Source organism: Theropithecus gelada, chromosome 10 (assembly GCF_003255815.1).
Source record: "Theropithecus gelada isolate Dixy chromosome 10, Tgel_1.0, whole genome shotgun sequence".
Lineage (NCBI taxonomy): Eukaryota > Metazoa > Chordata > Mammalia > Primates > Cercopithecidae > Theropithecus > Theropithecus gelada.
In genome coordinates this window covers 41509107-41581195 of record NC_037678.1, presented here as the reverse complement: position 1 = coordinate 41581195, position 72089 = coordinate 41509107, and the positions used below count along the sequence as shown (strand labels likewise).

At 47.4% G+C, this 72089-nt stretch overlaps 1 protein-coding gene across 1 annotated transcript; it reads left to right on the top strand.

The window, feature by feature from the left end:
• The first annotated feature begins 22099 nt into the window (after positions 1 to 22099).
• On the top strand, positions 22100 to 48878 carry LOC112632459. The gene is made up of 7 exons (XM_025398131.1): positions 22100 to 22168; positions 22915 to 23001; positions 32102 to 32162; positions 33580 to 33710; positions 44194 to 44490; positions 48137 to 48307; positions 48461 to 48878. Exons 1-7 carry the CDS (start codon positions 22100 to 22102, stop codon positions 48467 to 48469), a joined length of 825 nt encoding a protein of 274 aa, XP_025253916.1. The 3' UTR covers positions 48470 to 48878.
• The last annotated feature ends 23211 nt before the right edge of the window (positions 48879 to 72089 follow it).

Genomic DNA, 72089 nt, shown 5'->3' with positions numbered 1-72089 from the left:
TTTAGATAGTAATTTTTAAGTTTCAAATTCCAATTGTTCATTATTGGTATGTAGGAAAGCAATTAATTGACTTTTGTGTATTAACATTATATCCTGCAACCTTGCTCTACTAGTCTACCACATCCAAGAGATTTTTGTACATTCTTTGACATTTTCTACATAGGCAACTCTGTCATATACAAAGATAGTTTTATTTCTTTCTTCTCAATCTGTATATTTTTATTTCCTTTTCTTGTCTTATTGCATTAGTTGGGATCAGTATGCTGTTGACTACAAGTGGTGAGAGGCAACATGGTTGCCTTAATCTTTATATTAGCAGGAAAGAATTCAGTTTCCCAATAAGCATCATGTCAGTTGTAGTTTTTTTGTTGACATTCTTTGTCAGGTAGAGGAAGTCCCTCTCCATTCCTGCTTTGCTGAGAATTTTTATCATGAATGGATGTTGCATTTCGTCAAGCGCTTCTTCTGCATCTGCTGATGTAGTTGTATGACTTCTATCCTTTAGCCTGTTGATGTGATGGCTTGTATTAACTCATTTTCAAATGTGAAATGAGTTGCATACTTGGGATAAATACCATTTGGTCATAGTGTGTGATTATGTTTATACATTATAGGATTCAATTTGCTAATATTTTCTTGAGGATTGTCACATTTACGTTCATGAGAGATGTTGGCCTATAGTTTTTCTTTCTTGTAATGTCTTCATCTGGTTTGGGCATTAGGATAATGTGGGCCATATAAAACGAGTTGGGAAGTGTTCTCTCTGCTTCTGGAAGAAATTATGGAGAATTGGTATGATTTCTTCATTAAATGTTTAGTAGAATTCACCAGTAAACCAATCTTGTACTAGTGTTTGCATTTTTGGAAGATTATTAATGATCGATTCAAATTATTTTATAAACGTAAGCCCATTTGTATTATCAAATTATCCTTGTGTGAGTTTTGACTGTTCCCTGAGTTATCTTCCAAGGAATTGGGTTATTTCATCCAAGTTATCAAATTTGCAGGCATAGAGTTGTTGTGGGATTGCTATAATCCTTTTAATGTCCATGAGATCAGTAATGATGCCTCTTCTTTCATTTCTGATGTTAGTGATTTGTGACTTCTCTATGTTTATCTTGCTTAGCCTGGCAAGATGACTATCCATTGTATTAATCTTTTCCAAGAAACAGCATTGGGTTTTGATTTTCTCTATTATTTTCCTGTTTTAAATTTTATTGCTATCTGCTTTAATGTTTATTATTTTTCTACTGCTTGGTGTAGGCTTAAGTTGTTCTTGTTTCTCTTTTTCTGAAGATGAAGCTTATATTATTGATTTTTTGCTTGTTTTCTAATATATGCATTGACTGCTACAAATTTCCCTCTAAGCACCGCCTTCTTTGTATGTCACAAATTGTGATGCTATATTTGTATCTTTCTATTTAAAATGTTTTTTTTAATTTATCTTGAGACATATTATTTGACCCATGTGTGTTATTTTAAAATGTATTAATTCATCTCCAAGTATTTGGGGGTTTTCTGATTGTCTTTCTGTTATTAATTTGTAGTTTAATTCCGTTGCAGTCTAATGACACACTTTGTGTGATTTCTGTGATTTTAAATTGGTTAGTGTTTGTTTTGTGGCTCATAATGTGGTCTGTCTTGGTGAATGGTCCCCACTAGCTTGAGAAGAAGGTGTAGTCTGTGGTTACCGGATGGAGAATTTCTTAAATATCAGTTAGATCAAATTGATTGATGGTGTTATTCAGTTGAACTTCAGTTAATCTTTATTGATTTTCTGCCTGTTTAACCTATCAATTACCAATAGAGAGGTGTTGAAATCTCTAATTATAGTAGTAGATTTGTCTATTTCTCTTTGCAGTTCTACCAGCTTCCTGCCCTACCTATTTTGAGGCTCTCTTGTTAAGTCTATAGACCTTTAGGGTTGCTATGTCTCCTTGGAACATGGGTTCTTTTGTCATTATGCAATACCACCCTTTACCCCTGATAATTTTCCTTTGTTCCTTCTTCTGAGGTCTGCTTTGTCTGGAAGTAACGTGGCTACTCCAGATTTCCTGTCAGCTTTAGCATGTTACATCTTTCTTAATCCTTTACTTTTAACCTGTCTGAATCATTACATTTAAAGTAGGTTTCTTACAGAAAAAATATAGTTGGGCCTTCATATTTTTTTAATCTATTCTGATAGTCTCTGTTCTTTAATTGGTGCATTTAGACAATTCATATTTAAAATGATTATTGATATATTTGAATTAATATCTACCATATTTGCAACTCTTTTCTATTCTATACATTCATCCTTTATTCTCTCCCTACATTTTTTGGTCTTTCCTGGTTTAATTGAGCATTTAATATGATCACATTATATCTCCTTTCTTAGTATGTAGTTGTACTTATTTATCATATTTTTAATGACTACTGTAGTATTTCAACTGACATACATTTTTAACTAAGTCCACCTTAAAATAACAGTATACCAGGCAGGAGGTGGGGGCTCATGCCTGTAATCCCAGCATTTTGGGAGGCCGAGGTGAGTGGATCACAAGGTCAGAAGTTCGAGACCAGCCTGGCCAATATGATGAAACCCCGTCTGTACTAAAAATACAAAAAAAATTAGCTGGGTGTGGTGGCATTCAGTTGTAGTCCCAGCTACTTGGGAGGCTGAGGCAGAAGAATTCCTTAAACCTGGGAGGCAAAGATTGCAGTGAGCCAAGGTTGTGCCACTGCACTCCAGCCAGGGTGACAGAGCGAGACTCTGTCTCAAAAACAAATAAATAAATAAATAATAAATAACAGTAAACCACCTCATAGTACAGGTGCCTTATAATCAAGTATTCTCAATTTCTTCCTCCTATCTTCTCTAGCATCACTGCCATTCCGCTCACTTATTCATATGCTATAATCACCCAATACATTGCTACAAATATTTTATTTTAAACAAACACCTATTTTTGGATCAACTAAGAATAAGAAAACTAATTTTTTTTTTTTTTTTTTACTGTCATTCATTACTGCTCTGATGATCCTCATTTCTTTATGGAGACCCAAGTTTCTGACCTACAGCATTGTCCTTCTCTCTGAAGATTTTCTTACAATGTTTCTTGCAGAGCAGTTCTGCTGACAGAAAAACAAAACCGTATTTGTTTCGTTTGTCTGAGAAAGTCTTTATTTCTTCTTCACTTTGGACGTATAATTTCACTAGATACAAAATTCTAGATTGGTGTGGAATTTTCCCCTGCCAACACTTTAAATACTTCACCCTACTCTCGTCTTCCTTGCATAGTTTCTGATGAAATATCTATTGTATTTCTTTTCCTTTTTCCTCTAGAGATGTTATTATTTCCTCTGACTTTCTCAATATTTTCTTGTCTTTGGTTTTCTGCAGTTTGTGTGTAATATGCCTAGATATGTTTAAAAAAAAATACTTAACATGCTTGGTGTTCTCTGAGCTTCCTGAAATTATGCTTTGGTGCTTATCATTAATTTTGGAAAGTTTCCAGCCATTATTACATCAGATGTTTCTCATGCTCCTTTTTCTTTTTACTCTTCTGGTTTTTCAACAACATATATGTTATATCTTTTGGCATTTCCCCATAGTTTTTGAATATCCTGTTCTATTTTAAATTTTTTTTTACTTCTTGAATTCAGTTTGGGGAGTTTCAAGCTCACTAATTTTTCTTCAGCTGTTCCCAGCCTATTGTAAGTCTACCAAAGGCATTCTTCATTTTTGTTACCATATTTTTTTATTTCTAGTATTTCCTTTTAATTCTTTCTTAGAGTTTCCGTCTTTCCTCCAACATCACCATCTGTTTTGCATGCTGCGTACTTTTTCCATTAGAGCCCTTAGCACATTAATCACAGGTGTGTCAAATTCCATGTCTGATCATTCTGAGTCATAGCTCAGTCTTGTTCTGGTGCTGTCTTAAGGCTTTGCTTTGTTTTGTTTTGTTTTCTTGCTTTTTGGCACGTCTTGTATTTGTTGTTGATATTGTTGTTGTAAGGCAAGTTATGTTGTAAGAGCCAAGAAGGAAATAGGCATTTAGTGTGAGACAGTGTGTTAATCTAGGTAGAGTCCGACTGTGTTTTGTGCTTGCTGTGGCTGCAGGTGCCAGAGGCTTCAAACTTCTCTACTGTTCTTGCTTTTTCTCTCTTTTCTTTTCCTTAGGTCTCCCTAAGTCTTCCCACTTAGAGAATGTCTGCACCTTGCAACTCTTTCACTGTTTTCTGCAGGAAGCTGTCAGTGGGGTGGTAAGGTGTGGCAGGGAGAGTGTTTCACAATATTCTGATTAAATCTGTCTTGTAATGGGTCTGTGTCTCAGGGCTGTGACAGTCACAGGCGTTTCTCCACTAGTATAACTATTTTTTTTCCCTAGGTGAGTAATGAGGCTAGTGGGCTTGCCACGGGGAGAATGCCATTTCATCATTAGGACAACATCTAATAAAATAAAATGAAGACAATGTTTTTTCTCTGAAGAGCAGGGCTTAATTATGAAGCATGCTCTGGGGGTCCTTCACAAGGATTACATTCCCACCGTGGCCATGAGATCGTTTTTAGATCTTCACCATGAGAACATGATGGGGTTTCTGAAAGTAAAACTGAAGAAAATTTGGGCTCCCCAGTAAGACCATGCCCCCAGAAGTGTCTCAATTTCATGTTAATTCACACTGAGTCCCATAAAGGCATCAGAATCTCCGTAGAAGTTCTGTCACATTATGGCTCTAGTAACTTGTGCTCAGAGTAGCTGATCTTGGCTAATTCTCTGTGCTCATCTCCCAATTTTAGGGCGGTAGTTTTCCCCTGTGACTTCAGTTCCTTGATAAATCCAAAAAAGTCATGTATTTCTGTTTGTTTTGCTCTTTCTTATTGTAAGGATGGGAGGGATGACTTCCACTCTTTACATGCAGTCTCTGAAACTGGAAGTCCCTTAACTGTGAATCAATTTATAACTATACTGACATGTAACTGACAGGAACACATTTATTTGCTCTTCAAGATACGGAAACTGCAGATCAGAGGGGTTATATGACTTGCCTGAGACCACAGAGGTGGTAAGTGGTAGCCCGGGGCCTTGACTTCAGACCACAACACTGCATCGCAGGAACAACTATGAAATTTGAAGCTCTTGATGCAAAATGAAAATATGAGGTCCTTGTTCAAATTATTAAGAATTCCAATACTGTGATTAAGCATTAAGCCCATCGCAGGGACTTTCTGAATGTGGAGGCCTGTGAGGCTGCGTGGGTCACTCTCCCATGAAGTTGGTTCTCCTTCACCCTGTCCTAGGCACCCCTTTCCCCAGGAAACCCTGCGTTCAGGCTGCCATGTCAGTGTTGAAGGGGCTTTTTCTCTTGTTTTCATCACAGGAATGAACCAGGATTTATCGGTCATATCTAAGAACAAGTTCTGATCATTGAACCTGCCCCTTCATAATCTAGAAAAATCATTGCCTGTAAATGCATTCAATATATTTTTAGTCCACTGAGTTGCATTTTGGAGTTTTTTTGTATAGAAAATATTATAAATTTTAAGTTAAGATAGGAACAGCTTAATTGACCTCCTGGAAACAGTGTATTGAGAACCCAAATACGATGTTCTTTTTTTCTTTTTTTTTTTTCTTTTTTTTTTTGAGATGAAGTCTTGCTCTTGTCCCCCAGGCTGGATGGAGTGCAATGGCATGATCTAGGCTCACTGCAACCTCTGCTGCCTCCCGGGTTCAACCCATTTTTCTGCCTCAGCCTTTCAAGTAGCTGAGATTACAGGTGCCCACCAACACGCCCAGCTAACTTTTGTATTTTTAGTACAGATGGGGTTTCACCACGTTGGCCAGTATAGTCTCAAACTCCTGACCTCAGGTGATCTGCCCGCCTTGGCCTCCCAAAGTGCTGGGATTATAGGCGTGAGCCACCACACCCGGCCTATGATGTTCTTTAAAACTATATTTCTGGGTGAGGCAGGATTTATTTTGCAGATTCACTGAAGAACACTTTCTTTTATACAAACAAATTTTAAAATTTTGAGGCAACTATCCAGAGCATCACGTCTCCTTTGTGTTTCCATAGGCCCTTAGCTATGGGTGTGTTCCCAAACACCCTAGACCAGGGCAGAGCAGGAAGCTCGGTCCTTGACTGATGGCCACTCTGGCTTAGGTGGTCGTGGGTGGTGCTGGGGCCGCAGAGATTTCCTGAAGTCCCCAGATGGGATTAATGTGAGTCCAGCCTAAGAACCATTCGCCTCCTATGTCCTAGCCCAGGGAGACCCCAACATTCATGGCCGTTTCATAGGACATCTTACACAGGGCAGCTTGCTATGCCTGCCAGGCCCACACGGGCACGCACGCACATGCACAGGCAACACACCAACATACATACACACGTGTGTCTAAAGCGTCACTTTAAGCCCTTATGGTAATAAGCACCAACACCAGTATTGCTATTTTGTTTTAAGGCATCAATCATTCTTGTTTTCTTCTTTCTCAGGAAAGTAAATCACCTTTAAAAAATGTCCCATGACTGTTTCTCAGCGCTAACAGTCTCACCACGGTGCTAACGATGGCTCAGGGCACATGGCTTGCTTCCTGAGCAGCATTTTACCGTCATCCCATCTCTATCAGAGGGACTCTGGGGCACAGAGAGGGCCAGCAACCTTCCCAGGGCCGCAGAGCTTGTAAATGACAGAGCAGAGGTCCAATCTCAGGCTCAAGGGCATACTGTGTCACACTTAATCCTCTGTGTGACACACAGGCTGCTGGTATGCGAAGCCATTCGTAGCTCCATGCTGCCAGATGAACAGCCACTAGTTTTCCCAGAACCCAGAGCCCTCAGTGAATCCAGCCCCCTTGCCTCCGCCTGCAGCTCTAGCACGTAGACGTAAACCATGATGCCTTCATGTCTGCAGGGCTCACATTGGCCTCTCCAGGCAGAGACGGGAGCAGACTCTTTGCTTGGCCTGCATACACTTTTCACGTGACATGCATGCCTTGATTTCTTTTAGAAAAGATGAAAGGGAAGGGGGTCAGGAGATGCAGGTTGGGCCAGAGTCCCTGTGTTCCCCACTCCCTCCATGCCCAGGACCCTGTGACTGCGACAGTGAAATTTCCAGGGGATGTTTTCAGACTCTACCTTTGACCTTCGAGGCCTCACAGGGCAAACGCCCTCTCCACCAAGTGTTTCTCGCCACCATCCCCAACACCATGCAGCCCCCTCACTCCCCTGGGAAGTTCTGAGCCCACTGCCTTTCCAGGCTGTGATGGCATCATCTCAGGGACCTGTGCCTCTACAGCACAGGATGGACGGCACGACGCCCAGGTTAGCCGCATCCACAGGCTTCGGTTTGGAGCCATCTGTTAAAAACACCGGGATTGAACTGTGAGGTTGTTTGTTTAAACCCGTTCAGGAAAGAGGCCAAATCAGAGTCGATTTATTCTCCAACAATGAGAGACTGCATTGGGCCAGGGCGTTTCTAGGTACATATTCCTCCCTGCTCAGCCAGCTCCAGGTCAAGAAAGCAAACCTGGTGTCTGAAAAGAGAAAATGTACATGTGGACCCACAGATGGAGGAGGCCATAGCAACTTCACGAACAGACAGAAGAGGCCACAGCAACTTCGAATACAAACGGAGGAGGCCACAGCAACTTCACATACAGACAGAGGAGGTCACAGAATTTGCCTCTGCTGGGCTTCATCCAATTATTATCCCATCTCCAGCAAAACAAGTCAGTCTCCATATCTCTGCACTCAGACATCCCTCAAAGCCTACCTCTGTAACAGGTGGGGGATGCAGTTTCTACAGCTTCTGAAAAGAATCCCGTCCATTCTCACCATTGCCAAGCCAGGCTGCACCTCCAACAGCAGTGGCAAGCAGGTGGGACCTGCAGGAGCTGAAATACCTGGGAGGCAGCTGGTTGTCAGCCAGAGCCTGGGGAAGGGCAGCTACCCTCCAGAATGGCACAGCCTCCTATTGGCATGGTGAGTGTCCTGTCCTGAAGATTAGGATGCAGGGATGCAGAGGTGAGCAGAGTGGAAATGGTCTGCTGCTGGGCAAGTGGACTGGTCCATCTGACACATATTCATGGCACGTGCAGTGTCATTGAGCACTGTGTGTGTGGGTTGGAGCCTCACTCTGACACTGTTCTGTATGTGACCAAGGACAGGAGCCCCCTACACACACACACACACACACAAACACACACACACACACACACATATGCATCTTACATCAATCGCCTGTAGCCAGGCCTCTCTCCACGTGTTGGTGGCAGAACATGAACACGCTTCATACAGGGCACCGTGATGAGCTGAATTGTATTTCCCCAAATTCATATGTTGGAGTCCTAATCCCCAGTCCCTCAGACTGTGACTGTATTTGAAGGTAAGTCCTTTAAAGAGGTAATTAAGGCAAAATGAAGTCTTTGGGGTGGGTCCTAATCCAGTGTCTGGTGTCCTTATAAGAAGAGAAAATTAGGACACAGACACACACAGAGGGAAGACGATTCCAAGACACAGGGAGAAGATGCAAGCCAAGGAGAGAGGTCTCCGAATAAACCCACCCTGACGACACCTAGATCTTGAACGTTCAGCCTCCAAAACTGAGAAAGTAAATGTCTGTTGTTGAAGACCCCCGATCTGTTGCTCCAGGTTGTGGCAGATCAAGAAAATGAACACAGGCTCTCAGCAAAAGGTCTGGTTCAGAATATTCATTCTGCACATCATGGCAATTAGTATGACTTCATAATCATTGAGTACCCACTCTGGTCAATGATCACTCCTCTACCGTGATTGATTCATTCATTTTAGTCATTCCAGAAATATTTACCGAGAACCTAGGAAGTGCCAAACAGTGTTCTAGGCACCAGAATACTCACCGCCGTGTCTAAAACGGTCAAACCTCCGACGGCATCGACAGAGCCCCCGGACTCACTCTGTCCAGCTTCATGGTGCTGAAATGGTTTCTTTTGGACCTGTCCGGGACGCCCGGCTCTCCAGTAGTGCACTAATCCTGCGCAAACAGAGCAGCCCTTCTTGTTTGAGTTTAGTTCCCAGGAATAGGTAGTCTCCACAAATGCTTTCTCGTATCTGAAAACAAAAACGATGTGTACTGTAGCTGCCAGGAAACTTAGGGCGCATTTGTTCTCTAAACACTGTCATCTGTTCAGTTCAGGTGCCGCCTGCATCCGCTCCTTCTGTCTCCCTCCCACGGCTTTTGTTCCCTTGCAGTTTTCCTTGCATTGGGCCTTCCAGTATCCTCCACGCAAGTCCTTTTAGAGGGGGACGGGAAGTGTAAATCGTACGTGAATTTCACCCTAGGTCACTGGGGCTGTGTCGGGGGTGGAGGTGATTGCCCATCTCATAAAGTGATGAAAACTGGTTGTCACCAGTCACCCCGGCATGAGCTGGAAGAAAGTGTTAACCGCCGGTATTATTCGTGCCTGACTCACGTAAACTTATTGCATCCATCAGTGCATTTATTCACTGTACTTGTGTGAATTCAGTCCCTTTTACCTACCAGACTTTAAGGTGGATTCAAGAAATGCATCAGAAATGCCCATTGCCCTCAGGGAACAGACGGTGAACGACGAAGAAGCCAATTACAGTTGGATGTGGGGAGTGCTGTGCCAGGGAAGACTGGGGGCTGTAGCGCCGGGAGCCTCCTGCTTTGCTGGGACCAAAAACACCTGCAGGAGACCCTGCCATACCCTCTGAGACTGGAGGCACGGAGAGCAGGGAGCTGTGAAGGGTCGTGAACTGGATTGTGAAGCCGTGCGAGAGGCTGGATAAGAGAGCCCCACATGGGAATTTTTGCTCCACAAGTCAACCTCAACACCAAAACAAAAATTACATTTTTGTTTTACATCTGGCAACAAAGTAGATGTTTGTTGGGAGACTGGTTATTAGATCACCCCATGATGAGAACATGACATTTTTCTTCCTTGTGGGGTTTCATTGCTGGGTCAGCCTCACGACTGACAGAGATGAGATGCAGTCTTTCTCCTTGGCCAAGGATCCAGAGATGGTGTCAAAAGCGAATTCCCTGCTGGGTCGCTGACATCAGTGACGAGGTTCAGGGGTCCCACGGGGCTGCTCTTGGCTTCTTTGTGAGGCTCCCACACTGATCTGATCAAAAGCGAGCTCCTGAAAGGCCCATGGAGTGGGACGGGTCGGGAGAGCAGTGAGAGCCCAGAGCCACCGAAGGTCCCAGGTACCCAGTGGAAGGACAACAGGGCCCAGGGACATGCCCTGGGGCAGATGGAGGTCATCCCCTGTAGCCTCACAGGTGCTATAGTCTGCCCTGAAGACCCACTCTGCTCACTTATACATGACATGGCATCAGGGCACCCCTCCTCTGGTCGGAGTGGTCCCTGGGCTCAGCCTTGGATTCTGGAGGTGTCCAGAGAAAGTGGGAGGCAGCACTGCCAGACCAGACTTGGTCACGGCAGGTGGAAGCTGACCTCGAACACGGATGGCCCACCCAGAAGCCCTGTGTCAGTCTGCATGGCAGCCCCAGTGGTTAAAAACCCGCTGTCCACTCCCTTCAGTCCTTCAGCCCTGTTCCAGCTTCTGGGCCTCCCTGGACCTCTCCAAGCTCCAGTAGTCAAAGTTTAGTCCCTGGAGGGGCTCATCCCAGCTCCCGCTCCTGCCATAGTGCCTACAACTATTGACTGGCCATGCCAAATCCACTGGCAGACAATTTCAGTGTTGCCCCTGCCCTGGCCGCCTCCAGGATTCTTCCTGCCCTGCTGTCCAGCAGAAGGCATGTCTTTCTCTGACTTCTGCCACCAGCCAGGGAAAACTCTGCTCTTAAAAAGCTTGCCTGATTAGGTCAGGTCCAGCCAAGACCAGTTCCCTTGGGACATAGGATGTAATCTGATCTCAGAGTGATGTCTCCTCATAGTCACAGGTTCTACCCACACTCAATGGGCTTCACAGGGAGGGTGTGTTCACCAGGGGGCAGAGATGTTGGGGTCATCTCAGCATCTTGCCTACCCTGGGAGGCTGGCTATCTTAGGGAGGTGGGTTGAGAGAGGGGAGAAGTAATTCTAGGGCAGAGCCCTGTGTTTAGGGGGTTGAGCAGAAGAGCAACCAAGCAAGCACACCAACAGGCTACTCAGTTCCTTGGGTAGGAGCCCAGTGCTCCTCAGTGAGAGCCTAGGACTAGAGCCAAACACCCAGATTCCCAGGCCAGCAGTCCCTCTATAACTCTATCTATCCATCCATGTATTCATCCCTCCACTCATCATCTGTTTACCATTCATCCACTATCCATTGACCACCCATCCATCCATCCACTGTCGATCCTCCATCCAACCACTCACCATCCATCCACTATCCATAGACCATCTATCCATCCACCATTCATCCACCCATCCACCAATCCATCCATCAATCCATCATTCATCCATTCATCCAGTCATCCACCCACCTATCCTCCATCCATCCATCAATCCATCATCTATTCACCATTCATCCACCCATCCACTATCCATCTGCAATCCATCCTCTGTTTATTCATCCATCATCCATTCCTCCACTCATCTGTCTACAATACATCCACTATCCATCAACCATCTATCCATCAATCATCTATCCATCCATCCATCATCCATCCATCCATCATCCATCCATCCATGCATTCATCCATTTATCCATCTATCCATATATTCTCCCATCCATACACACATCTACCCATCCATTCACCATGCTTCTATCCATTCATCTAACCATTCACACATCTTTCCATTCCTCCATCCATCCACACATCCATCCATCATTCCGTCTATCCATTCATCTCTCCACCCATCCATCCATTCATCCATCTATTGATTCATCCATCTGCCCTTCCATTCATCAAGTAGCTGTGAACTATGGCCATGTGCCAGGCACTATGATAGTGAATGAGACATGAAATGGGCCTTTCCCTTTCTGGGTTCACAGGCTAGAGCAGGTGTAAGACCTTCCCATGGGCCACTGCATCAAGCTTTTTTAACCTAGACACTGTTAACATCTGTGGCTGGATAGTTCTCTGTTGGGGGCGTGCTGTCCTGTGCATTGTAGGATGTTTGGCAGCACCCCAGATTTTGTCCACTGGATACCAGTAGCACCTCCCAGTTGTGACAACCAAAAATGTCTCCTGATATGTCCAGACCCTTGGTATCAAAATCACCTCCAATGAAAACTACCGCACTTTGTAACTGTTGGCTGGGATGCCTTTTCTAGTCAGGGAGACAACAGTTCTTAGGAGCACCTGGGGAAATATGCACATCTGCAGGTGCCCACCTCCTGGGTCTGCTGAACTGGAGTCCCCAGGTGGGTCTCCACAGGTGAACACACCTGTGAGACAATGCTTTAGGAGGTGAAGGTGGGAAGAGGAGCAGTTTGGTGGCTCCCCTGCGTGGGTGGCACTCATGCACCCATGGGTGGGGCTTTGTAGAGAGCACAGAAGTGGGGCCAGCCTAGAGCAAGGTGAACACCTGAGCACAAGCACAGTGACCCAGACAGGGACCGGGATCAGGAAGAAGCCTGCTTGGTGGAGGGCTGTCTCTGGATTTAACATTGATGAGAGACTCGCCACTCCAGCTACACACACACACACACACACACAAGAGTATTTAAGATTCTTCCATGTCACTTCCACCCATGGCAACTTCTGCCATGTTTGAATTTTCTCAGAAATAGTTGCTCAAATCGTCCATGTTAAAGGGCCCAGGTTCTAAGCCACCACAGTCAACTACTGGCTGCGCCAGAGCTTTGCCTTTTCTCCATCTACCAGCCTGTCCAGCCTGTCTATTATCCTTAATCCTATCACGAAACTAAAGGACCACTAACTAAAACTAAATCCTATCATGAAACTAAAGGACTACTAACTAAAGGCAGGTTCTTCAAGATATTCTATACGTGTCGTGCTTCTCATTTCCTCTGCTCCAGACCTGCTTCCCTTCAACTGGCCTCCTCCACTTCTACTTGTGCCCATTGGCACTGAACTGGCTCACAGCTGCTACCAAAGCAAGGAGATGTGTGTGCCTCACTGTAGCCACATGATCTCTTCAGCACCAATTGCCCACCCCAATGCTGCAGGTGCACATCAGGTGAAAGACCGAAGGCACTCTTGTCAAAGCATCTCAAAATCACCCGATCCTAGCTATGCTTCCTGGATTGGCCTGGGCAAGGGTGATGTGTGACAACATGGAGCCAAACCTACAGGATGCCCTTAGGTTGAATCAATGGCCCCAGCTGCCCCAGCTCCCAGGCCAGCAGTAGGACAGGTGACCGCACATTCATACATTCTGGGCTGGCACTGGGCTGGGAGACCTCCTACAAGATGCTTCAGTCTGCTGCGTCTCAGGCTTCTCATTGTCAAGGGGATAATACTCTGCCTTCAACCCAGAGAAACAGCATGAGGATTCAGTGGGATAGTCCAGGAAAGGGGCTAAGGAACCCCAGGAACTCATAGTTGGACCGTGGTTGTCTACTCACCCACTGTAGGGGATGGTTGCTCCTCAATAATCCAGGCTCTGTTTCCCTTCAATCTGGTAGCAACACCCCAACTGCTTCAATAATAAACTACTCCTTATCTACTCTCAGTCCTTGTGGTTAGGACAGGGCTGACTCCAGCCATCCTGTAGCAGGGATGGGACATTGAGCCAGGTCCCAACTAAAAGAGTTTTCCCTCCCTAGACCTCAGCAAATGGTAAAGAAATGAGCTTGTGATCAAGGCAGGTCTCAGGAGAGGTGGTTCCAAGGCCACTGGTCTGAGAAGCCGCCAGCCACCTCACCTGCAAGGAGGAGAGAGCCTGCCCAAGAACCCAGCCATGCTGGGAGCAGCCCGGACGATGGGTCCAGAGCAGGAGCCTGACTCATGAGGGCAACATGGGGTCCCTGCACCCTGCAGCCTGCTATGCCTGAACCTGGAGTTCCAGTCACGTGAGCAACACTTTTCGTCTTTGACACAAGCACTTCTGAGTTAGTTTCTAATTTCCAATTTAAGAACCCATTTTTGTATCCAAAACTCTTCTAGAAGCCCCCTGGGTAGATCTACAGTTTTCAGCAACCTTAAGGGGAGAAAGGAATCACTGCCATCTAAATTTAGCAGCTTTGCAGCGTAATTAGAAACCAAAATCCCGGCCTGGGTCAGTAATTCTGCATTTCCTATTTGGTGGTGGTGGAAACCGTGTTTTAGAAAGCATAAGTGGTGGACTTTACAAGTTGCTTTTATTTTCTAAGATAGAAATATACCCAGGAGTAGTGACTCACCTCCCTCTAGCCTGGCTACAGTTTTCCACATCTAATTCAAATACTGTCTTTAATTTTTAATTTGGATCTGACTGATGCAAACTAAGTGCATCGTCTCTGCCACCAGCCGGGCAAGCATCCTGTTCCCTGCAGAAGGTACCACAGGAAAAGCCTCAAAGACGGACGTAGGGAACAGTGAGGGCAGGTGTTGCATCTGTTTTTACTCACTCTCTGACCATCTGACAAATGAGTATTAAATAGAGGAATAAACGGCGCTATTGATGCATCCTCTTTTATTTATGGAGAGTTTTCTCAACTTGGCCTCCTGCTCACCAGCCTTGCAGCCCCTCATGGGCCCTGGATCTGAGAGTCTGCCTGGGAGATGGAGGTTTGCTTGACAAAGTCCTGCTCGAGGCGGCTGGGGGCTACATGTTGCCTGTGGCCACACTTCTCCCTAGAACCTGGAGAACAGAGCTCCACAGAGACCCTAGAATCTGCCTCCCTGGCATTCTCACTCACTCTGTGATGATTAAAAGGCATGTTAGAATCTACTCCAGGAGGGCAGGAGCATGTCTGTATCTCCAGCCCTGGAACCGTGGCTGCCACGAAGTACATCCCCAGGAAACAGCTGGTGAACAAATGAATAAAGGAATAAACATGTCTCAGAATGTCCTGAACTTTGGATTTTTCATTCCAAGTTGAATAAAATTCATTCAAACTAAAACCAGAAAGAGGTTTCTGTCTTTCTGATTGTCCGTGTTAACACATGACTTACCTCACAGTCTAAGATGGCTGTGGGAGCACCAGCCATCATACCCCATCTTCAGGCTGCAAGAAAGAGGAAAGGAAGAAGGATGGCATCCTAGAAGCTGCCTTCCTGGCTGTCATGCACATTTCACTAGGGCAGAGCTCAGTCACTTGGCACATTCCACTTCATGGGAGTTTGAGGACGGTGGTCTTTTATGACAGGGGACAATTTTTTACACCACAGAAAGAACAGAACTTTTTGGCTGGGTAAGGTGGCTCATGCCTGTAATCCCAGCACATTGGGAAGCTGAAGCCGGTGGATTACATGAGGTCAGGAGTTCGAGACCAGCCTGGCCAACATTGTAAATCCCCATCTCTACTAAAATTTAAAAAAAAAAAAAAATTCAGCCAGGTGTAGTGGCACATGTCTGTATTCCCAGCTACTCAGGAGGCTGAGGCAGGAGAATTGCTTGAACCAGGGAGGTGGAGGCTACAGTGAGGCAAGATCATACCACTGCACTCCAGTCTGGGCAACAGAGCAGAACTCCATCTCAAAAAAAAATCAGAACTTTAATATTAAAGAGGAAGGGAGCATGGACTTTGGGCTGAGCAGGCAGCAATGTACTACAACACGCAAAACACCCAGGGTCTGCCTTCCAAAATATCAGCTAGTTTCCAGTCCCGGTAAATTTAGCTGTCCTTCATGATTCTACGATCAATCACCTTCTTACTGGGAGGACTGCTATCTCTGTGAGGAAAGAGCCTGAGAGGCCTTTACTGAATAGTGAGTCCCAGCTTCCAGCATCGTGCTTGTCCCAGGGCAGAGGGAACTTAGTAAATACACTCCTCATGCAGAGCCCTGTATTTCACCATGGGTTTGCAGACATGCCTAGGACGGCTTCGCTGGCAAGGCAGGGAACGCAGGCAGTGCCGCTGTACAGAAGATGAGTTGGTCTTTACCGTGTGGGGGCATCAGGAGGCCTGTGGAGCACTGAGGCCTGTGGAGCACTGAAGTTGCAACTGTCTGGGATATTCTCCAAGAAATTGCAATTCGGCAGGTGGAGGTGGGACTCGGTGCCTGCATTCACCTTGATATCCCCCGCTTGACAACAGCTGCAATCAGTGAAGTCTCAGCTGGAAAAATGAAGCTGCTCGAGGGGACTGGGGGTCTACATGTTGCCCGAAGGGTCCCCCCAGCCCTGTGCTGCTCTCCGCCACCTGTCTGGGTGGACACTGATGGAATGATCATGAAAACTGTGGATGATGCAAGTGTGAGCGGGACAGCAACCCAGCAACCGCAGCAGCAAGGAAAGGCTTCCTCCAGCAGGCTGACATTGAACAGAAATAGACGTGAGGTTCTGAGTTGAAGCCTGAAAAGCACAGCCAATACGTGTATAAAAGAAAAGTGTGGGAGCAGGTATTTGAGTAGCATCTTCAGGGCTTCATTCAAGTCACCCTCATAATGTAGCTGTCAGGAAAGTATTTAATGGGTACTGGGATGCATTAACAGGGGCATAAGCTTAGAAAAGCTGGAGGTGATAGGTCCATTGGAGGTGGTCCTTGCAACTCTCCCTTGGAACACTCTGCAGATATCTATGCAAAGCAATCTCCTGTGATGGGACAAGCCAGCCAGTGCCCTGAGGGGCATGGCCAGGGTGGTAATGAGATGTGCTCATGTAATATGAGGGAGCATAGAAGGAGCAGGATATGTCCACTCAAATAGGGAAGTCTCTGCAAAGGACGGTTCTTCACTGGCCCAGGAGGCAGGAGGCTGGCTACAAGATGCTTCAGGCAAACATCTTGATGTTGATGTATGGATCACAGAGCTTCAGAAGATATCAGGCCCCACGTGGTACAGGCAAATAGTGTGTTCCCTGCCACCGGAATTGCTTACCCAAAGCTGGGGGTCACCAGGCGGGAATGCCACAGAGGAACATCTAACCTCACACTGTCCTCAACAGACGCCAGTTACAGAGGACGTTTCCAGACAAGTGTGAGAAAAGTGTGAATGACATCTGTTAGGAAACACATCCTCAGTCCTCCTTGGAAGATTGAGGTTGAACTTAGGGGCTTGAAAAAGGCCCTGAAAAGCCCTGCAGTAAACACCCTTGGCCACCGTGGTGACATTTCCAAATACATTGGACCCATGAACTTTTTTAAGATAGAAGTTCTCTCCATGTCTCACAGCACTGGTGATTGGTGTATTTTGGGGACGCCGTATTTACGGGGACTTAAGGACAGCACTGGGGCTAGGAGGTGGGGATTTAGGGCGCCCTTCTCAACATAGAAAGGCATAGATTCAGGGGCCAGCCCCCCTCCAGTTAATCAAGCCCACCTACGGCAAAGCCTCTACTGGATCTTCTCAGAAAGAACTGTGTCTCTCTCCTGCCCCACCGAGCTCCGTGAGGTTAGTGAACACAGTTAAATCTCCAGCTCCAAGCAGAGTAGGTGGGTCATAGTTGATATTTTTTTCAATATTTGTTTAAGAACGAACAGGGAGGGTCATTGTGCTGCACCAGGTCTCCATTGACTGCAGTATCACTAGTTCCAGCGATACCTATTATGAGCGAGATCAGTGGGAATTGCATCCAGAAGATTCCCAAGGCCTTGTTTCCATGCAGGAGAATATCCTAGAAGAGACTCCCTCAGGGGACGGGGCTAGCTATATGTGAATGTTTTTCAACAAAGCTCTGGCATGTGGCTTTCTGTCCCAGGAGAGCTTTGGCAATTTAAAGAGGCAATTGCTTCTTGGGCTCACCCTGCAAAAATGGAACTAATAGAGACACAGACTCCATCACGGGAGCTCTGGGGAACTGGATACAACCCAAGAAAGACTGATTCTAGACAACATCAATATTTGCCCCATTAAAAAGTGCAGTATAAAAATCAGTTACATTGTTGGCAATGCTGCTCGGGTCCTCATGGACTAATCCCTCCTTATGAAACCTGGTCACTCTCTCTCCAGCATGCTGAGCTGCAAAGAGTTTTGCAAAGGGGCCGGTGCAGCTGGCGCCATCACCCCCAGAGCTCCTTGGGTGACGATGTCTCTGGCTGACCCCATTTCGTCGGTTCTTTCCTTCCCATATAGCTGAGTCTTCCGGCACAGTCGCCAATGCAAATCACCCACTTATGTTCTCACACAAAATTCAATTGCCAATTTGTCTTTTTATTTCTTACACTTAAAGTGATTTGCCTTCAAATAATCTACGATGAATTGTTCATTTTACTACCGCAGGAAGCAATTGGTTCATCCAGGGAGCCACTAAGTTTACAATCATTGTCGGGGAACCTGTACTTCTCCAGCCTCCCCATGCAGCAGCCGGGAGAATCCTCAGGGGGGCTGCTGAACGGGGGGTACAGTGCTTTCCCCCAATTCCTGTGTCTCCCTCTCACCCACAGAGTCAAGAAGCAGCCGCTTCTTCCCCTGCCTTTGGGTGGGGCTGGGAGACAGGAGCCTGTGCTGGTCTGGATGATGTCCTGGGATGCAGGTTCCTCTCTGGGGAGTCATTAATTAGATTCATTCACCTCACTGGCACTTGCGTTTGGCCATAATGGAGATGGATTTGATGGTATAATCCCTCATGGTAAATGTGAATGAGTTCCAGAGGAAGGGGGATTGGCCCGGGAAAGCAGGCAGCCTGCCCTGGCTTAGCGCTCCTTCTCGCCCACACTCACGCCATGCCATCGCCCCAGCCAGGGCCTGGCCCCCACCATCCGGGAAGGGACACGCCCTTTCTTCTTGTTTGCAGGTATGAAGGTGGGTGGGCCAGCTCTGAGACCACCGTCCCAGGCCTCACAAGCCTCTGTTTCTCCCTTCACAACAGACTCAGACGTTGGTTTGCCAGGCCTGGGCCATCTGAGAAACCTAAAGCCTTGGAAACAGAAGGAACCTGGCCCCATCTGCCCCTGGGCTGGGCCGGCTTAGACGGGAGGGCAGCTCTCGGCCCAGGGCACAGACACCTGCCTGGGAAGGAAAGCAAACGTGAGGCACACACTGCTCTCATCTTTCCATTCATCCTTTATCTTTTCAGCAAACCTGTGCGACACAGTACTTGCTCTCCCAACACCTGTGGCTTCTGCTTTGTAAAGAGATGTCAGGAAGGAGGAAGGAAGGAATTTCAGGGTAGAAATAGTGTGAGGCGTTCTGGTCAAGGCATGGGCTCCTTATCCACCTGCTGACAGAGATCCTCAAGCCGAGAGAAGGTGTAATATCAAAAGCACACTGTGGAATTTAATTGGCAATTAGAGATGGTGGCTTCCAGCTGGCCATCTAACATCCTCTTTCAGAAAGAGAAAGTGGACTGTAGCTCTGGAAATATGTGACCCGGGGGAGTGGGACGTGCCAAGAACTGGGAGGCCGAGAGCCAGCGCAGATCTCACATGGACACAGGAATGCTCCGGAAAGCACGATGCATTATTGATTGTCATGAAAGGAGAGACTGAAGTTTTATCATAAACGTATGTCTGCATAAAAGAACCTGACAGGGCAAATCAATAAACAAGAGGATTGCTTGTCGGGAATGGCCTTTTTTTTTATTGTTTTTTGTTTTTTTAATCCAAAAAACTCTCAAAGAAAGAAGGATGACTTCCTAGTCAGCGAGGTCAGAGAAGGTGGCGGAAAGTGAGGAGGGAGACCTGGGAAGCAGGGCTGGCTCGCTGAGTTACAAAACACAAAAGCGCTCTCCCCCTCCCTCTACCCGCAAGGAGGAAGCAGACACGGGCCTTCCTGTGTGACCATGGCAGACGCTGCCCTGCTGTCTGGGAGATTTTCATGGGCCTGTGGACGTGCCGCCCAGCAGGGACTTCCACCCCCAGAGGTGTGCGGACACACAGACAGAAAATGCGCACGCACTCTGGTAAGCAACTACCTTGGACGCTGTCCTTGGCTGGACTCCCAGAATTTTCACGTCATCATGATTTCATTGAACCTTCATAGAAATTCTGTGAGATGAGCGTATGTCCCCCATTTGCCAAATAGGACATCTGAGACCACCTGTTCAACAAAGAAAGGCCTCTCCACCCACCTTATGGACACCAGAAGGAGACACTGTGGGAGGGAGTCCTTCTTCATCCCGGGACGTCACGGGACATGGCACTTGATGAAAAAGCTGGGCTAGCCCTGAGGTCTGCTGCAAGCACAGCCTCAGAGTCAGGCAGCCCTGCTGGGGACTGTGCTTCCCCCAGTGACTGGCAGGGTCCTATGGCCTCCTCAGCCTCAGAGGCCCACTGTGGAGAGCGGAGACAGCCACAGGTCAGCAGAGTGTGACGTGAGATGAGGGATGCAAACTCAAAACCCCTGGGTGGTGCCAGGCCCCCACTCACTGCCAAATCAATCACGGCTGCTGCCATTGGTCTCACTGGCTCCTCAGGTGTTCTCCGGATTCCTCTCCTTCAGTCTGGTCTGAAGTCCACCTTGCACGGAGACGTCTGCTGACCACCCAAGTGGACTGTCCAGGCCCCAGGTGTAACCCAGCTCCACGGCTCCATCTTCGGTCACAAATGTGCTTATTTCCCGCTTGCTCATTTTCTGTCACCCCCACTCTATTGCAACTTTTATAATGAAGGAAGCTGGCAGATGAATAGCAGCTGTGTTCCATATCATTTGTCGGATGGATGGATGGATGGATGGATGGATGGATGGATGGATGGATACCTGCTTTGTGTCGGATCTCAGGCTGGGATTACAGCTGGAAGAAAAATACAAACTATAAACGACAAAAGCAAATTTCAAGGTATGGTCAGAGTACAGGGCTTGGGGGGGGCAGGAATAATCCAATCTGAGGGGCTCAGAATGTGGGACAGAGGTTTGGGGATATAGAAGAAAGGGTGGGGAGGATGGCCTCATGCTGCACTAGGCCCACAGGTCCTCTGCCTGTGCGCTGTCAACTTTCTGCTCTGTAGAGAGTCCCGTTAACATATTCAACCAAGTAGACTTGATTTCAGGCTGCGCAGATCACCTCTCCCACTGTGTCACTCCAGCTAATGGCCAACGAGGACTGGAGCGCAGCCAGGCGCATCCAGAACCCACAGGCATATTGACTGTTCAGCAACATCTTCAGCCTGAAGAGGCACCAGCCCAAAAGCCTCAGTGGCCTGTCACTAATGATCATTTAATACTGTTTGGTATCAGTTTTGTGTACACACTTCCAAACAGAGTAATTTGCATGTGGGTGTTTACATTTAAGGAGAGCTTCTATGTTAGAATTGATAGAACTTTAATTTCCATGTGGCTTCCACAGTAAACATGCAAATGGCTCTTTTCAGTATTACCAAGCCTTAGTTATTTTTAGGGAAGCAAAATGTTTTACTTTAGCCCCCAGACTGAATGGAATTAAAAGCAAATCCAGATGGGACCAGGATTGGAGAAACAGTGACGTGGACAGAGCCAGCTTGCATCTCCCGCCTCCTTCCTCTGCTCTCCTGGGTCCCAGGGGCCCTGACCCATGGCCAGAGCCAGATGGGGGATCCTCTGCTGTGGATGTTTTGCAACCTGGCAGGAGGGAAGCATCCCATGCGGAGTAACAGTGAGCGCGGACCACTCCTGCATGAGACCAGATCTATCTCCCACAATAGGGATTCAAGGCGTCTATCCCCGGGGAGAAGAAATGGGACAGAAGAGGAAGCAGAGTCTTTCCCAACTCTTCTGAATCTGCCCTGATGAGAGGCACACGGTGGAGAAACAGCCACTTCTGCACTTCAGCACATGCTGCTGGGACTCAGGGACCCTGAGCTCTTTGCGATTTAGTCACCCGTGCTCCAATCCAATTCCATAAATCGGAGACAGAGGCGGAAGCTCCGAGCACAAATGTGGATGGTCGCAGGAGTGAAAGGAGATGATGGCCGGGACTGTCCACACTAGGACTTCTCCTCCAGGGGCAATTCTACCTCCCAGGGCACAAGGAACAACACCTGGAGACGTTTGGGTTGTCACAGCTGGGTAGGCACTACCAGCATCTACAGATGCATCTCCAGCTTCGGAGGAGGCCAGGCTGCTGTGAGCACCCTGCAATACCCAGGCGGGACGGCCCTGATGACAAAGAACTCTCCGCTCCCAAATGTCCGTACTGTGGAGGTGGGGAAACCCCGTCCTCGAGAGCACAGCGCCACGCCCTGCAGAGCCTGGAAATGGGCCATGAGTGGGGAGTGGGCCAACACCCACACTTGCCTGTGCCCCTACTGGGTGCTCAAGGCGGTCTCGTGGGTGGGGCCAGTCAGAGCCCCCAGGCTGTCTCAGCAGCTTCCAGCAGCCTCATCCTCCCAACTCTATGAGCCAGACAAAGCTCATCATGGTCTGTATGTCCTTGGAGGTGGAGAAGTTTGGGGGGCCTGGCTCTAGAACACAGGAACCAACTGGCTGTTCTCAGGCACCACATGAATGTGATGATTAGGGCGGCAATGGCTGCCCTTGCTGTGCGCGGCCTGAGGCCTCCGCACTGCACCCTGGGCATGCGTGACCCTATATGAGACTCTCTGCAGCCCTTCGAGGTGAGGACAGCAACCGTTCCCATCCATGGGGCAGGAATCTGACGCCAAGAAGGCCCCTTTGTCCAGGATAACACAGGTAGGCAGGGCCCAGTGATCAGGATTTGAAGTTTCACGCCCAGCCACAGCCCAGGCCTCTCAGCTACACTGCAGAGCTGCCTTTAACCAACAGCCGTCCGTGATCCACCACAAAGTGCAAGAAAACAGCTTCTCCTGAATCTTTCCGAGGAAGAAACAAGTGCCCCAGAGCCTGCTCCCCGCCTGTGGTTTACACTCTCAGAAGCCAGGGGAAGAGATGGCTAAACCCCCCACTGAGTGGCTGGAGTCTTATGGGCTCAGCCGTGCCTCTCACTTTGGCAGTTGTGCACAGTTAAGCGTTTTCAGAGCTGGGGAAGGCAAGAGGGGCTGCCTTCCCTCAGGGCTCCTTTCCTGCCAACTCACCTCTGGGCCGAAGCCCATCTGCAGGAACAGACCCTGGCCCCACAGGAAGAAAGAGAGACGCTGCGCTCCTCCGGGCACTCGGTGGACCTGCCTGACAGCCGCCCTGCCAGAGTAACAGGGGTTCCTAGAGGGACAAGCAGCTTCACGGCTCAGCACACGGATTACTCCTCAGGGGCGCACACCAAGCCGCTTCTCCAGGGAGAGAAGGCTCACAGTAGAACCACTAGCTTCCACTGCAGGGGAACTTGGAGACGACGGTCCAGGCTTTCACTCTGCAGGGGAGGACAGCAAGCCCTGAGGGACCACGCTGGACACAAAGACGCCAGTGGCAGCAAGCTGGTGCCACATCGATGGGGGGGCCAAACGTGACCTGGAGTTGAACGACACTCCAGGAAGCTCAGCAGGCCGGGAGCCAGGACCTCACACACTGGAAGGGGGGTTCCCAGTGCCCAGAGCTGTCTGCCCCCACATCAGCCCCTGAGCCGACTGTCTTCGCTTTCCTGGGGAGTTGATCTTATTCTCCACCTGCCAGGAGGACAGCCCCCTACAGCCCAGGTCTGCATTCTTTTCTGACCACGAGAGGTGGTGTGTGGCCACCTTTACACCTCTGATTCAAAAACCCGGCAGGTGCCTCTCAATGATGCCACTTGCAGCCAGCGGCAGCACCAGGGCTGAGTGTCCTGGGAGGGCCTCAGGCAGTGGCCCGGTGTTTCTCACAGGCTAAAATGTGCTGGCCGCCGAGAGAGAATGACAGGAATGTAGTGGCCAGCCCTGAAGGCTGGCTCCCCCAAGTCCACTCTGGGAAGCACGGAGGTGACTAAAGAGAGCTGGGAAAAGATCTGGGTTGCAGAAACCCCTGAATAGTTCGTGAGGAACTAAGGAGCCTGCCCTCTCTTGCCATCTTGAAAAAGAAAGAAAATGAAGGGATGAAGACAAGTTCAGCAGACACACAGACAGCTCCTCTCATTTACCCACAGGCGCTCTGGAAGGAGGGGTGATGAGGCATGGCTCCTACCCCAGGGGACTTAGCATTAGTTGAGAACACAAAAAATAACAATAAAAAAATAAACTGGGTTCATCAATGAGGCCGTCTTAAATATCACATTTTTAAAATTCAGAAGAGATTAGCCTTGGGGTCAGAAAGACCAAAATTTGGCCTCCTGCGGACTATGGGAGCTTCAGATGAACGGTTTTATCTCATAAGCCTTCATGTTGTTATCTGTACAATGGGATTAATGACTCTAATAGAACTGTCTGGTGAGACACAAGCCCATCTTTCCCGCCAGAGAGAAAGTTTAAGAAGTTAAGGGCGTTATTGATCATGGGATAAGGGGACGCATAGGCAGATGGGGTTGGGTGTCTTCTGTTTTTTCCCCAAAGTCCCTGCCTTGGAGGGCAGAGTACTGTAGGACACATGTCCTAAGAAAGAACTGAATTCCCACCCCACTCCTATCAGGAAAGGCTTCCCAGGATTGCAGGAAGGAGGAGAGGCAGAGGGAGGTGACGCGTGCGAGCACCAGCATGACTGTAAATTTTCTACTAGCCATACTAAAACCGCGGAAGAAATAGGCAAACTTAATTTTAGTAATGTATTTTATTTAATTCACTATATGCAAAATACTATCACTTTGATTACAACATGTAACCAATATAAAAATATAAATGAGATGTTGAACATACTTTTGTTACACCAAGACTTCAAAATCTGACGTGTTTCACACTCATCACGTCTCAATTTAGACAAGACTATGTCAAGTGTTCAAAGTTCCCCGGTGGCCAGTGGCCATCGTGCTGGATGGCTGGAGTGTGCTGCGGAGGTGTGTCTTACACAGGAGCCTTCACCTCCTGGGCATTCGCCTCATGGAGCCCACAGTGTCAGGACTTGAGACTCTGTTTCCTCTGTGATTTCAGCTTGGGGTGATGTGGGAAGTCCCCAGTGCCCTTGTTCTGCGCAGCAAAAGTCATCTAAAGTGGTTTAAAACTTTCTGTAAAACATTTAAAGTTTTTAACATATCTGCAGTGAACTTTAATGCGATTCCATAAAAATTGAACAGACCTCAGAACGAGCTGGAAGAGTCAGTGGATGACCTTGGTGATTTTAATTAAATCCAAAGTGAAGAGTCAAGAATTTGAGAGCTCTATGCGGCCAGCGACTCAAAAAGGGTCAAGAACATTCGCAACAGGACCAGGTGAACAAATGGACCCCTTCCTGCCCAGCTGATTCTAGGATTGATTTGAACCAGTTCATCCAGGTGTGTGGTCAAAGAAGTAATATTTCAGGTGTGATTCCGTAATTAAGTTCCTTCCAGAAGGGCAGAACATACATCTGCACAAACCCCACTCCATCTGTTTCTCACCTTAGGGGACCTACCTTGTTTGTGATGGCAGATCTCACACAAGTCATGATAATTAGTCTTTTTTTTTTTTTTTTTTTGAGATGGAGTCTCGCTCTGTCACCATGTCACCAGGCTGGAGTGCCTTGGTGTGATCTCGGCCCACTGCAACCTCCAACTCCCAGGTTCAAGCGATTCTCCTGCCTCAGCCTCCTAAGTAGCTGGGACTACAGGCACGTGCAACCACACCCAGCTGATCTTTGTATTTTTAGTAGAGATGGGGTTTCACCGTGTTGGCCAGGATGGTTTCGATCTCTCAACCTCGTGATCTGCCTGCCTCGGCCTCCCAAAGTGCTGGGATTACAGGTGTGAGCCACCAGGCTGGCTGATAATTATTCTTTTAAGCACCTGTGTTTCTTGTGGGATGGTAGTTCAGAGAAGCTAGAGGTACGTGTGCATTGGTGGGGTGGGAGCAGAAGGATGCCTAATTTGGGGACTGGCTAGTGAAATTGTCAGTCAAATTTGTGAATGACTTAAATTACAGATCCCAGCCTGAGTTCTAAAAGGCTGCAAACTGCTTCACCTACTCCTGGTAATAAGTCAGTCATTGGCGTCAGTCAGAATAGCAAAGTCTAAGCCAAAGGCAGCTCCAGCTCCAGCTACCCAGACACCTCCTTGGCCCAGGCAGGGATGCTCCCTGAGTTCTCTGAATCTCCTTGTCGCTACTTCTTCCCAGGCCTCTTGGCCACTTATGCTGAGCACTGTGCGTTATAATTATGTGTGTTCTTGTATCATCTCCCCTGCTAGATTTGAAGGTGTTTAAATAGGGGGTTTGGCTCATTACTGTTCTATCTCCCAGAAGTTCCCACAGATGAGCAAAAGAGAAAGTCAAAAGCAGGTGTTGAGAGACTTAATCAAGGCATTTGACTTCCTCTGGCTCCTGTCATGGCTTTGTAGCCTCAAAAATCTCTGCAGTCTGGGCCAGGCCATCTTCCTCTTTCTCCCTCCTTTTCTCTGCTTTTTTGGCTTTGCAAATGCCACAATGGGAAATCTCAATTAACTGCTAGGCTCGGGGAAGATGACCTAGTTAACTAAATGAATGAATGAATGATTAAAGTTAACCAAAGAGTAATCAGCAAACATTTTTCTGATGCCTATGAAAATCCTCATTATTGAACATATTTTTAAATGCAGAAGTGTCCATCTGTCTTAGCGACAGTAATACAATGAGCATAAGCAACTTCTCGATGACTAAGGACTGTTGTGTGGTCATGATTTCTCATTACAGGGGCTTCTCCAGGCTGTCCACTGCACTCTCAGCCGTCAGTGCTCACCTCCCGCAAACTTCTTCTCATAAGGGATTGCACAGCTTCCAGGTACATCCAATCCTAACTGCAAATCAGCAGCTCCCTTGCCCATTGTCATCCAAAACTCTATGAGAATGTGCGCTAGAACGTGCCAAATTATAGGCTGAAAAAGTTCTAGGGAACATATTTTGTAAAAGCCGCAAAAGAGGTTGGCACATACTGTCAACCCAAACCTGTCCCCACCCCTTCCTCTTCACTTAGAGAACACACATGTATTTTATTCAAGCACCAAGTGGCCATGTGATTTAGAGGAGGTGGGGACAATCAGCGCTGATTAGAAAAGCCAGTGTGCTCAGCAGTGACCAGCGTAGTTCTAAAATGATTGGCATTGACAACACGAACTGGAACGTGAAGGGCAGTCCCCAGGGACTCCTGGAGATTTTTCTGTACCATAAAGGGAGGCGCAACACTCTTCTTTCTTTCTGCCTTGGGGCAAAGTTGTCTACGGATAAGACGCTCCGTGCAATAGCAGCCACTTTGTGACCATGAGGGTGAGATCTGAGAAGCAAAGCCAGGAGGACGACAGAGAAGAAAGGTGAGAGAGCTTTGTTCTCACACACATAACTGATCACTAGATCTGCCAGCCTGGAATCTCCAGAATTTTCCATTTTGATTTGGGTTGTTAAGTGAGGGTTTCTGGGACTTACAGCTGAAATCGTAACAATGCACGGAACTCTTACCTCCTTCTGCCCTCCAAGTAGATGGCAGTGGAAAATAAAGAGAAAAACACAGTCCAGTTAATTTTGTATTCTTCGTGGTCTGGTTCTAATGAATCATAATTGTATTTATATCTTTAACTTTTTGTTGTTGTTTTCTAGGGACATTTTGCAGCCATGGCTCCCAAGCTGTAGGAAGTCAGCCACATTGCCAGGGGAGTCTGTCTGAGTGCACCTCTGCTTTAGTCTGTTTTCCTCACCCCAGAAGCTCTACACCAAAGGCTTCCTCTTAACCCTCACACCTGGATCCTGTACAAATGTGTCTGTCTGCTCTACCTTTAGCCGAGATGGTAACTCCTCAGCAGCTGTAAACTTCTGAACACTCTCATAGTCAACAAAACAACAGAGCAGGAAGGCTACAGCCCAGCATACCAGGAGGCTCATGCCAGGGCTCAGAGATCTGTACTGGTCACTCTGCTTCCAAGGCTCGGAGGTCTGTACGGGCCACTCTGCTTCCAGGAGGCTCATGCCGAGGCTCCGAGGTCTGTACTGGTCACTCTGCTTAAATGCAATAAGTTGAGGCACAACCAGTCATAAGAAACATTCTTTCCCTTTGTCCTCTAGTTTTTAACTTTTGAAAATTTACATGCGGTACAATTCACTTCTTTGGTTTACAATTCAGTGAGTTTTTCCACATGCACAGCTTCCTGCATCCACCCCCACAGTCTGCGTGCAGAAGTGTTCCAACTCTCCTGTGCTCTCCCCACCTCAATCTGCAGCAGCCGTGGATTTATTCTGTGTTCCTACCGTTGGGCTTTTTCAAGAATGTCACACCAATGGGCTGATGTAGTAGGGCAGCCCTTTGTGGCTGCATTCTCTCATGTACCGTAATGCACTTAGAATTCAATTCGTGGTGGCGTGTGTATCAACACAATCCTCTCTCTTGCTGAGTAGTATTCCATCCTGTGAATCTGCCACGGTCTGCTTATCCAGTCACTCACTGAAGCATAACGGGGCGTTTGTGATTATGAAGAGGACTGTGTTCTACAGTGGGCAGGCCTATGCTAATGAACCAAGTCGGAGGAAGCTGAGAGGCCAAAGAGGCTGACAAACCCAGTTTCTCAGAAAGAAACCTTTACTAGGGGCTCATGAACACAAGTCACATCTGTGTTTCGGGTGGCGTTGAGAAGAGATGGTGGATCCCTGCGCCGTGACCTCCCGGACACAGGGCTTATAGACCATAGGAAAGGAATGCAGTGGATACCTGGAGTTGACCCCTTGGGGAAAGGCAAGAATGTCATGTGAATCTGCCTAAGGGCAAGATTAATGGTCAAGATTGTTTTGACCCAAAGGCAGGATTTAAGGTAAGTGCATGCTCCTCCACAAGGAACAGTTGATGAAATAGAAACCTTGGAGGCATTCCCGGGACTGGGGTGAATCACAAGCTAACACGCAGATCTGCATTCGAGAGGGAGCTGCGCTGCCTCCACATACTGCTTTAAACACTCGTGGACAATTCTATGTGAACATCAGTTTTATTTCTTTAGGGTAATACCAAGGAGTCAGAGTGCTGGGGGATAAAGTAACTGTATGTATAATTTTTTACAAAACTGCCAAGTGGCTTTCCAGAGAAGCCAGACTCTTTTGCATTCTCAGCTGCAATAAATAAGCATCCTCGTTGCCACATCCTCACCAACACTTGGTATTGTGGATATATCTATCTATCTATATATATATAGCTGTTGTTGTTGTTGTTGTTGTTTCAGACAGTGTGTCACTCTGCTGCCTGGGCTGGAGAGCAATGGCACGATCTTGGCTCACTGCAACCTCCACCTCCCGGGTTCCCACCATTCTCCTGCCTCAGCCTCCCAAGTAGCTGGATTACAGGCACCCGCCACCATGCCTGGCTAAATTTTTGGATTTTCAGTAGAGACGAGGTTTCACTGTGTTAGCTAGGATGGTCTTGATCTCCTGACCTCGTGATCCACCCACCTCAGCCCCACAAAGTGCTGGGATTACAGGTGTGAGCCACAGTGCCCAGCCGATATTTTTAATTTTGTCCATTCTATTAGATGCTAATGGCATCTCATCATGTTTTTTTTATTTAAATGGTTTTTGGGTACAGGTGGTTTTTGGTTACATGAATTAAGTGCTTTAATGGTGACTTCTGAGATTTTGGTGCACCTGTCACCTGAGCAGTGTACAGTGGACCCAATATGCAGTCTTTTATCCTTCACTCCCCTCCCAACCTTCCTCCCTAGTCCCCAAGGTCCATTATTTCATTCTTATGCCTTTGCATCTTCATAGCTTAGCTCCCACTTAGGAGTGAGAACATATGATATTTGGTTTCCCATTCCTGAGTTAATTCACTCAGAATAATGGCCCCCAGCTCCATCCAACTTGCTGCAAAGGCCATTATTACCTTCTGTTTCATGGCTGAGTAGTACCCATAGTGTATATATTGGTGTGTATATACCACATTTTCTTTATCCACTTATTGATTGATGGACACTTAGGTTGGTTCCCTATGTTTGCAATTGTGAATTGTGCTGCTATAAACATGCATGTGCAGGTGTCTTTTTCACAGAATGACTTATTTTCCCACGGGTAGATACCCAGTAGTGGGATTGCTGGATCAAATGGTGGATCTACATTTAGTTCTTTAAGGAATCTCCTCACTGTTTTCCATAGTGGTTGAACTGGTTTGCATTCCCACCAGCAGATTGCCATCCCCCTACTGCTCATGATATTGTGTGTCCTGTTGCTTGCTGTTTTGTATATCTTCTGTAGCTCTTCTTCGGTAAAGCGTCTGTTCAGATGTGTCCTCCTGAGACACTGACCTTCTCATCCTCTTGCACCCTTCCTGACTCCACCTGCAATTAAAATCCCTGGTGATGTGGAATCCCTTACCCTAGAGTTTAGCCAAGCCCCTATGCAGGATTTCTATAACTTTACCGTTCATTTTTTCTATGGCTGGGCACTGGAGATGACATGTAGATCCCAATGGTAAAATCCAGTTCAGTAAAAAGGATCCCTTGAATGTATCTGGAAATTTCTCCAGTGCCAGGGTGAGTACTGCAACTAGAAGGACACCCCGGGACCACTAGGAGAGGACAAGGTCACCGATGAGACCGATAAGACTGCCAGCAGCAAATATTCCCAAACTGAGGGCGAAGGTTTCATGGGCAGGCTCACTCCCTGACCACAAGCCCAGTGCTGGTCATGCAGTCGGGACTGAAGTTGTCATGGCGATGGGAAGACTACCCTGGGCAGTCATTGTGAAAAGCCTTCTGTGGGAGGAGGCTGTGGTTTTTGTTTTCTTAACCTGCATATGCTTGTGCCAAATTGCTTTGGCTTTGGGAAAGCTTACAGTTTGCATGATGGGGGCGGGGGAAGCAATTTTTTAAAAATACTAAAACTGATTACATCTGCTTATTCATTTTAGGAAAGTGGATGAATTAATTTCAGCTGTGGATTTTTTCAATTTAGGAAAAATTGTAAATGAACCTTTTCGCTATGAAAGGTAAAGGTCCATCGACATTCTCCATGGGAGAGGTTAACACAGAGTGAAATTGCTCTGCCTAAAAAAGTAATGCAAAGGTTCAGGTACCAGTGGTCTCCTGAAAGAAATGGGGCAGGCGTCCTGGGGCTCCAGCAGAGAAGACTAGAGGCAGGGCTTGCTAGAGAGACTGAAGACCAGTCCCCCAGCAACACAGTGGAGGGGCCTGGAGGAAGGGTGCAGGGCCAGGGAAGCATCCTGGGGCAGAGGTAGATGTCCAAGAGATGGGATTGACAGTGACTCGTGGTGCTCCACGCCCCAGGCTGCAGTTGCCCAGTGTTAACCACAAACCACCATTCCACAGCCTGTGCTCCCACCTGCACAAGAGTCACAGGTTCCAGGGATCAGGATGTGGACATCTTTGGGAGCCGCCATTCTGCCCACCACACCTAATAATATGAATGTCTTGGAAAACGGTGGAAACACGATGTGCCTAACTGACAGCGGGATTCCTGGGGAAGGATGGACTAGTTTGTCAAAAGGCTAATTCCAGACCTAGAATCTTATAGCCCAGGGAGAAAACGATGTGTTTCTCCGGATCTAGCCAGACCCCGAGCCCATGAGGCTGCAGTCTCTTCACAGGACTCCCAGGGCGCCATGCCCCCAAGGCCTCGTGGGGCAATGGTGGGATTGAGCTGAGCAGAAGAGTCCCCAGTGACAGGGTGGCCACGGCAGGAGAAAAGATGAGAGGGGGACCCAGGAGCGAGCAGAGATGGAGACCAGACGCGACTGCTGGCCAGCCAGGAATTCTCAGCATTCTGAGGGTTCAGGAATTCTCAGAAACGCTGGCCAGTCCCACATCTGTGTGACACAGGCCTGAGCTACAGTTTCCCGGGCATTAAAGAAAGGGAGGCTGCAGAGGGCAGGCAGACGAGGCCATCACCATGGACATGGGCACCATAATAACCAAACTGCCTAAGAGCCTTGAACCAGCCCCGGCTTTGCCTCTCCACACCTCGAGGTCCCTCTGGGATATGCTAGCTTTGTCCAAACTGGCTGTCTTTTGTGAGTGGAGCAGTACTCTTCATAATTACACACACACCCGGCCAATTCCAAGGAGATTCTCCTGCTGAGAAGCAGCAGGGCCTTTGTGCCAATCACTAAATACGTTCCTGACAGGCCTTCCCGGAATCATGCATGCCTTTGGGAACCCGTAATACCCTGGGCAGCTTGTTACACAGGGAACCAAGCAAGAGAGATTCAGCCCCTGCCCTGCCTCACACACCCAGAGGTGGCAGTGCCAGGAGGCTGGCCCAAGAGGCCTGGCTCCGACCACGGTTCTTCTCATCCCACCAGGCTGACCATGGCCGGGACAGCAGAGGGGGCTCTGAATTCCCTATGCACGCCATGCTTCCAGGTGAGTGGAAGGAGACCGTGTCCATCTGCAGCCATCGCCGCCCGGCAGATGCCCCGCGTGATTGATGGCACGAGCCAGCACAGTCTCAGTGTGCATCGCTGTAGGAAACGTAATTGATGAGAGAATTGTCAGAAAGGATTCTGGGTGTGTTGCGGGGGTGTATGTTAAAGGTAAATCGAAAGGGAAAGAAGCATTGCTTTGAAATAAAATGCTCTCCCATTATAATTTGTAATATTTCCCCGAGAAATAATCTTCCTAATTTTTTTAACTGAGACTTTAGAAATCAATCTCAGTCAGGTAACAAGGCAGTTCTCAGCAAATAAGATGCATAAAGAGTACACATTTCTAATATCCAAAGACAAGAATGCAATTTGAAATCTCCCGGGAGGGCAGGCCCCGAGCCACAGTGCATTCCAGTCAGGCCCCGAGCCACAGGGCATTCCAGTTTTGGGAAAGCAGACGTGCTCACACGGGACTCGAACATGCACCAGCGGGTTGATAGGATGAAGGATGCTGGGGGCTGGGGGGTGGGGAGGAGCAGGACGCTGGGGGCTGAGGGCTGGGGGTGGGGAGGAGCAGGGACCGGGAGGCGGCAGAGCCACCCTGGCAGCTGAGACCCAAAGGCAAAGACACTGCCCTGAGCAGCCATGGCCTCAGACCCACTGTCTGGTTATTTCACAGGCCAGGCTGCAAGACTCAGCCCAACGCTGCTGGGGAGACAGCTATCGGCAATGGTTCTTTGTCACTTTCAATAGGATTGACTAGAGCCTGGTCGTGTGTCCAGAGCACAGGGAGGTGGCAGTGAGTCACGAGGAAGTGAGAGGGGCTGTGGTTCAGGTGGCCCTTCTGCCTGGAAGAGAGACCATGCAACACAGCTCAGCACATGGAATGGGCATGGTAGGAGCTCCCTGCACCCAAACCCTGAGCCGCGGGCGCGCCAAAGTCTCCATGATCTGACGCAAAGTCCAACCCTGGGAAGACCCTTCAGGTCTGGTTTCTTCAGGTTTCCTGCTGCCTACTGCAGGGCGGGCCCCTCAGAACCCCACAAGGTCTCCTGCAGCTCCCACATGTGCTGCACAGGCCACCCCAGTCTCCTGGAGTCTGCTCAGGTGTGTGCAGGGTGGGTCGCCCGTTTGCCCCCAGTTCTCCTGCCACTCACATCTGTGCTGTTCCTGGACATCCGGCACCCAGGCACCCGGAGGCATGAACGCTCTTCTGAGGCCCGGGTCCTGGGACCCAGGTTTGTTCCCCTCACATGCCCTGAGGCTCACTCCTGCCCCATCCCTGTCCCTTTAGAGGGGCCTTCTGGTCACCCCCTTCCAAGGACACATGGCCTCCCTCCCTAAGACCCTTACCGAAGAGACAGCCTGCACCACTGGCCTCAGAGGCGGAAACGCTGTCTGGCGTGCACTGTCAGGATCCAGTTTTACCCACGGGGAGTGGAAAAGTCCTCGTGCAGCAGAGCCAGGAGCAGAGGCTTCATGGCCGCCCCAGACCCCACACCCTAATGCCTGCTGGCTCCTGATGTCCGAGCAGCCTGCAGCGGCTGTAACAAATGACCACACACAGCACAGCTAATTCTCTAACAGCTCTGAGGTCAGGACTCCCACATGGGTCTCCCTGGACTCGAGTCAGGCCTTCTGCAGGGTTGGCTCCCTCATGGGGCTCTAGGGGAGGGTCCATCGTCCTGCGCTGCTGCCTAGAGGCTGCTGCATTCCAGGACCCCTTCTTCCATCCTCAAAGCCAGTAAGAGCGAGTTGAGTCTCTCCAACAGAATCACCGTAAAGACTCCTGTGATTACAGTAGGCCCAACCAAGCAACCCAGCACAGTCTCCACATTTCAAGATCCTCAACCCCGCTACGCACAGCCCCTTTTGCCAGGGAAGGTGGCACATTCACAGGCTGCAGGGATCAGGATGTGGGCATCTTTGGGAGCCATTATTCTGCCGGCACACCTAATAACACGAATGTCTTAGAAAATGGCAGAAACACAGTGTGCCTAACGGACAGCGGGATTCCTGGGGAAGAATGGTCATATGTTGTCAAAAGGTTCATTCCAGACCAATAATCCTACCGCCCAGGGAGACAACGATACGTTTCCCTGGATCCCACCTGACCCGCAGCTCATGAGGCTGCAGTCTCTTCACAGGACTCCCAGGATCCTGCGCCCTCAAGGCCTCATGGGGCAATCGCAGGATTGTGCTGAGCCGGGCCCTGACAATAGTCTCCACTGCATCTCAGACCCCCAGGCCTTCCCTGAAATATCATGGCCAACTCTCCATCATCATACAGGAAAATCCTGCCCCGAGGTGACCATGGACAGCCTCCTAAGTCTTTCCTGCTCAGCTCAGAGCTTGGTAGGCTGGCTGGGCCAGGAATCATTTAGCCACCAGTGAAAAGATCACCTAACACCAGCTGGCTGAAGTTTTTAAAAAGTGTGCAGGTGGGGACTGTGGGCTGTCACTGGGGAGTTCCAAGGACAAACCTGGGCATCTCAGTTACGGCTTGATCTCTGGGCTCAAAAGATATACCCACGCTTTCTACCTCCTCACAAGTGGACTTCATTCTCAGGCCTACCTGGTGACCTGGACCAGGCTCACATGCCCCAGGTAAACCCCAATTAAGAAACACAGCACCAACACGTGTGACTCTCTTTCCGCGATGCAAGCAAAACTCTAATCATGCCTCGTTGGCTCAGATGTGGTCACATGATCACTGCTGTCCAGTTACAACATCTGGAGCCGGATGCTCTGATCACCTGTCCCCACTCACCTGCTCATTCCTGGAATAATACCCTGGCATTAGCTCCATAAGAAGCACATGGGCTGAGCGGGAGATGGTAGCTCTCCAAGGAAAACTATTCCTACAAGAAGATTGGAGGTAAAGGGAGACAAAACCCCAGAATACTTCCTCCCCCTAATTTCTAATCTCTAGTTAAATAGTCTGCAGCCAGCTGCCGGGGGATGGTGGCTCACGCCTGTAATCCCAGCACTTTGAGAGGCCAAGGCAGGCAGATCACCTGAGGTCAGAAGTTCGAGACCAGCCTGGCCAACATGGTGAGACCCCATCTCTACTAAAAAATACAAAAATTAGCCAGGCATGGCGGTGGGCGCCTGTAATCCCAGCTACTTGTGAAACTGAGGCAGATGAATTGCTTGAACCCAGGAGACGGAGGTTGCAATGAGCCGACATGGTGCCACTGCACTCCAGCCTGGGCAATGGAGTGAGACTCCGTCTCAAAAAAAAAAAAAAAAAAAAAAGTATTCTGCAGCCAGCAGCCTGAATGCCAAGTGTGGCAGTCGCACATGGGTGAAACATGGTGGCACTGCCCCAAGGAATCCCTGAAGCCTTTTTCAGCCCTGGGTTGGAGTCAGGGTCAGCACAGAGTGACTTCATCTCACAGGAGACACAGTGTCAGGGCGTCAACCAGGGCCCAACTTCTCCAGTGGGGTTTGCTCAGGGTGAGGAAAGGCAAGGTCTGTGCATGACACGTGCTGGCCTTTGCCTCCCACTAGCAATCTTGTCTGCACCAAAATGCTCCTTCCTAATCTAGTGGTTGATCCAGAGAAGCAAATGTGTAGATCTTGGTAAAACGCTGATTTCACATGCACATAGTAATGGGGCATTTTGAGAGTGTAGCTAATCCATGAATATTAAAAATAAAATATGTTAGATCAATGAAGTATTTGTGTGTGGCAGAATAGTCCTGGGTTCAGCCCAACCAACTCTCATGGCTTAATTACTGTCATCAGATTGGTTTCCAGAAGAATAAGGGTATTTTGACATGCATCGATCTGGCATTGTGGTCACAGGCATTCAGAGATGAGTAGCCGCCTGTCGCCTTTCTAGTCTGTATTGGGAACACATCAGAATCATTGATGTGAAACCACCTCATATTGATAAGCTGGTGAACTAAAAATGACCGTGATGGCATGATTGATCATTGCATATTAACCAAGGTTATTAGAACAGGGAAATATGAGGCTTTCACTGCCTCCTCACAGCGCTCAATTTAACAATCCATCTTCATTTCCCTCGTGTTTCTTCTTCTTCTGGGCCTGTTTTTTTTTTTCTTATCCTCAATTAATTACAGTCAGTTAGATGATGAACACAATGACTTTCATGGTGTACCTGAAGAGACCTGCTCTTGGGGAGACTGTCTCAATGCAAAAATGTAGCAGGTTAGTTCTGGAAGATTTAGTTTCTGCTGGCAGGAACCTGGGAGCTTGGAAGAAGGAGCCAAGGGCCATCACAAGCATGTCCCCGAGGCATTCAAACTGGAGACAGACAGCCCTGCCCTGGCTCACTCTGCGATGCTGGTTTCTGAGCACACGTGTCCTTTGTGTCCTGAACTGGACAACAGGGAAGGGAGCGGGGCTGGGTCCCACTTGGTTTTAGCAAGGAAGGTCATATAGTAGGTTTCCTGTTTCTAACATTTCTCTCAGTTTGTGGGATGGAGTTTTCCGGTCCCTGGAGGAAGGACAAGAAGTCAAACTCAAAACTGCTAAGTAAGTGGAGGGTGAGAGGGGCCGGAGTTCCATGGCATCGGTGGCCCCAAATTATTTGGACTTGGTCTGTGTTTTCCTGATTATGTTTCCTCTAATGTAGCTCCATCCTATATTCTAGGAATATTCCCTTGAAACAAAATAAGGAAACACACTGAAGCCTCACATCAGATTCATTGTTTCTTTCAGTACAGTTTTATTGGACCTCTACTGTCTGCACAGAGCTGCAGGAGGGGCTGTGGACACGGGGAGGGACCCAAGGGACCTATTCCCCAGACAGAGCAGCGGATATGGGAACAGGCCCTGGAAGAAGACTCTCTGACCTTGAATCTGAGTCGGTCATTTCGCAGCTCAGATACGGTTTGACTGTGTCCCCACCCAAATCTCATCTTGAATTGTAGCTTGCATAATCACCATGTATCATCAGAGGCACCAGGTGGGAGGTAATAAAGTCATGGGGATGGGTTTTTCTCATGCTGTTCTCATGATAGTGGATAAGTCTCATGAGATCTGATAGTCTTATAAACGGGAGTTCCCCTGCACATGCTCTCTCTTGCCTGCAGCCATGGAAGACATGCCTTTGCCCCTCCTTTGCCTTCCACCGTGATTGTGAGACCTCCCCAGCCATGTGGAACTGTGGGTCCATTAAACCTCTTTTTCTTTACAAATTACCCAGTCTCGGGTATTTCTTCATAGCAATATGAAAATGGACTGATACAGCCCCCGAGCCTCAGTTTCCTTCTCTGTAAAGTGGAGGTAGGGATAGTGCATGTTGTTACTGTTGTGCAGATTTAATGAGATCATCTTGCGTATGAAAAGCCCAGTATAGCACCTTACCCCTGGTGCCTGCTCAATAAACATCGTCTGTGAATGTTAATTAGGGAAAACTAACCCTATCCCAATGACAACAGTGCAAAGCAGAAAGGGGTTAGAGTCACAAACAGAGCACTGGTAATGGATCTACTGTTCCCAAAGTGTGACCGGCAACAGCTGCACCACCAGGGAATGTGTTAGAAGTGCAAATTCTCAGGCCCCACCTGGACTTGCTGACTCAGAAGCTCTGGTTGGGGGGTGGGAGGTCAGCTCTGTGTTCACTGCCCTGTGGGATTTTCTGATACTGGCTCAAGCCTGGCAGCCACCGTGATCATCTCCTGCAGCTGGAGACTAGAAGGAGAGAGTGCCCACTGCTGGGCGACCTGGCAAGATTCCCTGAAAGAGGTTGCAAGAATGAGAGGGGGCTTGGCAGTTCAGAGAGTGAGAGAAATAAATATGTAACCATTAGGTTTGTCTCTGAGTTTCCAATGTTTTCACATCGAAGTGGTTGGCTGTCAGGACTTTCCCTGAGCCCTTCTCATCCCACCAGGCTGTGTAATGGTCCTGAGCACTGTGAGGTCCTCTGGGGCAGCCACATTTGTCTGTCTTTCCTATAGTGCTGGGAACTCCTGGGGGCCAGGGTCAGAGACTGTAGCAGCTCTGTGACAAATTAGCTGAATTTAGCAGCCAGGGCAACACAAATGTATTATCTTAACAGTTCTGTAGGTCAGAAGTCAGACATGGGTCTCCCTGGGTCCAAATCAATGTGTCTTCAGGGCAGCCTTATTTCTGGAAGCTCAAGGGGAGAACTCATTTACTTGCCTTTTGCAGCTTCCAGAGCCCTCCTTCCTCCACCTTCAACGCCAGCACTGCACCTCTCTCTCAGTGCTGTTCCCCACAGTTTCATCCCCCTGACCCCCTCTGACCCTGCCTCTCTTCTGCCTCCTGCCTATGAGAACCATGGAGATCATGGTGGGCCCACCTGGGTAACCGAGTATAACCTCCATCTCTAGGTCAGCTGCTTAGCAAGCTTAATTCCATCTGCAGCCTGAATTCTCCTTTGTCATGTAAGGCAGCACACTCAATCCACCAGTTTCAGTGATTAGGACACGGACACCTTTGAGGTGCATCATTCTGTTCACACAGGGCCCATGTTCCTCTCCATCTGTTAGCCTGGTGCCCCAACAGTGTAGGGTGGTGACTAACAGTGAGCATTTGTGAATCAGATCCATCTGAGTTCAGTTTGTGGTCCCCTGCTTTTCCTTGTGTGGCCTTAGGCAAGTTTCTACACTTCTCAGAGACTCTGTGGTCTCATCTGCAAACCAACAATGACAGTAGCACCTACAGCACAGGGATATTATGCCAAACTTGCAATGCCCTCGTCACTGTGTTATTGTGACCATTGGAAGGAAAATTAGAGCTTGCCTACTCTGACCCCACCTTCTATGCCCACCATCTCTCTGCCACCTCTGGCAGACGGTGCAGTGGGGCAGACTGTCTCCTGGCCAGCAGTTTTTCCCCACCCTCTGGCCACACTGCCCATGCTGCTTGAGAAGACAGCTTGGTGACATGCTAAGCCACCTGGAGTGGCTGGAACTGACCACACACTGAGTCCCAGGATGGGCCATGATGGACTGGAGCCAATCAGTGGATCCCAGACCTCTGACCCAAAACTTGTGTCCTGGATGGGATGCTGTCCACCCAGCCATGGAAGCACAGGTCTGGAGACCACGCACCATGTCTCCAGAGCCATCCTGGCTAACACGGTGAAACCCCATCTCTACTAAAAACACAGAAAACTAGTTGGGTGTGGTGGCAGGCACCTGTAGTCCCAGCTACTCAGGAGGCTGAGGCAGGAGAATGGCCTAAACCCAGGAGGCAGAGTTTGCAGTGAGCTGAGATCACACCATTGTACTCTGGCCTGGGCGACAGAGCGAGACTCCATCTCAAAAACAAACAAACAAACAAAAAAAAAAAACAAAAACAGAAAACGAAACTGTGAAGTCCCCAGTAACACTGGCTGGCACATAAACCCACTCTGGATGTGGCCAGATGCAGCCGATTCTAGAGACATGTTGTGTCTGTTGATGTCTGATTGCATCTTAATGTGAAGCGATGGTTCACACTGACGGGATATCTGAGTGGGAAGGCAGCCTGGTCCAGAGGGCTCTGCACTTGTGATTTTACATGACATACACTTGCTACTGACGGCTCTTGACGCCATTGGGAGCCACCAGCAGGAACAGATACGCAGTTATGCAACCACATCCTTTTTGTCCAGTGCTCCTGGCCAGCCTCAGACAGTGACGCAGCCCTGAGTTGACAGAGTGGATGGCCAGCAAGGTGTTGGCTTGGATATCTCAAAGCAAGGTTGATATGGTTAGGTTTTGTGTCCCCACCCAAAGTCCATCTTGAGTTATAGTCCCCACAATACCCACCTGTCGAGGGCAGGACCTAGTGGGAGGCAATTGGGTCATGGAGGCAGCTTCCCTATGCTGTTCTCATGTTCGTGAGTGAGTTTTCAAGAGATGTGATGGTTTTACAAGGGGCTCTCTCCCCTTCACTCATACACACTTCTCTTGCCTGCTGCCATGTAAGACATGCCTCTTCCCCTTCCGCCAAGATTGTAAGTTTCCTGAGGCATCCCCAATGCTGTGGTCCCTTTGCCATATCTCCCACCGCTCTCAACTTTGCACTGGACTTCCAACAAGGAAGAGAGATGGCCTTATCCCCATTTCACAGATAAGGAAACTGAGCATCAAGGCATGTGCAACCAGCAGGCGGCAAATACCAGTCTTTTCTTTATAAATGACCCAGTCTTGGCTATGTCTTTGTAGCAGTGTGAAAATGGACTAATACAAAAGCCATCTCACCAGCCCTTGCTTGCATGGGCCATTGATTTGGACTTGCCATCAGGGCCCAGCGACCCTGGCCGGGCATCCCTTGGACCACTCCTCACACTGCCCAGGCTGACAGGGGATGACCCTTGAAAGGCCCGGCTCCCTCTCCACACAGCTGCTAGGCTTATGAGCTCTGACAGGTGCAGGCCTCCAAGAGCCTCCATTTGACCCTTGATAATGAGAGGGGAAGAAGAGCCATCTCTCAGCCCACGGTCGGAAGGAAGTGGGCTTCATACTCATTTGCATATAGCTCCTCTCAACCTGGCCCCTTCCTTTTTCAAGTAGCAAGGAAAAAGGCTGAGAGAACCAGGGGAGGGAGGCTCTTAGTAGGTCTTTAAAAGTGGCACACCAACAAGGCACAAGTATACATATGTAACAAACCTGCACGGTATGCACATGTACCCTACAACTTACAGTATAATAATAATAAATAAATTAAAAAAAAAAAAAAGAAAGAGATTGAAGAGTTAGATTTTTAATTAGAGCATTTTCCTCTTTGAATGAAATAAACTTAGAGTAACACACACACACACAAAAAGTGGCTATTTTGTTTCATTTATCTGAAAAGTCACACCATGCATGGTGAAGGGGGAAGAAGGAGAAGAGGAGGAGAAGGAGGACTCGTGGAGGATGGCTGGCACCTGGGAAAGCAGATCCCCTCAACCTCTGGCTCCGTGAGTGACACAAACGTCTGTTCTGGGACATCCTGCAGGAGGTGACTCTCCCTGACTCGAGCTGAGCCTGCTCACCACAGTGTCTGGTGTGCATGATATTTCTCTTATTTGCTAGGTTCAAAGCTTTGTGCCCACAGTTTCTTTGCTGGTTCTTTCACACGTCTGCCCAGGGCCCAGGCCTGCCATGTCTGGAGTGCTTCCTGACCCCCACATGCCTGTCACCTCCTTCAGTTCTCTGCTCACTCATTACCTCCCCATGGAGCTCTTTCCCCAGCCCCGCTGCCTGGCCCCATCCAGACTTCCTCACCCATAGCGAGCTCTGCCTGCACTGGCTCCTTGTATAGACTGGCTCCTCTTCTGGGTGGCCGGAGCAGTCTGGTTCAAGGTATAAGACCCTCCTCTGCTCTGTAACTGCTGTGGTTGAGAGGCCTAACTCGAACCCCAGGTACAAACTGGAGTCACAACCGGGACATTCAGCCACACACATGAGTTTCCCAGGACAGGGCTATACGCGGCACAGCAACCCGTGTGTAGAAGTCTCCTGGAGCTTCCGTAACCAATGACCACAATGGGGAAATATATTCCCTCCCCGTTCTGGAGGCTCAAAGTCTGAAATCAAGGTATCAGCAGGGCCATCCTCCCCATAGAGGCTCTGCGGGAGGACCCTTCCTGGCCTCTTCTAGCACTGGTGGCTCTTGGTGTTCCTTGGCTTGGACATATCACTCCAAAGTCTGCCTTCATTTCACATGTTTTTTTCCTCTTCTTTCCCTGTCTCTGCTCTGTGTGCCTATTTTTATTTTGTATTCTTTTGAGACAGGGTTCTGCTCTGTCACCCAGGCTGGAGTGCAATCCAGCTCATTGCAGCCTCAAACTCCCAGGTGCAATCATGGCTCACTGCAGCCTCAAACTCCCAGGCTCAGGTGATCCTCCTACCTCAGCCTCCCAAGCAGCTGGGACTACAGACGCATGCCACCATGCCCAGCTAATTTTTTTTTCTTTTAAAGATGGGGTCTCGCTATGTTGCCCCAGCTAATCTCAAGCTCTAGCACTTAAGAAATCCTCCTGCCTTAGCCTTCCAACATGCTGGGATTACAGGTGGGAGCCACCATGCCCTGTCTATTTAAGGATACTCGTCATTGGATTTAGGGTCCACCTGGAGGATCCAGGAAGATCTCATATCAAGATCCTTAACTTAATCACCTCTGCAAAAACTCTTTTTCCAAACAAGGTCACATTTATAAGTTCTTGGTGTTAGCACACATATCTTTCTGAGGATCACCACATACTTACAAATAATAAAATTGTGCACATTGTATAAACACTGATGGCATGCCAGTCAAAGTGTTACATACTTCACTTTTGTTTGCTCGTTTGATCTGATAGTCCCTTTGCTGTATCTCCCCCCGCTCCCAACAGGGAGTTGCACTGGACTTCCAACAAGGAAGAGAGGTGGCCTTATCCCCATTTCACAGATAGGAAACAGCATCAAGGAATGTACAACCAGCAGGTGGCAAATACCAGAACTCAGATGTGTGTCTTCCAGGCTTCCAAGGCTGTGCTCCCACATACCCTGCAGCAACTGCCTTGCAGATGAAGGAGCTGGGGATCAGAGGCTTGCCCCAGTCCCCATGACTAAGAAGTGATGAACACAGACCTGAAATTCCACTGCTTCCCATTCCATGCTCTTGCTGCTATAAGATGCCTCCTCCTCAGGGTCCAAAGAGGATAGAGCAGCCTCTGGTCAGATGGCACCATGTGCTGGGTTACAATGCAGAAAATCTTCCCTCCCTTCTTCCCGGGGCCACTTGCCTCATCCCACTGAAGTCTTGCCTCATCCCACTGAAGCAGGGCTTGGATAAGTAGCTTGTTCGGGCCAATGGAACATAAGCAGAGACAACATGCCAGTCCTGAGCCAAGCCTAGAGGGCATCTGGTGCTTCCTCATGGCCTGTTGTGTTCCTACTGTTACCACAAGAAACCATGCCCTGGGTAGCCACTAGTTCAAGGATAATGGGAAGCTCAAGGAGCAGAACTCAACTCAAATCATAGCCTGGAGCCTGGAACCTGGAGCCAGGAGCTGGGAGTCCGGAGTCCAGCCTAGCCCAGCCGTGGTGCCGGGCAACTCTCTTACTGGCTCGTAAGTGATAAATACCCGTTGTTTTCAGCCTCTGGGTTATGGAAAGATTTGTTATTCCAACATTGCTAACTGATACAGATAGGTCTAAACTTGGATGGTTAACAAATACGGAATATATCTTAAGAATAACAGATTATTCTCTGGTTCAGAAAAAAATGTACAACATAAAATCCAAAATAGAAGGCCCCATGCTAACTAAAACCAATACGCAAGCTAGCTCCTTACAATTTAAAAGGGAATTGGAATTTGAGATGGGACAGGGGTTTTTCATTTGAGGTGTTTTGAATGGAAGCATCAAGATCTCCACAAATGTACTTCTCACTTTTTAAAGGCTTTTGTTTATACCTAACACTAAACTGATGCTAGATTGAAACATCAATTGACAACCTGATATGGTCAATGAAGAATGTTCAACTTACATGGAAATCCATGTACAAACATGGGCCTTCTATTCAGTCAGTCCCAATTGAAAATTTTCATCTCAAAATTCACTCTAATATGTGGATTGTGTTTATTTATGGGTGACAGCTAATTTGCTTTCTTCCTGTAATAAAATAATTAAAATATTTTGCTCTCTGAGTTGTATTTTTTCAGGGTAATCCTTTCATTAAAAGTCATTTAATATCCTTCTGTTCTGTTATCTGCTACATTTCAACTTTTGTGTTTTCTCTGCTTTCCTTGTCTTCTGTCATATTTCCCCTTTTTGTTCTTTTGTTATGATGGCTTATTTTCTGCCCTAAAACAAGCTTTGAACTTAAAAACCTGAAAAGCATTTTATTTGGAATAAAAGAATCCGCAGTGTCACACATTTGTCAGCTAATATGTTCCTTCCTATGCTTTGTTTTAATTTTTCAGAGTGATTGTTTATGAACGAAGCCTTTGGTTTCTCGGAGGCTGGTTTGGTCTTTCTACCCATTCTTCACAGAAAACGATAATCCTCCTGATAGCATAATCATCACCGTAGCAACCGAAGGCGATGTCACCAACAGGATTATGACTTAAGAGCCCAGATTTGCATCTCACACCCGCTACTTACGCGCCAGGCGCCTCTGTGGATGCCACTCCACAGCCTCGTGTGTTAAGAGGCACACAAGAGCTGCCTGATTGGCTCCCAAGCTCAGAACCAGGAGCCAGGGAAATCATAGCGAAATCTGAACCTGATGTGGCCCCGTCAGCATCACGCGCACACTCAGAGCAAAATGACCTGCTCTTCAATGTAGTTTGGTTTAGTTTAGTTCAGTTGTCCTGCCCACCGGCTCCTGACCCTCCCGCCACTGAGGGGTGGTATTTGAAAGCACAGGTGAGTGCTTCATAGGTACCAGGTGCATGATCTAATTCTGGGTTCCTCAATCTTTTAACAGCTTGAGAAGAACAAATCAAAGGACTGATGCTCGCCTGGGTTTGGATTCCTCCTTTAGCCTTTGGCAAGTTACTTAACTGAGTAAATCCTCAATTTCCACCATGACAAAGGAAAGATGGTGTGCGACTATTATGTTTTTATTCCGGATTGAACTACTCAGTATATTCACAAGACCACTGAAGGCAGCACAGGGAAGTTCGTGTGGGTTGGTGCTGTGCTCATCAAGTCCACAGACACCTTAGGGGTTGTCAGGATATTATTGGGTCTTCTAGGTATCCCAGTGGTTTGGTTGGTGATTGCTCACCCATTTCACAGATGGCAAAACTGAGGCTTAACGGAGTTTCCTGTGATGCTCCAGATCACAGAGCTAAAAGGAGTAGAGTGATGGCTCAGACGTGGGCCTCCCAGCTCAAGTTCTGTGCTCTGGACAGAAAGTCAGGGTGACCCTGAAGGACGGGGCAGCTGTGCAGGGACAGGATAGGCCCATCCTGGAAGGCTCATTGGCTGAGGGAAAGAGGATACAAGGGAAATAATTCCCTTTCATCCATCCATCCCCGCTATTGTTCCTAAACTTCCCTTCCATCCCCAACTTCTTTCCTTTCTTCTCCTTGGGACAGCAACGGCACAGAGAGTGGGCCGCCATCTCTTACTGCCCACTCAACCATTGCCGGGGACTGATTCTTTCAGCTCTACATAGAATTCAAGAACTATATTTGGATCTGCTTCACAACAGTAATCCCCACAGCCTTAAAACATGCAAAATAAAAATAAATTAATCATCCATCAGCATTTTACAGTACATTTATAATTTTTTATTTAAATGTTTAATATCATAAAACAAGCTTGGCTCATGGAGAAAACTTGATTTCATGAGAAGAAATTGCTCTCTTTTAAGTGAAAGTAAATACTCTTTAGGGCATCCCCAGAGAGGAAATGAAGATGCAGGAAGGTGGTCCCAAGTTGGCCAAATCTGGCAATTATTCTCTCAAAGGCAGCAATGTGTCACAGCAAAATGCGACAATTCCCTCAGTAACCGGTGGGACTGATTTATGAGCAAAAGCAAAGACATTGTTCCCCAAACAACCTTTGAGTTACTAACTACCTGAGAGGGAAGACCATAGAAGGAGGGGGACCCAGGAGGCTCAGGGATGCAGACCAGCTCTGAGAAGGACCTGTCTGTCACCTTTCCTCAGGGTTCTGTTACTTTGAATGGCAGATCACCATCACCTTCAAGCCCTGGTCTTGTTCTCTGATTGGTCATTCTTAGATAGAGATAGGCTGCCCATTAAGACCCATTGTTCTGACTCTGAAATGAAGGAGAATAAAGCAATTAACATCTTGGCAGTGGGCAGAATTAATCATGCTTGGCCATTTTATTTAAGTTCTCCCCGCAAATGCAGCACCGAAAGGCACTTATTAGTTCACACAAAGAGGCATCTCTGAACAGCAAACATTCAATTATTCCGATGTTTACTGTTGAGAAAACTACAAAAGAAAATATGCATTCAACAGACACATTCTGAAAGGTCTTATAAAAATGAGGCTATTTTCACAGTTTCTAAGGCATATCCTATAATTTTGTTTTTTAATCATTGCAACCTACTGGATTCAATATTAGATTCTTATTTCTACCTCTCCAAACCCTCATCATAGTCTTCTGGCCATTCAGCAAAATACATTACATTGCAAAGCTGAACATAAGCATAGTCACCTTACATTCAGCTTTGCAATGTCTTACCTCCACTGTCACCAAATTAGGGAGCACCTCAGATCAGGTTAAGGACAAATGACATATGAGATTTGTAGACGGTCTTCCTCTCTCCCATGACCATAGTGGTCATGTGGTTACATTGATTACCTGATCAATGGCCTCCTCATATCCCCCTCCCACTGACTCTGGGCTCAGCCAGGTGACTTTCTATGGCCAATGGATGTTAACAAATGTGACCCGAGCCAAGTTCTGAAAAGATATTCACTCTCTTTGACCTCTGCCAACACCAAGAGAACATATTCAGGGTTGATTGACAGAAAAATAATCTAAAAGATATCTAGAGGAGATTGGACTGGCCTCCAGAACCACCCTGGACCAGCAGCCCCCAACCAACATGCAACTGACTGCAGCACAGCGAGCCACCCCAGTAGAGGCAGCTGAGCCTGGCTCAGATCAGCAGAACTGCCCAGCCAATCCAAAACTCAAGGAAAAATAGTGAATGGTACTTCTTTCAAGCCATTCAATGCTGGGATAATTTGTTATGTGGCACTATTGAGGCAATAGGTAGCTGATACAAACCTAACCCCAGTTGCCATTCATTAAGCACATGTTATGTGTCAGGGATGGTGCCTGACACTTTACAGACACAACTCTGATCTGCCCAATGATGCCACCATTCAGGTGTCATTATTCTCATTTATATAGATAAGGACACATGTCTTACACAGTAGAGTTTAGTAAGCATGTGAGAAGCTATGTTTGGACCCACAGCAGTCTCCTCTTCTCTCAAGTCACCTGGATCCTCAGTGACAGGCTGCCCTGAATCCCTGGCTCTGGTGCCTCCCTCTGAGCATAAACAGGTCATCCTGTGAATACCAACAACCTCATGTTGACCAGGAAGGACTAAGCCGTGCCTCTGAAGTGCTGGCACGTCACGTGGCCAGTCCTGGAAATGTTATACGGGCTTGAGCAAAGCCCACCTTGAATGTCTAAAAATAAACATGGGCCAGGAGTTCCTTTCTGCAGCCACTCATCAGCATTTTATCCTCCCAGCTCACCCACTCATCACACTGTGAAATGGGATTGCTCCAAACAAACCCATACAAGGCAGATGCCCAGCCCATCACGCATGCCCAATGATGGGGGAAGTGAAGGTCGCTCTCCCACAGCAGGCCTTCCCCCGAGATCACCCTCTTCTGGCATAAATAGAGTGTACATGTGGTGGACCAAACTCATCCAACTCTCGTTCTGAATGTCCTCCTGGCAGAAGCTGGCTACTCTTAGCTGAATTCTGCTTTGTTCCCTGCTAGGCACTGGCCTGGATGCCATGAAAGGGCCAGGAGCTTGCCAGTCCTCCTCACTGTATCTGCAACTTTTAAGCATGATAAGAAATACAACAAGTGTGTGTAGACGAATGAGTGGTCTAAATGTACATAGGAGGAGTTTTACGAGCAATGCATCACAACTCTAGCACACACTTATTTACATCTATTAGTGTTTCTTGGCTTTGATTGCACACTAGAATCATCTGAGCTGTTCTGAAAAACACAAATGCACAGCCCCCATCCTGGAGCAACAAAACATCCTGGGCTATTTGAAAGATTCCTGAGTAGAGCTGTTGCTTGAATTCTCTCTGGGTCAATCTGATGTGCAGCCAGGGTTGAAGGCTACCCTTCTCTCCTATTTCAATTTAAACACAGAATTTTAGCCAACTCCTTTCTAACCCTCATGATGTGATGTCATCTCTCCAGGGAGATTTTGCAGTGTTACCAGGAGAAGGCCCAGCAAAACTTGCGGCAAGAGGAAGTAAAAATCCTGCCCCTGCCCCCTCTATCCATGCCTGCAGGCGGCTGCACATACTTGTTTTCCCTGCAGCTGCTTGCACATGTAATGGCTTCCAGGATAACCAATGAGCTGGAATCAGGAAGATGTGGCTGGGGGAGGGGGCTTCTCATCTGTAAGCTGGGGAGACTTGTGGCGCCTTACATGGACTCAGCTTCTTACCAGTCCCCGAAGGCCCCGGGATTTTCAAATCTGAAGCACAAGGTGGAAACCCAGCAGCACAAGGTGGGAACCCTCCGGCCCCCTCCCTGTTGTCCTCCATGAGCTCCTGGGCCCGTTAGTCTCAGAGCAAAACCACAGCTGGTGGGACTTAGCGGATTTTGAGAACATGCTGATTATGAATATTGTCCCTTTCAGGCAAGTTAATGAAGCATCCAATTCATGCCAGCTTTTATCTGTCAGAGAAACACCAGCGAGCAAGGTAGAGACACCAAGCCAAACCCTGATGTGTAAGTATGAACTTCATGTTAATTAGGAAACGGGAGAATGTGTGGGTTTCTCTAATGCAGACTCACGATACGAAGTCAGCTGACTCAAATGCTCTCAACCTGAGCTTCGGGTCATTTGTGTTAGCTCTAAGGTCATCTGAGGCAGACACATTGAACCTGACCTTGAGAGTATCCTTGACCACTTGACCAAGAGGCCAGAGACTCTACAAGTGTGCTCAGGCCGGACAATTTCCTGTGCCTGGCAGGAAGACTCAAGATGCCAGTTTCTCCCCTAAACCATGTGAACTCATCAACATGCAGCCATTTTAAACTATAAAAACGGCAATTTCAACTGAAACAGTGGACCATTGCCTATTTTACTGGAAATTTCTCTCTTACAGTATGATGGAAAGAGGATTGGGTGTAAGAGACCTGGCTGCAAGGCTCACCTCCACTAAGTGACCATAGATATTTTGGACACTAATGTACCGTGAGTCACCTTATTCCTTTGGCCCACAGCTTCTTCATCTGGGAAAGGAAAACATTGGATTGTAAAGTAAGAATAACCCACATTTTTTTATCGTTTGCAATATGCTAGGCAATGTGCTAGTTACTTAATTATCAAAGAGACAATTAACATTGAAAAGTAGTTATTAACTAACTCTTCACCAACCCAGCAGGTGGAGACTGTCATTATTCCCATTTATTAGATTGGGTCATTGAGCTCAGGATGGTGCATGTGCTGCATCTGAAAGGCTGGGGTCTGGTGCTCACTTCTGGGCTGTTGATGACTGGGTTCAGATGCATCATTGTGCATCCCTTTCTTAGCAGAGGATTCCTTGCTGCTCTACTATGGACAATGTATTGCTTTACAGTCTTTTCACTGGAGACCACTCACCGGCAATGACATTTGTAGAAAGCAGTCTCTAAGCTGCAAAGCCCTGCCTGTCACCAGACCTATGTAGAGGGAATCTCACTTGCTTTATGATGTCCAGAGTGCTCCTCGTGTTGCCCTGTGGGTTTTGTTTTCCTGTTGTCCACTGGATATGGCCTACTGGCATTTAGCATGAATTTCCAGCTCTTCTTGTACTACTAAGGTTGAAAAATTAAACAATACATTTTCTAGAATCTCTTTGTGGTGAACTGATAGAAACGTGGTCCCCAATGATCCCCACCCACTGGTATTCATGCCCCTGTGGAATCCTGCATCCTCATCAGTGTGAGGTGAGCTAGTGACATGTTCTAGCCAATAGGATGATGGGATGACACGTGTAATTAAGGGGATAAAATTTCACTTCCTTGATTAGCTTACAAGAGATTGTAACCTCCATCTTGCCAGTAGACTCTCTCTGGCTATCTCAGCTTCCAGGATGTAAGCCCTCACATTGTGGAGTTCCCTGTGGTAAGGAACTGGAGTGGAGGGTGGCTCCATGCAACAGCCAGCAAGGAACTGAGGCCTCTGTCACCCCTGGAGCAACTGAGCTTACCAAGAACCCGAGTGAGCTTGGAAGCAGAGCTTTCCCCAGTTGGGCTTTCAGATGAGACCTCAGCCCCAGCTAAGGCACCATGATGGTAGCCACAGGAGGAATGGGACACAGCCAAGCCCACCTGGATCCCTGATCCACAGAAATCGATAAATGTGTGCCAAGTTTGCTGTAATCTGTTAAGCAGGAATAGGTCACAAACACACCTTCACCCACAGATGAGATTGAGTTTGGTCAAGCAGAAAGACGCTTCCCAGGGGGATGTGGAAGAAATGAGGCCAACTCCTGGCTTCCCATGGCTGATTCTGCCAGCACCAGCACTTGTGTCAGGCCACCAACTGAGCAGGTGTGGAGAGGACATTACAGCCTCCATAGCTGCATGATACTGTCCGGGTGTCCTCATAGTTACAATGGTGGCAGCAGATTCCTGAGCCCCATTGCCCAACCAAGAGATCTCTGTTTTCATGTATTGTTGGGATCAATATTTCCATGGCAGTCTCCTGATTCCTCACTTTCCTGATGGTGAAAGAAATGGCAGCTGCCTGGCAGGTCATTCTGCAGCACACACTCACTCTGCAAGGTGGCACGTCTCTGAATCCCCAGAGTCCACTTCTCCTTCCATCTGATAATTTCATGACCACTTGATTCCCTGTATTCAGCCACTTTCACCTCAAGTAGTTTCTGTTTCCTGCGTGGAGCCCTGAAGGATCCACCTGGTATCTGGATTGTTTCCTAGAAAGTGAGGAAAGTCCTTCAATTTTCTCACCACAAACCTGAGTGCTTTTTCTCTGTGAGAATTCAAGAGACTTTGAATCTTGGCCAAACACAAATTAGACAACATAATCCTACCTCAAATACATATGGGGCTCTATCATTTACCAAGCTGTGCCATAGAACTCCTTTCTTTTACACCCTACACAACTTTATGAAGTGGGTGTACTTCCTCCCTTCGCCATTTTATAGATGAGAAAACTGCGGCTCAGAAGCAGAACATATGCTGACCAGCTGGGAATGACAGAGCCAGGACTCCACCCAGATTCTACACTAGCTTTAATGCTTTCTTCCCTCCATATGATGGCAGTTGCTGTGATTTATTATTCTTGTGACTTCACCAATGATGCCATGCTTAAACCCTCCAGCTTCTACAAATATGAACCACAAGGTGGAAATGGCCACTCAGTTTGACTTTTTGGACATTATTTTCTCAATCCCATCCCCAGGATGCTTACTTGACTGCTGTGTGAGAACTGGCTTATCCACTTGTGTTTGTTTTGTTTTGTTTTGTTTTGTTTTGTGTTTTGTTTTGTTTTGGTTTGTTTTTGAGGCAGGGTCTCACTCTGTTGCCCAGACTGGAGGGCAGTGGTGCAATCATGTCTCACTGCAGCCAAAAGTTCCTGGGCTCAAGCAATTCTCCCACCTCAGCCTCCTGAGTAGCTGGAACTACCGAAGCATGCCACCACCCATGGTTAATTTTTGTACGTTTTGTAGAGATGGAGTTTCACCACGTTGCCCAGGTTGGTTGTGACCTCCTAGGCTCAAGCAATATGCCCACCTCAGCCTTGCAGAGTGCTGGGATTACAGGTGTGAGCCACCATGCCTGGCCCCATCCTCTTGTTTATTTACAAACATACAAGTGGGTGCTAGCAACAAGATCAGGGTGCTTCTGATCCTTCTCTCACCAGGGTGAACAGATTTGGAGGCATGTGCACTGCCCAGCTCATCTTCTTCCTTTGCACACAGATGGCATCCTCTAATGCAGCCCCATGTCGATGGAGCTGTGCTCATTCAGAGGAAGTGCCTTTCCTGAATTTATGTGTCCCAACTGTTGTTTTTCTCTAATTTTCCCAGTGTATTAGTCTGTTCTCACTCTGCTAATAAGGACATACCTGAGACTGGGTCATTGATAAAGGAGAGAGGTTTAATTGACTCACAGTTCCACATGGGTGGGCAGGCCTCACAATCAGAGCTGAAGGTGAATGAGGAGCAAAGGCACATCTTACATGGTGGCAGGCAAGAGAGCTGGTGCAGGGGGACTCCCCTTTATCAAATCATCAGATCTCATGAGACTTACTCACTATCACAAGAACAGCATGAGAAAGACCCACCCCCACGATTCAATTACATACCACTGCGTCCCTCTCATGAACATGGGAATTATGGGAGCTACAACACAGCCAAACCATATCAGCCAGTCTCCTATCAGCTGATGGCAGCCCTATCTAAGCTGAAGATACAGCTGTGAACAGAACATTTTGGAGCTCCTCAAGTAGTCTGTCCATCACCAAGAAGGCTTCCTAATGTCCTTGAGATCCGTTTCAACACTTCAAACATTCTTTCTTCTGTAAAGAGTTCCTTCCTAGTCTGTGTGTTCAAGAGACCAGAATTAAGAGCAATGGGCAGGCCAGACATGGTGGCTCACACCTGTAATCCTAGTACTTTGTGGGACTGAGGCCGGAAGATCACTTGAGCCCAGGAGTTTGAGATCCAGTCTCAACAACAAAAATTTAAAAATTGAGCATGGTGGTGCACCCTGAAATCCTAGCTACTTGGGAGACTAAGGCAGGAGGACTGCTTGAGTCTGAAAGGTCAACGTTACAATGAATTATGACTATGCCACTGCACTCCAGCCTGGACAACAGAGTGAAATCTCATCTCAAAAAATAAAAATGAGCAATGAGTGGAAATGTCTGGGAGACAGATATGGGGGTAGGGGAAATGCCTGATTATTCAAGCTTGCTGGAGAGCACCTTCTCTAAAATTAATAGGGCCCAATCTCCAGGGAAGACTAGGCAGAGCCTGGACACCATGGAACAGTTAACAAGGAAACAGCATGGTCTTTGCAGGAAGCACCATCTTAGCCAGTGACGTTCCGGGAATCCCCATAAGTCCCTCCTTCTCGACACTTTAGATCACCTTTCAGCACATTCACACGACCACTGGGTGGGGAATATTCTCTAAAGTAATTGTCTTCGTCTCTGACCTCATTCCATGGTTGCGATAGACAGGCCAAGTGCCTGAAGCCGTGGTCCTCGGACCATTTTACCTTTTAACTGATCTGCGACAGGAAGCAGGTGGACCAGGAGACATCTGTTGCTTGTGTTTCTTGCAACCAGGCAAATGGTAAGTTGCAAAGATGGGGAAAAAGGTTCATTTTTAAAGTAAAAGGCAATATGCTTCCTTGACTATATTGTGAACATTTCGTATGCTAGTGGGATGTAATTGGGTTTTCTAAACACCTTACCATCTGATTCAGACTCGGGAGGACTTTAAAGAGACTTGAAATAAAAATTTCCAATTGTCTCTCAGAGCCCAAGCCCAGAAGCCTAATTACCTGCTGAAACTAATTGCTCCCATCTGAGCCTCCTGCTGTAACTCCCCACAAAGGGCATGAAAATGAGATGGGTCAGGAAAGTTGCAGGCCAGAGCCAGGAGCCCAGGAAAGCAAGACGTGCTCACAGAAGCCATGCACAGGCGAGAGCTTGTTAAGTAACTTCTCTTTGAGCGGCTCCTCACTGAGCCAGCCAGAGAGAGAGAAGCCTTCTTCCTCTGAAGGTGCCCGGAATGACTCGCAAATTTCATTGAAAGTGGCAGGAGTGAAGCAGGCTCTGGATAAAACGATGCATGCACACACACTTTGATCTCAATCAAGGCGCTCTACAAGGGGACCATGGTGACAACACTCAGAGAGAAGCTGACACCAAGGAGAACAATGCCCAGCTTCAGAATGGGAGCCCACCTTGCCTCCTCCCCCGGGCTGCTGCGGAGAAGTTTTGTCAGAAGGCCCACATCTGCACCTGAGTGTGGGCAGCATCCAAGGGTCACAGTCTGTATCCCCAGGGGACATGTTGAATTGTAACAGTTTTTCTTAGCACCTGCGCCGGCTCCCCACTCCACTTCCCTGCTTCTCTGCTGGGCTCCAGTCTCATAGAAACCCCTCTCTGTGTGTGAAGGAGCTGCAGAAGAAGAAATGGGTCCTTCTGCAGAATGAATTCCCAAACGCAGCACCAGTGCTTTCCGTTCTTCACACCCCACTTCCAACAGTCAGCAGATGTGGTCAGCACTACCAGATCAAGACTCTGAACCCTTCTCCCATTCCACTTTCCCACCCGGAGGCAGGCCACCATCATACTCGACCAAGACAATGGCATCCGGGGATGCTGTGGGATTCCCATGATCCTGATGAGCCAGCCACTGTGGTCTTAATGGCTCTGTCTTCCATTGGCTACATCTATCTGTCATCTGTTTGTCTATCTAAATATTTTATATGTATGCTAAATGACCGATATTTTACATATATACATATGAACGTGCATATATGCATATTTGCATGTATGTATATACATATATATATATGCCTATATAAATATTTTAACAGTTGTGTTGGTAAAAAGACAAACACAATCCAGACAGGACTGTATTCCTTTGCTTCTTTTCTTTTGTTTTGTTTTTATTGAGACAGGATCTTGATCTGTTGCCCAGGCTGGAGTGCAGTGCTGTGATCATGGTTCACTGCAGCCTCATCCTCCTGGGCTCAAGCAATCCTTCGACCTCAGCCTCCTGAGTAGCTGGGACTACAGGTATGCACCACCACATCTAGCTATATATTTTTTATTATTTTTTGAGGAGATGGGATCTTGCTACGTTGCCCAGGCTAGTCTCAAACTCCTGGGCTTAAGAGATCCTCCTGCCTTGGCCTCCCAAATTATTGGGATTACAGGCATAAGCCACTTCACCCAGCCCTTTCGCTTTTTCTGATTTTAAAGGGAATTAAAATGGCCTCTGAAATCCAGTGAGGTCGGGACACTGAGCCTAAAAGAAAAGGTGCTCAAACCACAGAGGCCACCCCCTGAGCCTCCTGCCTCCACTGTGCAGCCCCACACTGCTGGTTCTCTGTTCAAAGCATGTGTGGTCCTTTGGGAGGACAAGTCCTTGTCTCAAGCATGTTACTCCTCTCTTCTAAGCCTGACCATGGCTTCCATGGTGCTCAAAATTGAATCAGGGTGCCTGACCTGGCCCAGGCCACCTGGTCTCTCAGGGAGCATTCTGGCTCTCATGCTCCGGTGGCTGGATCCAATTGGGCCACATGTGCCTCTTTGCTGCTTCCCAAGCACGTTGTCCATTCTCTTGCCCCAGAGCCTTTGCACTTGCTGCTCTCTGCAGTTTGCAGACAGGTTCCTTCATACCCCTGCAGTCAGGCCTCTGCTCAGACACCACCACGTCAGAGGAACTTCTGAGCACTGACCTGGTAGCACCCTGCTCACCACCACCTGACCCTTACCCCACTGCGTCTCTTCAGGACACTTTTTACCACTTTGTTCATTGAGTGTCTATTTCTTCTGACCTGAGTTCAAGTAAAGATTCAATCTCTGTATCCAGGTGCCTAGAATCCTGCCTGGCACATCAAGGCAATCTCCAATACTACTAGTTGGCTCCATGGTTAAGTAAATGACTGCCCACCCCTGGTGCTACATGAGATGAATTTAGGTGATAAAATGGATAAATGTATTCATCACATGAATTAATTTTAATTTGTACCAGGAAAAAATATATATTTATATATAACTCTTTGATAAGGATTAAATTCCCCTTTGAAGGCCTGGGTGCTGAAACAGCAAGTAATGATTTTACATTTCTGTGGAAGGGGAAGTAAAATTTATGGAATTAACAAATGCAGCATGCCCACCTGCACCAGGCTCACAAAAAGGGATGCCACAGGCAACACAGAGCTGAGCAAGGAGCCCCTGCAAACCTCCAGAAGAGGTCCAGCTCCATCTAAACCGCAGCCCCGGGTGGCTTGCTGCCTCCTACAGTGTTGCTGTGTTGCTCTAACTCGAGGGCTTCACTGATGATTGAACCTTTCATAATCTCATTTCTCCCCAGGGAAGACACTAAAACAGGCAACACATGTTCCTTCCTTTGCAGCAGCCCCGGAGAGGCCTCATAAGCCCTCCGGGCCTATTCTCCCTTTTAAAAAGCACCCAAACCACTCCAGCAATTAACAAAAGAAATTTCCTGGGCAGAAGCAGAAGTCAGGGTGGGAAACCAGCCACATCCTGATGTTTCAGCGTCACCCGGGGGCAGCGAGCCACGACCAGGAGAGTGGAGCCAGCCCCCACGGACCCCCTCTCTACAGAGCCTGCAAGTTCTGCTGAGCGTTTCCCTTAAAAGAAACAGATAGGGCCTAAGGAGGAGGGACTTCTGACTTTGACAGGCGCCTACATCAATTATGAATTTTCTATTTGCCGGCAAATTATACTGGTTCTCCGTTTTTTAAAAATTGAGGAGTACCTTATGTGAGAATAAAGTGCATAAATCTTAGGAGATGAATGAGGCCCTCATTACACACCCATGTAACCACCTTCCATGTAGACACAGAAGGCTCCCTCCTGCACCTGCAGTCACAGTCCTGGGAGGAAGCCACTGTTTTGACTTCTATCAGCATGGACTGTGCTCCTTGCTCTTGGGCTTCAGGGAAATGGAATCGCACAGCACCCACTTTTACACAGCTGGCTTCTGTTGCTGGAGGTCCCGTCTGCTAGGCATTTCCATGTGGCTGTAAGCTTCGAAATGCATTCTTTTTTATTCTTGTGTAGCGTTCTTTCTTTTTTTTTTTATTATACTTTAAGTTCTGGGGTACATGTGCACAACGTGCAGGTTTGTTACGTAGGTATACATGTGCCATGTTGGTTTGCTGCACTCATCAACTCATCATTTACAATTAGGTATTTCTCCTAATGCTATCCCTCCCCAAGCTCCCATCCCCCGTAGCTTTCTTAACTGGTTCACATTGATACGTATGAGTTTGGGGAAAGTCAATTGATGTTGTTGTTGTTGTTGTTTATGTGGAGTTAGCTGTGGTTTATGGGCCAAAGACAAGTAACTCAAGTCCGAGGAAAAATGTGTTCCAGAAGAAGGTAGCTGATGGCTAAGAATCAAACCCATAAAGTCCCTAGATCAGGGCAGAATTTCCAACCTGAAGGAATTATGACTGTGAATATCATATGAAGCAGTCCACAGAGGCCTAGAAGGAAGGCAGGTACTGAAAAGGAGGTAGGTCTCACTCACCACGACCTCAAAGGGAGGAGATGGTCAAGTTAGAGCCCGGGGCAGAGATGAAGATAAGGAGGTGTGATGAGAATCTGACCAATCTATATTCTTTACACCATAAAGGCGATTTTGCAGAGTTCAAGCCCCTCTTATGGTCAATGCATTATTGAGCGTGGACTGGATTTTGGGGCCTGCCACCTTTAAATGCCACCATAGAGTTCCATGGCATGATCTCTCTTGCTTCTGGTGGCCAAGACTGAAGTGAACACAACTTTCCACACATAGAGAAGACACCTTTGTATGCAGTCTCTTTGCAGCAAAATAAAGTCAGATCCACCACGTGCTGTTCTCTGGCATGAGGGGCCGCACCTGTTTATTTATTTATTTTCAGCTTTGTGATCTCCCCTGAACAGAGCATCACCTCCCGGCCCTCACCAGCCAGAGCAGCTGACATCACACAGCATTTTCGGGGCTGGCATAACGGCAGCTTCCTCTGGATGAAAAGTCTCCATGTCAGTCACTCTTGAATGCTTACCTCTCAAGACCCGCTTGTTGCTTGGTAACAATTTTCACGGCTGCATTAAAAGGAGAGTTCTGAAAAGAGGAATGCTTAAAACCTGACAGCAATTACAGAGAAGGCAGACCACTTCTTTCATTTCAGAAACCAATACACAAATGGATCTTCCCATTCAGTTAGTATTTTATTATTATTTAAATGGGCTTCCCACTCTACATGAAGCCCAGCTTTGTGTCGGCACTAGTTCCACACCCCTCGTCTCTGAGCCTCTTCAGAGAAGGAATTGCAGCCATTTCTGGGGAGAGAAGGTTCTTCCAGCTGACTTTTGACTTCCTCTTGGCTTCAGATTTTGTGGTGAACAGGGGAGCTGGTAATTCTACAACCAGAACACAGCCCGAGAGGAAGAGCTGTCCCATGCCCACCTCCTTCCTACAAGAGGTCACCCCCACAGCCATCTATCCTTTACCATTGTGGCTAAAAACAGGCAAGCACTAAACTGCCCATTAACTGACTCATGCACGAATGCTCTGGGCTAAATTGTGAGTTCCTTAAGGGCAACAACAATATATGGATTATTTGTTTCTCCAGAGAGTCCAGTAAAGTCCTGAGCCCATAGAGAGTTTTCAGTCCACAGTTCCCCTATTTCACGGCCAGCGAGCTCTTCTGTATAGTGTGGTAGGTCATGTAACTTGGTTAATTTCAACCCATAAAATAGGATGTTTTGACCACATATTCAAGCTTGCAGAAAGACCAGGGCATGCCCAGTTTGATACGAAAGAATTGCCCACCCTTTCTCCAGTCTCATTTCTTACTCAATTAAACTGAGCCCAATAAGGCTAGGGTGGAATCCCGTGAAAGCCCAGTACCTGCCCGCTGAACGCATCCAGAAGTACCGAGCTTACTCGGGAGGCTCTCTCTCCAGTTTCTCAACTTCAGCATTTGTAACACTTTGGATCAGATGATTTTCTGTTGTGGGGTCACTCCTGTGGATTGCAGGGTGTTCAGCAGCATCCCTGGCCTCTACCCCACTAGATGCCAGTAGCACTCACCCAGCTATGACATCCAAAGACGTCTCCAGACACTGTCACATGTCCTGGAGGACAGGGAACAATAACATCACTTGTAGCTGAGAACCATCAATCTAGCTCAAATGTTAACCCATAAAGGGTTTTAAGCAACTGTCACTCAGAAATGTCCATCTCCATCAGTCTATCCATCGCTCAGTTTTGTTTTCCCCATAGCCTTTATCACAGTCTGAACTATTTCAATTTATTTTGCACTTATCACTGATCTCCCACTAGAATAGCCTCTTACAACAACAAGGAGCTCATCTGTTTTAATCGTTACCATATCCACAGCACCAAAAGCAGCTCCTGGTATATAACAGGTGCTTGGTAAATATTTGTTAAGTAATAAGTATATTTTCAGTGCAGCGCTCCTTGCTCTAAGAGGTGCTGTATTATCTAACCAGTAACTGACTGTAAAGTGTGTCTACATGGCCTAGTGGTACACAGTAAGCATCAATAGTATTATACATGATTGTAGTGATAGTCAGAGTCAGACTTGACAACAGATGGCAGACAGAGGTTCCAGCTTCTTCTAGGAATTAGTTAGGCTCAACTTCCAGGTCTGGACACATCAGAGTGACAGGTATCGATCGGGCTTACCCTCCCCCCAGCTTCACCTGTTTTCAGGCATTAAATAATCGTGAGAGAAGAGAAACAAACAAGATGAGGTCCACATGGTCCCAGGCACTCCCTCCAAGAGGATTTTCCAAAATGTCACACAAGGAATTAGAGTTGAGTGGAGAGCAATGCTCTCACTGTGGGGAGGAAACAGAAATCAGAACCAGGACTGCAGAGTTGACTGGAATTTGTGTGGACACAAATGGGAGAAAGAGATAGGAAGAAGCTGTGCAAAGAAGGAGCTTCAGATATCTACATAGATCCCATTGACTACATGGCTGAATACTAAGCTGCAAGTGCACAGAGAAAGATTCTGCAAAGATGGGCAGAGAACAGATCCTGGAAGCTCTGGGATGAAGAGATATTAGTGATTTTAGAGGATGCTTGGGACTAGGGGAACTTGCAGTCCTGAACAATCAGTGCAGAGACACCGACTGAGCATCCCAGACAGTCATTTGATACCCAGAATGGCAAAGTCTTAAGAAGAGAGGTACTGTATTCCTAGACCCATCCTAACAAAGCCTAAAAGCAAGGTCCAACAGCATAAAACTCATCTGCCAGTAAGTTAACTGCTTGCCAGAGAAAGGCTCAACACTCTTAAAAGGAAGACCACATAATCTAGATTTACTATGATAGATCATTCATACTGTCCAGCATACAATAAAAATCACTAGACACATAAAGAACAGAAAAAAATGTGGCCGATGAAAAGAATAAATTCATTTGATATTCAAAGATGAGGCAATGTTCTAATTAACAGAAGAAGGTTTTAAAGCAGACACTATAAATATGTTTAAGTATTTAAACTAAAAGATGGACATAATGAGCATGCAGATGGGGAATCTCAGGGGAGAAATGGAAACTATAAAAAGAAAAATGTGGTAATTTTATAATGGAAAAATAAAATATCTGAAATGAAAAATTTACTGGATGTACTTAGCAGCAGAACAAGAACTAGAGAAGGAAAATAATCAGCGATTTTTTAAGACTGAGAAATTAAAACTATGCAAAATAAAGCAGAATGGGGAAAGAGAGGGAGAAAAGATCGAAAACAAACTGAAATGAATGACTTGTGGGACAATACCAAATAATCTAACCTGGATGTAACTGGAATACCAAAAAGGAGACAAGAGGGAATTTGATCAGGAAAAAAACACATAAAGAAATGATGGTCTTGATTTTTCCAAACTTGAGGAAAAGTAACAGGCTGTAGAACCAAGAAGCTTCATGAACCTCAAGCAGAATAAACATATACACAACACCCACCTAGACGTACCAGACGTATCAGAGTCAGACTGTTGAAAATCAAAGATAAAGAGGAAGTGTTGGAAGTGGCCAGAAAAAATTAAAAATGAAAAGATGCCTCCCAGCCTTCTTGTCTCCAGGAACTGGTTTTGCAGAAGACGATTTTTCTGTGAACTGGGTGGTGGGGAGGATGGTTTGGGAAGATTCAAGCACATCATATTTATTGTGCACTTTATTTCTATTGCTATTACATTGTAACGTATAATGAAATAATTCTACACTGCACCATCATGTGGAGTCAGTGGGAGCCCTGAGCTTGTTTTTCTGCAACTAGATGGTCCCATCTGGGGGTGATGGGAGACAGTGACACCTTAAGTGTGTTGCTTATGTCCAGTCTATTCTGTAATCTCGTTTTGGTGGCTGTCACTGCAGAAAACTGCTTCACAAAGATAGGATGCTGGAAATGGAATCAGGCTTTTCGGTGATTTTGTGGCAATCTCAGGATATTCTGCCTTGACTTTAATCCAGAATGTATGGCAATGTGAAGTTGTCTCATACATACTTTTAGGCTCACCAGATGCAGCTGTACAACTGAAGTGTATCAACTCACTTGCCACTATAGAGTGTGCCACCAGACACAGCTTAATGTTCACCTGCCACTCACTGATAGGGTTCTGATATGAGTCTGCAAACAGTTGATTTTCTATGGTCTCTGTGCAGTCAAACCTCCCTGCTAATGTTAATCTGCATTTGCAGCCACTCCCCACCACTAGCATCACTGCTTCAGCTCGACCTCAGATCATCAGGCATTAGATTCTCATAAGGAGCACACAACCCAGATCCCTTACATGCACAGCTCACAATAGGGTTTGCACTCCTATGAGAATCTAATGCCACCACTGATCTGAGAGGAGGCACAGCTCAGGTGGTAATGCTCACTCACCCTCTATGTGGCTGATTCCTAACAGCAAAGCAAGGGGTTGTCAGACTGGACTGAAAAGCAAACCCAACCCCGCTGTTTATGCACTTTAAAGACACAGATAGGTTAAAACTAAAAAGACAGAAAAAGACACACCATGCAAACACTAACCATAGGAAAATAATATTTAATTCTGTGAGTTTCTCTGTTATGTTGTTTTGCTGCTGCATTTTTGTTTTATCATTAAAGTAAATCTCTATATTAATTTCAAATTTGGAAAATGACTTGTATAGTATACACCACCCTACATGAAACTCTACAGATACATCCAAAACGCTGCAAAGTTGTACTGTAAGTTTCTGATAAATGAAGCAGCAATGAAATTGACTGAAAGGATCTTTGTGTGACGTCCAGCCTCCCCACATCTTTGCCATCACTTGGTGATGTCAGACTTTCTTTTTTTTCTTTTTTTTTTGCAGGTCTGATTATAGCAATTATGTTTCATGTTGTTTACTTTAAAGTTCCCCAAATATCAGTGTTTTTCCATTTGTTTACTGATCTTTGAAAGTTCATCAGGTGATTCTGGCATCTCTCTGTCCTTCATCCCCTCCCCCTACCTCACTAAAAAAGATCCATTTGACACATGGGGCCAATCTGTCTAGCAATGGTTTTGGTTTTTATCTCCAGTGACAGCATAGTTGAAGATGGTAAGATAATCTTCAGTGATGTATGTTTTACATATTAATGCTTGTGTTTGTTGCCGGGGAAAATTACAAAGATGCAAGTCTGAAAATTGAACAAGTCCATTACCACCAGCTGCTTTACTTAATGGTTTAGCCTCTGTTAGGCCATTTTTTGCATTGGTATAAAGAAATATCTGAAGTTGGTAATTTACAAAGAAAAGAGGTTTGATTCGCTCATGAATCTACAGGCTGAATAAGCATGACACCAACATTTGCTGTACTTCTGAGGAGGCTTCAGGAAGCTTACAATCATTGCAGAAGGCAAAGCCAAGCTTTTGAACAACCAGATCTCACATGAACTGAGTGAGAACTCACTCATCACCAAGAGGACAGTGCTAAGCCATTCATGAGGGATCCACCCCCATGATCCAAACACCTCCCACCAGGCCCCACTTCCAACACAGGGGACTCCAGTTCAACAGGAGATTTGGAGGTGACAAACGTCCAAACCATATCATCTGTTCTTTTACCCAGCAAAAGGCAAAATAACAACCCAACCCAGCATAGTTGTTTAAAATTTAAAAAAAGGAAAAAAAGAAAGAAGAAAGAAAAAAAGAAACAAAGAAAAAAAGAAAAAGAAAGAAAGGAAGGAAGGAAGGAAGGAAGGAAGGAAGGAGAGAAAGGAAAGAAAGGATGGAAAAGGCAAGAAGTAAATCTCTCTCTCCTTGGGGAGGTCCCACAGTGCTTGTCCAACACTTGGCAAGCTTGACTTCCCTCTCATGTCCTGAAATGCCTTCATCCTGGAGAAACAGAGGGACATCCCCTTTATGTACACTTTGTTGAATATGGAAAGAATGTTAAAGCTTTCTTCTTTCTTTCCTTTTTTTTTTCCATTCCCTCCATCTCCTGTAGGCTCCAAACAATTCTCTTCCCCCCTCACCCCCAGCACTATTAAAGTATAATTCCTAAATGAAGATTATATATATTTACAGTATACTATATTACATAATGTTTTAGCACGTGTATACATTGTAAAATGATTAAAACAAGCTAATTAACATAGCCACTTACCATTTTTCTGTGGTGAGAACATTTAAGATCTACTGTCTTGCAATTTCCAAGTATAGGATTAATTATGACTGACTATAGTCACCACGCTGTACAGTAGCTCTCCAGAACATATCCACCCTGTCCAACAATTTTTTTCATTGCTGTAAGGAAATATCTGAAGCTGGGTAATTTACAAAGAAAGGAGATTTGATTGGCTCATGATTCTGCAGGCTGAACAAGCATGACACCAGCATCTGCTGGACTTCTGGCGAGGCTTCAGGACGCTTCTCTAGGCAGTTGAAGGTGCCACCTCAGATGTGCAGCTTGTCTGACTTCCTGGTCCTTCCCTTCCTGGGAGTTGAACTGATCCCAACCTTAGCCAGCATCCAAGTCACCAGGAAGGCTTCCTGACAACAGAAGCTGGCCTCATCCCACAGTTTCTAATTTACCAGCTCTGAGAATTTGCATCTTTAAGAAATTTCCTGGCAATGCAGGACCCTGAATCACATCAGATGCTGGCTCCACTTCCGGGGAGAGCGTGTTTAAACCGAGGTAAAGGAGGCAGCAAGAAGGGCTGAGCAGTGTCTCCGTCGGTAGCTTTATTCTCCCAGCTTCCGCTGCACTGGGCTCTCACCCGTCTGACAGCTCCCGTGTGTGTAATGCTGGAAAATAATTACTAATAGCAGCAATATATAATGTTGACTGAGGGCTCATGCCTACTAAGGACTAAAATGCATGGGTGATAATAATCATAGTAATAGCACAAATAATAATCATGATTCAAACCATGGGTTTGGCACTGCGATGGGGCCAGCACCATTCTCAGCATGCCCCTGTGGGCATCCCTGGTTCATCTATGCCTTGCCCCTAGGTGGCAGCCTCCCGTTTTTCAGAGCTTAATGCCTACCACCCCCTCTTGAAAATATGCTTCTTTTTGTTCATTATCATATCCTCATACCTATCCAGTGCCTATTCAATAAATATTTGTTAAAAGATAAAAAGGAGGCTCAGAGAGTCGAAATAACTGGCCAAAAAGACCATGCTGCTGATAACACTCAGAGACGAAATTCAGCTCCAGGGTTATCTGACCACAGAGTCTGAGCACTCCAGCCAGGGGCTGGAGGAAGGAGAATCCCAGGTGAGGATGAGGCGTCTCTGATGCAACCCCTGGTCCCAGGCTGAGCGCCCTGACGTGAGATCCCAGCCTGGAGGGGTAGATATCAGCCTCCCTGCCTTACGTCTGGCTGCACTGGGGTTAAATCACCACCCAGGTGAAGCCCTTTGCAAGAGGAATGGGCATGATTCTGTGGTCTCCAGGTTAGTCTTCTCAGTCACTACGTCCTCATTGTCAGGTGTAAGAGCCCTTCATGGATAGCTTTGCATTTAACCTTATCAAGGGTCTGTGAATTTTGTGGTTAAATCCATTTTTACAGACTCAGAGGAAGAAACTGCCTGCCTAGAGTCACACAGCTAGTGCCTGGAGGCAGGCCTTTTGAACCCAAGGCCTCGCTTGGTGCCAGAGCCTCTCCCACCAACTCAGCACTGCCTCGGGATGCCGTGTTCAGAGGTAGCAGCTTGGACAGAAGCAGGCGGCCGACACCCAGGCAAAAGCAAGCCCAGCCTCCCCTCATCCCACCCCGTTGCCTTCTTGTGTCTTACGCCCCACAAAATTTCACTTATTCCACTAAGTATCCAGACTTTTCAGCCAGCAAAGAAAAGGCAGAAGAGACAGACAGTACAGAGCAGTGGAGGCGTGACTGGAGCGCTGCCCAAACTCACTCCTTCCATCACTCCGGCCACAAAGGAGCCGGCACGTCTGGCCCTTAACGGACGCCTCCCTCTCCTGCTCTCTCCAATTTCTTGGCTGACTGAAAGCAAAGGAGACCCCTGATCTAATGAAATGTTCCAGCAAGAGGATAAATTAACTTCCTCTCTGAGTTGTCCAACCTATTTACTGTAAACCATGCAGTCAAATGAAACTGACTTCAACAGCTCGGCAGGGTCTTGCAGCCTCAAGTATCTGGAAAGAAGTCCTGGAAGGAGGGACGACCCCGAAACGCTTCTCCCTGGTGCTTTCCACTCTTCTTCTTTCTGGATTTCGAAAGGAAAACGTTTCTTTTTGGAAGTCAGTAATACTCATCAAAATATAAGGATTTCTGTCTTTAACATTTAAATTGCTTCCAAATCTCCATGTCCAAATTGCTAAAGCAGCATCCAGTTATTGAACAGTGCTTTCTAGAACTACTGAAAAACAGGGGCGAGCACAGGTCGTCTTGAGAGAGCCGCATACAGACAGGGTTGGGCTGCAGGGGAGCAGGAGAGGCGTTCACTCAGGGGTCCAGCAAGTGCTGGTGGGCCTGGCACAGCGGCACCCCCTTCCCTGCACCCGTGGGAAGGTTCTGCAGGAGGAGCTGTGGAGTGATCGGGGAGATGAACTCAGCATGAGGCTGTGGGTTGGTGGCCATGAAGCTGATTCGCAGGTACAGAGCAGATTCTCAGGCATTGGTGCATGTACAGATTGTGCAAGACGATAGGACACCGGACAGATCCCCGGGCTCCACAGCAGAAGTCTGGTCAGTGGGTAGGCAGTTCCCAAACACTGTATTTAAAACAAAACCCCACTGACAACTCCTGCGACTGGAGAGACACTGAGTGAAGGCAGACGGCCATGTCCTCTACGTCCTGTGCCACATCTGGAGACACACACACTGAGGGCAGACGGCCACCTCCTCTACTTCCTGTGTCACACCTGGAGAGACCCCGAGTGAGGGCAGACAGCCACCTCCTCTGTGTCCTGTGCCACACCTGGAGAGACCCCGAGTGAGGGCAGACGGCCACCTCTACTGCCTGTGTCACAACTGGAGACACACAGAGTGAGGGCAGATGGCCACCTCCTCTATGTCCTGTGCCACACCTGCTGAGACCCCAAGTGAGGACAGACGGCCACCTCCTGTAATTATTTTTAAGAACTTTATTGGGGTATAATTTACATACCAGAAGTTTACCCATTTCAAGCATATGATTCAATACTAAAGCTTAAAAATGTTTCCAATGTAATGAATGCAACCAGACCTGTGCAACCATCAACCTAATCCAACATGAGAGCATTTTCATCAACCCAGAAAGATTTCAGGTGCCTGCTGCAGTCATGTTCTTTCAGACTCCCAGCTCCAGGCCTCTCCTCACAAATCCTTGTGGTCAACACGTTAGTATCCATGTGTCCATTATTGGTATAAGAGAGAATTACACCTGTTTTTTATGCTCAGCAAATAATTGCTACCATTTTAAAAACAAGGAAGAATAGTGCACCTGCTTTTCTTCTGTGTTAATCCTACCCATACGCAAGAAGGAGCCACATGCCTTGGTGTGGTTTAAGGCAAGGGCCTCCCTGCCGTTTGCTTTCTCATTCTTCCTGGTACCATTCACCATCCCAACGCAGGTGGAGGTTTTGTGAACTTGGTGGAGATGAAGTTTTGAGGCCTGTCACCTGCGTGGGCTTCCTCTAGGCCCTAGGAAGAACCCTAGCAATATGTTCATATGGTCAAACACTTTTGTAAAATTTGCACAAATAAGCTATTTTGAGTGGCGTTGGTTAAGACCGTTCTGCATTTCCACTGAGACTTAGCTTCCAGTTCAGTGAGGACGGCCGGGCCAGTGTAGATGCAGCTTCCAGGAGTGTTTCTACTCCCCTTCCCACATCAGTCACTCAGCATTTACACAACACGGCAAAAGCAGAAGTTCTGGTGTGATATAAATGACTGCTCTGGTGCTGGACTCCAGAAAAATATGGAGAATGGAGGGGAGACACAGGGCAGCGGGAGTCAGTCTGTGGAAAATCCTTCCAAATCGATTCCTTCATGTGAAGGAAACTTGAAAAAAAAAAGATCTCCCAAATTTGAAAAGTATTCAAAGTTTGCCTATGACATTAATAAGAACACTTTGTGATATAAAAGGAAATGTTTTAATTGTTAATAGAAGGTCAAACTTTGATCAATGATGATGGATTAAAGACTGAATCACCCTTCAGCAAATCATGCCACTTCTTCAGCCTCTAAAATGATTCCCTTCCCTGGTAATTGTGACTCAAACGGTGCCTGGACCACGAAAGTGCTTTGTCAACTGCAGGGCGCTATGGCAACGGTGTCGTTATCATCTTCGTCGCTACTATCGGCAACCTGGAATAAAACTCTCCAACTTTCAGTTGCTGCAACATTTAATCACCCGGTTGACCATGGAAATTACTCAGGTCGGCATGAGGTGCAGATATAGCTGCGAGTGGAAGCTGTTTCTAAATAAAATCTTATTAATTAAGGAAGTTCTGGTTGTTGTTTCTTTGCATCATCGTTATTATTACTATTATTATTTTTAGCATCTATGAAGTCCCCTTCCTGATTATGGTCTGCTAAACCTGTTTTTCCCTGGAATTGTGTTTGTTACCTCGCATTCTTCAGGTTCCATCAGATCACGGTCTTCAGCCAGAGATGTCTCTTTCCTCTGTTCCCCCAGCTGAGTTTCCAAGCCCAGAAAGGAGGGGCAAATACACCTGAGTCTGGGACCTTCTTCCCTCAGTTCTGTATCCATTTTCCCTGAGCTGCACACAGACTTCAAATATCATCTTTTGGCCGCAGTTTAGTCTGTCAAGCCATCGTTCTATGTGGTATTACTCTTTTCTATTTCAGAGAATTAATTCTCTGAAATTGCCAGAAATAACCTCACACCTCACCACAGTTACCCCTACCCATTAGTGGGAAATGGCTGTGGTCGCTCTCTCTGGAATTATTGTGCTGTGAGGTCAAGGATGGCAAGTGCAGTGGAAGCCATCTGCTTTAGCACCATTAGTGCACTTTGTAGATAATTATGGAATTTGTCAAGCATTCCTTGGGATTCACTTCAGCTGCCCAGTCTTGTGAGTGAACTTTGACAATAGAAAATTGTGGTTGATTTCTGTTTGTTTGGGTACTGTTCCCATAGTAATAAGAATAATTATTAATAAATGGAGAAAGTTGTGCTAAGGGTTTGTCAATAAATAACCTTAATTTTTTTTATTTAAAAAATGCTCACAATGAAGATCTAAAGCAGAAAGAAGCAGGGACATCTCATAGTCTCTTTTCTTTTTGGGCTTATCTTGGAGGTGAGAGACTATTCTCCATTTAATTAAAGTCGTGAGGAGTAACCGGCTGCAGGACTATATTTCTAGCAGGGATCCCAAATGTCAGGGAGCTTGTGAATGTCTCTAACAGGAGGAGGGTAAAGGTCACCAATGTGTTTTAAAGACAAGTACTCACCTTTCCCCCACCCACCCTCATCAGCTTGTAAGTCGTGAAAGGCTTAGCACATCACACACAGTTGGAAAGGAAAAGAAAAGAGTACAAACAGCACATTTGCATGATTGGCCACTGTTTCTCCAGTATTCAAACCACCAGGTACTCGTGGACCCCCAGAAGCCAGCAAGTGTCCTTGTATTTTCTGGGTGGCTGCATAATGAGCTGGTATCATGCCCTCCATCTCCACACGTGTTCATGGAAACCCAGCCCTGTGCTGGGAAGCAGGCCACAGATTGGTCATACAGCATCCTACATGGCCAACAATGCCCATCTGGGGCCTCATGGAGCTTGCCTTGCCAGTGAGGCTTGGAGTGCAAACTTCAACAGCATGGCAAGGGTCCCTGGATTAACTCCAGCTCTCCCAGAAGCAGAATTTAAGGCTTCAAGTTGTTAATTTGGGAGGGAATCCCAGGAAACTGCAGCAGCGGAGTGCAGGGGTGAGATAGGGAAGGAAAGATACACAATGGAATGTATGTTATTTAGCCAGCTACCCCTGTGGGGTACTAGAGTGAGCCCCCTGGGGCAACTCCAAGAGCCAGTGCAGACCTGCATCCCAGAGCTGGTGCACCTGAGGGGAGAGAGAGCTGGGGCGCTTATACACCAACTCCCAAGAGTAATTGATGGACAGTTGCTCCTAGTCACCATTAATCCTCTGGTGTTTCTGACCCCTGGGGCATGGAGCAGGGTGGGGGCTGTGCAGAGGGCTGTGTAGCCAGAGAAAACCCTGGGCAGAGAGATGCAGAAGCCCCAGCAGAGGAAAGTCTGAAGGCACAGCCCCCACACCCATGGCAGGCACCAGGGTGAAGGAGGAGCTAGGGGAGCCACAGGCACCCCAGGAGGGCTTCTTAGTGAAGGGAAGGGAAGTGAGACAGCTACATGGAGCCTGGAAAGATGGGAGGAGCTCTTCCCCCCAGGAGGATCTAGGGAGGAATGCTCTATTTGCAGGGGCCCAGAGGGAACTTAAGGAAGAGTGATTTCAGGGCCCTGGCAGGAGTTTAATCTCACTGGGGCAAAGGTGGAGGGGGTGGGAAGATGATGCTGGAGGGGTGAAACCAGACCAGAAAATGGGAAGGTCCTATAAACTGGCTATAGCCCTAGGGAGGAGTTTAAAGCAAAGGCATGAGGTGATCTCCTTCCGCCTGCTGCAGGAGGGGCCATTTCCCCAGGTTCCAAGAGGGAATGCAGGGCTGAGCTGGCAGCAGGGCTGGAGAGAGGTGGTTGGTTAGAAGGGAAGATCAGTCAGAGTTAGGGGCAGTGCCATTTACAGGGTTGGGAGACCCAGCTTAGAACTTTAAACAATGGAGTCTCGGTGCAGTTTGCAGGAGATGAGGGATAAGACCAGCCAACCAAGGCCACTGATTTGGCCATGGGGCCTGGAACCTCCTCTGGGAGAATCACATGTGTCTGCCCTCTCCCCTTCTCCCTGTAGCCCTGCTCTGCTCTGTAAGAGGAGAAGACACTCAAAGGCACAAGAGGAGGCTGAGGTCCCCCCTTCCACCCTTCCCTGAGCAGAGCCGTCTGACACTGGAGCCCAGCTGCTCCCCATCTTTCTGCACATCCTCAGCTCTCAGGAGCAGCTGCCAGCTTGGTCTCAGACACACTAGCTTCCCAGACCCCAATCTCATTTGTAAAATGACAGTTGGAGCGCATCTGGCCTGGCAACTTTGTTCAGAACATCATGTGGCTTCCTTTCTCTGTAACTCCACCCTTCACTGCAGAAGTTCAGACCACCAGTGGGTCCGTGAAACAAGTCTAACCAGACCTCACTGTGTTCCTTCTCGATGCATCTACTACAGAATAATCCCAACATGCTCCCTTGAAATGGCTTAGCCAGGAATTGGCACTTATTTCCACATTTCACAGAGTGATAGCCTGAACTGGTCCATGGGAAACAAGAGGGGCCCGTTGCCCATCAGCAGCCCTGTGAGATGCCATCAGCGCATTTATCACAAAAGCCACACTGCGATGTTTGTTTTTTACTGGAAGACGTAGTAAAAAGGTGGTGACATGGTATATGGCCGTCAGAGCATGTGGGTCTGTAATGGCCGTCGTCACTATTTCCTCCTGCTCCTGACAATGCTGAGGTAATAGTCACCCATGGCTGTGAACACTCCTAGTGAGCATCATTAGAATGTGCTCAGGGAAAGCAAGACCTCTGTGATTCTGGGCCCACGTGGCAGATGGGATCCCCTGCTTGTAATGCCAACTACAGACACCCACAGATAGAGAAGGAGGGGAGGAGTTTGGCAGGAGGTACCAGGGTGTCTCAGAGAGCTGAAGAGGCAAGCTGAACAATTGGGTCCTGAGGACAGAAACCTGTGCCCAGCTGGGGATCTCCGCTGCCGGACGCAATGGTGGTGGCCCTGGGTTTCTGCACTGCTGTGCGTGAGGAGACTCCATACTCAGAAGTGATGAGAGTCAACCCACTGCGCCTCGGCCTCAAGCATCTCAGCCTGGGCTTGGGTGTTCATCCTCAGTGCCTTGCACACCCTGAGCGCTCAGTAAGTATTTGTGGAATGAATGCTTTAAGAGGTCTCAATTGGCTGGGCGTGGTGGCTCACACCTGTAATCACAGCACTTTGGGAGGCCGAGGCGGGCAGATCACTTGAAGTCAGGAGTTTGAGACTAGCCTGGCCAACATGGTGAAACACCATCTCTACTGAAAGTACAAAAATTAGCCAGGTGTGTGGCATGCACCTGTAATCCCAGCTACTTGGGAGGCTGAGACAGGAGAATTGCTTGAACCTAGGAGGCAGAGGTTGCAGTAAGCCAAGATTGTGCCACTGCACGCCAGCCTGGGTGACAGAGCTTCCCCATGGCCACTCCCAGGGACATCAGGTCCCGTTTCACGGGGTGGTGACACCGGTGCTTTCAGGGAAGCTGAGCGTGAGCAACTCCATGTAACTCATTCTGCAAGCGAACATGCTGCCTCTGTGAATCAGGAACAGATAATGGACCAGTTGGTTTTAGTTGTTTTAAGGAATAGTAATACCTGGTAGGATATGAATTACACAGTTCTCTTTTTTCCCTCTACAATCTGCATTATAGCATTTTTCATCAATTCAAAGCATTCAAATAAAGATCACATAGCATAGCTGGATAATTATGTCTATCAAGGAACATGTGCCACCGCACAGAGCCAGGAATGCAATGCTATTTGTTTTGAAGTGCCACCAAGGAAAAAAGTATCTATAGAAACAGTGTGCAGGCATTCCATGGCGGCTGTGTTTCCTGATAATGGGCCTATTAATGAAATAGCAGTTTGATTTTCAATCACACGTAATGATGCCTTTTGTGTAACCAACATCCATACATACTGACGTGTTCGGCCTTTACCGGAGGAGGCCCAGACCCACAGAAGGGGGCAAAAGGCATGGGGGAGGGACAGTATCTGCAGGCACAATTCAAAGAAAAGCAGCAACATCTCTCCCAGAGCAATAACTAAAAAGGTCCTTGGCTGCTGCTGACACATGGGTTTTTGAGAAACTAGGGTTGCCTACTGCCTGTCCTCGCCGCTCTTGCAGTTATGTTTAAAGGGGGTAACGTATGCACAAGTGGTGGGCCAAGTCCAAGCCCCCTGCACTGCCCCTGTGCTGATACCCCC

What these genes read in the sequence shown, in the direction of transcription:
- LOC112632459 (XM_025398131.1), top strand. Translation starts at nt 22,100, where the DNA reads ATGAGTGGGGAGTGGGCCAACACCCACACTTGCCTGTGCCCCTACTGG. An exon ending in CTGACAGCCGCCCTGCCAGA is followed by an intron (nt 23,002 to 32,101) that starts GTAACAGGGGTT and finishes TCATCCCACCAG; the next exon opens with GCTGACCATGGCCGGGACAG. An exon ending in TATGCACGCCATGCTTCCAG is followed by an intron (nt 32,163 to 33,579) that starts GTGAGTGGAAGG and finishes GTGCACTGTCAG; the next exon opens with GATCCAGTTTTACCCACGGG.